This window comes from Echinococcus granulosus, assembly GCF_000524195.1.
Source record: "Echinococcus granulosus chromosome Unknown EG_S00014, whole genome shotgun sequence".
Classification (NCBI taxonomy): domain Eukaryota; kingdom Metazoa; phylum Platyhelminthes; class Cestoda; order Cyclophyllidea; family Taeniidae; genus Echinococcus; species Echinococcus granulosus.
The window spans coordinates 1,080,560-1,132,480 of record NW_020170394.1 but is presented as its reverse complement, the minus strand read 5'-3'; the positions used below and the strand labels follow the sequence as shown (position 1 = coordinate 1,132,480).

General features: G+C 40.9%; 9 protein-coding genes across 9 annotated transcripts; 5 read left to right on the top strand and 4 right to left on the bottom strand. All coding sequences in view use genetic code 11, as the record gives it.

Annotated features, from left to right (window-relative positions):
* Positions 1-4,124: 4,124 nt before the first annotated feature.
* Positions 4,125-5,796, top strand: EGR_02997 (Adapter molecule Crk; the record flags this gene model as incomplete). The annotated part of the gene is made up of 6 exons (XM_024492246.1): positions 4,125-4,144; positions 4,463-4,522; positions 4,557-4,673; positions 4,707-5,025; positions 5,383-5,541; positions 5,677-5,796. The coding sequence occupies 6 exons, from the start codon at positions 4,125-4,127 to the stop codon at positions 5,794-5,796; spliced, it is 795 nt and encodes a 264-aa protein (XP_024353441.1).
* A 379-nt stretch (positions 5,797-6,175) lies between these two features.
* Positions 6,176-7,572, top strand: EGR_02996 (Isochorismatase domain-containing protein 2; the record flags this gene model as incomplete). Its single annotated transcript, XM_024492245.1, has 2 exons — positions 6,176-6,362; positions 7,145-7,572. The coding sequence occupies 2 exons, from the start codon at positions 6,176-6,178 to the stop codon at positions 7,570-7,572; spliced, it is 615 nt and encodes a 204-aa protein (XP_024353440.1).
* Positions 7,573-8,053: 481 nt separating this feature from the next.
* EGR_02995 (hypothetical protein) lies at positions 8,054-10,639 on the bottom strand (the record flags this gene model as incomplete). Its single annotated transcript, XM_024492244.1, has 1 exon — positions 8,054-10,639. The coding sequence occupies one exon, from the start codon at positions 10,637-10,639 to the stop codon at positions 8,054-8,056; it is 2,586 nt and encodes an 861-aa protein (XP_024353439.1).
* A 5,803-nt stretch (positions 10,640-16,442) lies between these two features.
* On the top strand, positions 16,443-17,657 carry EGR_02994 (hypothetical protein; the record flags this gene model as incomplete). The annotated part of the gene is made up of 4 exons (XM_024492243.1): positions 16,443-16,479; positions 16,684-16,847; positions 17,067-17,178; positions 17,485-17,657. 4 exons carry the CDS (start codon positions 16,443-16,445, stop codon positions 17,655-17,657), a joined length of 486 nt encoding a protein of 161 aa, XP_024353438.1.
* Positions 17,658-18,192: 535 nt separating this feature from the next.
* EGR_02993 (Translocon-associated protein subunit beta) lies at positions 18,193-18,975 on the bottom strand (the record flags this gene model as incomplete). The annotated part of the gene is made up of 4 exons (XM_024492242.1): positions 18,193-18,282; positions 18,350-18,427; positions 18,519-18,723; positions 18,764-18,975. The coding sequence occupies 4 exons, from the start codon at positions 18,973-18,975 to the stop codon at positions 18,193-18,195; spliced, it is 585 nt and encodes a 194-aa protein (XP_024353437.1).
* Positions 18,976-24,486: 5,511 nt separating this feature from the next.
* On the bottom strand, positions 24,487-26,026 carry EGR_02992 (39S ribosomal protein L28; the record flags this gene model as incomplete). Its single annotated transcript, XM_024492241.1, has 6 exons — positions 24,487-24,569; positions 24,949-25,114; positions 25,383-25,514; positions 25,544-25,685; positions 25,715-25,837; positions 25,869-26,026. The coding sequence occupies 6 exons, from the start codon at positions 26,024-26,026 to the stop codon at positions 24,487-24,489; spliced, it is 804 nt and encodes a 267-aa protein (XP_024353436.1).
* Positions 26,027-26,865: 839 nt separating this feature from the next.
* On the top strand, positions 26,866-34,720 carry EGR_02991 (5'-AMP-activated protein kinase subunit gamma-2; the record flags this gene model as incomplete). Its single annotated transcript, XM_024492240.1, has 9 exons — positions 26,866-26,970; positions 27,236-27,275; positions 27,313-27,413; positions 27,450-27,636; positions 29,154-29,332; positions 30,620-30,823; positions 33,271-33,342; positions 34,330-34,404; positions 34,619-34,720. The coding sequence occupies 9 exons, from the start codon at positions 26,866-26,868 to the stop codon at positions 34,718-34,720; spliced, it is 1,065 nt and encodes a 354-aa protein (XP_024353435.1).
* A 2,821-nt stretch (positions 34,721-37,541) lies between these two features.
* On the bottom strand, positions 37,542-43,939 carry EGR_02990 (Kinesin heavy chain; the record flags this gene model as incomplete). Its single annotated transcript, XM_024492239.1, has 14 exons — positions 37,542-37,784; positions 38,549-38,812; positions 38,920-39,154; positions 39,389-39,681; positions 39,902-40,096; positions 40,265-40,552; positions 41,749-41,930; positions 42,031-42,222; positions 42,556-42,850; positions 42,927-43,156; positions 43,247-43,390; positions 43,427-43,580; positions 43,614-43,781; positions 43,823-43,939. 14 exons carry the CDS (start codon positions 43,937-43,939, stop codon positions 37,542-37,544), a joined length of 3,000 nt encoding a protein of 999 aa, XP_024353434.1.
* A 3,280-nt stretch (positions 43,940-47,219) lies between these two features.
* Positions 47,220-49,070, top strand: EGR_02989 (hypothetical protein; the record flags this gene model as incomplete). The annotated part of the gene is made up of 5 exons (XM_024492238.1): positions 47,220-47,337; positions 47,402-47,447; positions 48,123-48,237; positions 48,764-48,829; positions 48,981-49,070. The coding sequence occupies 5 exons, from the start codon at positions 47,220-47,222 to the stop codon at positions 49,068-49,070; spliced, it is 435 nt and encodes a 144-aa protein (XP_024353433.1).
* Positions 49,071-51,921: the final 2,851 nt, after the last annotated feature.

The window sequence follows — 51,921 nt, the reverse complement described above, 5'->3', positions numbered from 1 at the left end:
ATCTTCATGCATAGAAAGTTGTGTGGTTTAACTTTACCATCTTTTTGTATTTAAAACCCTCAAGTGCTGATTGGTGAAAAGGCTATTGCCCTGTCAAGGCACCGTTATGAGTGTTCGTGTTGCAATAGCGTCAAGACACCATTGTTAGTGGGTTTCATTGGTTGGTTAGTCAAGATATTTTATCGAGAAGAGTATGATCCCGATATTTCGCATCTAAATAATGTAGATTATTCCACTAGCCTAAGCTGGGCCCCCACGTTTTTTTTTGATGCACTACAGCGGCTTGTTTTCCACGAATCAAGCGTACAAAGATGCGGCCATCATCTCTTATTCTTTTCTAGTGCACCCTCTCATTCATCGTTTGCTTACGAACGACCGGATCTAACCGGGGCGACTTGAAAACCTCGCATTCTCCAGCGATCAGTCGAGACGTTTAAACCACGATAAATGTGCGTCGAGTCCCCAAAGTTTGTAAACATGATTACCTTTTACATCAAAATCATTCTTTCCATTGTTTCTTACAATTACTCGAGCATCGGTTGATCGTTGCATTTTGACGGATGGTAGTTTAGGGAAAACTTGAGGATAACTCCAATTATAACACTAACAATGATGGTTTTTGGGTTTCTTTTAACCCATTTATTCAGATGAAATTACGTAAACTACGCGTTATTAGAATTGGATTTTGTCAACTTGACGATATTCCGGTCGCTATCATAATGTGCGTGGATTTTTCTGCCCCTTGAGACAAAACGTTGAGAACGATTTTTTCCGTTTATTTTGTGGAAAATATGGCTTTAAGTTTACAGCTGTGTGAAATTGGTACACTCAAGGTGTCGTGTTTCCGCCGAAAAGCGTGGTCAGACGTAGTTATTACCCATCGGGGCCATTTAGAATATGATAGCTGTTCCACGTAATACCTTCTGTGGTGGGGCTAGTAACCGTGGCTATACCGTACTGGGGATAATACTGTAGTCTTGCCATTGTTTGGTCCCATCTTAGTCATCTTCGCCTATGGGACCGTGAGATATTGGGAAAGTGGGGAAAAGAAGCTGGATAGTTTGATGGACGATAGTTTGATCGACATGGCGTAGTTTACTCAAGCAACTTCAAATAATTCATGCCAGGCTGTCAAGTCAAAGTGGCTGAACTTGGGCAAAGAATGGCCTCTTAAGTACTTCAACTCTGACGAAAGTTGTGATTTGGTTTTTCGTTATTTCACCTTTTATTGTTTTTCCTACTGGAAACTGATTGTTTTACGAAGGCTTTTCGTTACTATTCGAAATTCAGTGCATCCATGCTTGTCTTCCAACATTAAATGGCATCCATTACACGGGAAAAGTGCTCGGGTTTTTGTAGCTTCGGAAATGCACAAGGAAAACAGGTATGACCGCCAACACTTCACACATCGCATTGGAAACAATTTTTCAGCCAGGTGGCACGAATGGTAATTATAAATACTAAAGCTAGGGAGTATTTATCCCGCGTTGTAGTCTTTGTTTTTCATGTAAGTATTGGCCAGTGATCAGCATCTGTGTGGATTGTGGATAATGGAACTCTTGATACATTGTCGAAGGCAGTAAAGGTAATTTCTCATCAGAGGACCGTCTATTACAAGATTCGCAAGTTCACATATTACTAAATATCGCCCCTCTGTGTGACGATTTGTGCATAGCTTCAAGTGACAATAAAATTGATGTACAGGAAGACAGACGCATCAATGGGAGTAAGAAACGAGTTTTTAGATGTGGAGACGTACGCAACTTAACTGATAAACAGATAGCAATTGTGCAACCTTGTCCCAGTGAAGGACAAGGCGTGGAGTGTAACAAATCGCTTCGTGCGGTATTTTAATAAACGAAAGATTGGGAATTTAGTGCGCTAAGCCGTCGCAACTGACCGAACCATCGGAGACTTCCGCTGACTAGGGGTGCAAAAAACACTTCAAGGGGTAGACCATGTGAAGGTAGCTATAAATCTATCCAGTATGTGCTCAATGGTGCTGGGAATAAACATTGAAATATCTGGAATCGTAGCTTGAATTTGATGCCGTAAATGATAAAAATTATAATGGTGTGCCTTAAATTATCCTGCATGAATATGTTCTACAAAATAAGGTCTTATTTTGAGGGAAAGTAATTGGTTTTGCTTGTATGAGAACCAAATCAGCTATTCCGCAGTGATATCGCAGTGATTTGATACTTATTTTGATTTCCAATGAATTCTTGCATCTGTGGTACATGTTGCTGCAAGGTGTGATCATGCTTGTCTAGTCCTCGGCGCTATCGACTAAACAACCCCATTTTCAATACGGCTCCCCTTACAAAGGACGCGATATTCGGAAACCCCAAGCAGACTTACAGCCTCTTCTGCTACCAACAAGTGGCATTTTCCTTTAATGCGATCTCAGCACTATCTTCTACCCTGTTTTACAGTTTATTTCTGTTTACACAGAATCCTTGCCGCTGGAGCGAGCAGGTTACACCGAGGAGAGCCAAAAACGCCGCTTACGGGTGGAAGAAAAAGTATGCAGTAGAACGATGTTTGTTCTAGTTGTACACTTACGCGGACTCCACAGCCTAAGTGGTGTTTACTTCCGTCCGTGTGTCAATTACAAGTATTCTATACTAGGCGAAGACTCAAGAGGCTGTCATTATTTTATTTCAACGAAGTCGTTCTTCTCCTACTTTAATGCCACTCTCTCTGGTAACAAGAGTGAGATTTGTACTTTGAAAAGTACGACAGTCATTTGTATTTGAATCAAATGAATGGGCTTTTGTACAAATAATTTGCTTAAAATGTTGTGTTATGGTCGGCTGTTTTGTGACTTGTAATTTCGGTCAGCGGTATGGCTTCTTTGGAATACGCGTAGCCTCATATCCATTTTGTGTGTTTACAATATGTACTTCCACAATACTTTGCGTTATTATGTCTTCGTGGAGGACACGGGGCGCTACACTGTTAGAAGCAGTAAGTGACCACGACCCAAAAGAACAACCGTTTTGATTCCTATGGGTGCAGACTGGGTCTTTACGTCGCAGATGGCTGAGTCTGAGACGACTTAAGGAACGGATTGTAATTGGGTCTACTTTTGGCAATCAGTCCAAAACCGTGTCTTGGAGAAGCTATTAACAAATGAGGCGATCAGGACTTAAACTACTGTAAAAAATCATTATATAACGCTGTCTATTTTATTTATATGAGAATAAGAGATGCGTCGAATAATGATACTTTCACATTTCTACTAGGCGAAGACATCAAGTGGAATAGTGGGTAGAAATGGAACGAGGTCAGATTGAGATTAATGCACAAAATTGGTTCTGTAAAACTACTTCAGGTCTATTTTTTATTAATGCGCCCTGCTTTTAGACAGGCGTTCTTATGAACAGAGATTGATGTGCGAAGAGAAAGCGTTGCGAATCCTTGTCCGGTCATGAGGAGTACGAAACAGACGAATTCCAAATAATTCAGTTCAGCTTACAAATGGAGTAAAACTCCAGAATCCGTACAGTCATTGGGATGCAGAGTTGGCATTGGGGTCAAATGCATTACTACTAACAATGAGTTTTACAGAACTCGGTTCCTGGTTCATGGGTGGCCTTTGCAGTGCTAACTACATTGAGAATGCCAGAACAGAAAATAAAAGGGGAGCGTAGAGCACTACTACCAAAAGAAGCTGCACATTGATGCATAATTCTTTTTCGTTTCGGCTACAAAGGGTTACACTGGCGCTCTTTGGCATGGGTCTCCAACCGCTCCCACAGCATCAAGGCACTTCTGTCCTTCTGTAGGCCACGTTCTTACACACTTCTTTGGCATTAGGTGAATTTACGAAAATCTCAGGATACAAAATCTGCCTTCTCAATGATATCAAAAGGTTTAACAAACTTCATGCTAAATAAAATCTTAGGATATGACCAAGGAGGGCGTAGCATCGTTATTTGCTTCACTGAGTTATGAGTGCTCATTTAAAAACGTTTTGTAGCTCAAAAAATTACTCGATATAAGCAGATAACACGTGTACGACTAGTCTCTAAAAAGTAGCATATTCCTAATAATTTTTTAAATAAAGTGGTATAGTTAGAAAATGCCTAAATTTGAGGTCCTACTTTGATTAGCTAAGAATGGTCTCAGTTTGCTTGATGTAGATTATTGCGATTTGGTACGTCATTATCGACTTCCGATTGCGATGCGTTTTTAACAAGTGGTTTTGGCGGGTATCTGGGTTCGCGTGAGGGTCTGGTGGGCCCTGGCTGTGGGTCCCAGCATTAAATCGGGAGGTGTCTTTAGGCGCTGGCCTTTTGGGTAGTGTTTTCATTGGATGTTAAATGGGAATTCAATGCAGGAGTGATTTTGCCTCAGTGCTAGTTAAAGTGCTACTTGTAGTGCAATATTGCTGCACATTTTATATGCATTCAAGATGGGATTAACTAACTTTCGGTTTTTTTACTTTGGGACCTAGATTGCTTTCAAAGCACCCTGTATATCCCATGGATAGTCTGGCGATTTCACCGGACGCTGTGTAAGTGAGAGGGATTATTCTAAAAGCGATGTAGGTGGTATTTTGGGGAAATCAGCCGAGAGAAAACAAACGAGATCCTTCTTAACCAACCAGTTGGCACCTTTTTAATTCGTGATTCTTCAACAACGTCTGGTTATGTTTTGTCTATAAAGTAGGTTCTGGACTCAGGTACATTGACGACTAGGGAGGTTACCAAAGTAGTTCGCTATTTAATTAACTATTCTAAAGAGGCAAAAGAATTCACTTTTGGTAACATAAAATTCGAGTCCCTGGAAGCTGTTCTGGAGTACTATTCACAGGGACGGTCGTCCGCCTGCTTTTTGGTTAAGCCAGCTCCTAAGGAAAGACTACTCGCTTTGTACGATTTTGCGGGAGAGAAGAAGGAAGACTTGCCTCTGTCCAAGGGTGATATGGTGGCATTCATTATTCAAAGGAAGGATTGGATTTTATGTTCGCTCAGCGATGGTCGAAGGGGATGGGTGCCTGCCAATCATTTGGCTCCTGTGAGCATTCTAGTTATCACCTCTTGTTCTTTGCATTCCGTTTCGGATCTTATCTAGTACACAGGTCTTGTCCTTAGCGCACGCTACACTCCATACTTTTCAGTTATGACATTTGATTTGTTTTGTTACGAGCTATTATTGGAGATGCTTGTGTTAAACCTTACTATGCACAACGTTTTTCGGGCCATTGGCATGTCATTGATCGCTTAACCTTGGTGATTGTATTCTTACCAATTTGTGCATCACCTGTTCAATGACCTCAGAGAATTTAAGGTTTACCTGTATTTGAGGCACTTAGCACTACCGAGGAAATCAGTGAAATTTATCTTATAAAGCTCTTAACGTCGATGCTTTCAGTACAAAGCGGAACTACTAGCAAGCCTGAAGGTCGCTAGTGAAAATCTGAACACCATGTCCTATTGCAGTCTTTGCGGAATCCTCGGAGTTCCTGTTGATGCCAAGGTTGTACGCTCGCGGCAACCCTCTATATTTCAGGCCAACCAATTGGAAATCCAGGTTTCTCCCTCTTCATTTTTTCCTAACTCATGTTAATGAAAAGCCTATGGTAAACATAAGTCACACAGAGTCAGCTCATGTGCTTACTTTATGGCATTTACATGCGGTCATTCAGACATCCTATTCTATTCGTAGGAAGGCGATGCAGTTCGTGTAGAACGCGTTCATACTGACGGGAATTGTGAAATATGGCATGAACGGTTGCAGTGTCGCGGTCTTGCACCTATCAACTATCTTCAATTCGAACCGGCTTAACTATTTTTGAACTTGGTTTTTGATAACCGTTTTAATATTGATTTATTTGTTGTCCTATATCATCAAATTAAATGAATATACGTGTTCTTCATTGCTTGTAGACCATTTCCTTTATTTCGCTATTTCGTTCATTATGCATAAATGCTTAGAAGCCTTCATTCGTTGTTTAATTATGGTTTCATCAGTATTTTTCGATGTGCCCACTTTCAGCTTTAGCTGAAAATGAGTGCTCGTAACATTTGTGCGCCGTCGCCAATGCGTCTTATGTATGATAGGCATATATTATGTGTACATATGATGTGTAGAATGTGCACCTCGGTATTACTCTTTTTTGGGAAGGTCGACGTGTTGGCTCTTATTTGCCCCCTTTTTACTAGATATGTCGGCCTTACCGAGACTAGGGAGGCTTATGGCTTCACGCACCGCCCTTTTCGTCTGTGATATACAAGAAAAGTTTCGGCCTAGCATTTCACATTTTAATGCCATCACTAGTGTCTCTGGGCGTCTTATTGCTGCCGCAAAAATGCTTGAAATGCCTATCGTCGTGACTGAGATGTACCCCAAGGGTGAGCCTTTAATTTACTGCCTATTACCCTAATGCGATGCATTTGATGGAAATTCTTGTATAGAGATGTTCTTAAATTTGGGCGATGAGGAAACCTGAACCGATCGTACTGTAAGAGCTGTTTGAGTCAGTAGTGACCTCCTCCCGTGTACTCATCATTTCCTCTACAAAATTTGTGCTTGATATCGATTTCTGGCTGCCCAAGTCCCCACCTCAAAAGTAAGTGTCGAAGCCGAACTTTTACCTTTTCGTGCCTCAAATCCCCGAACTTATTTGAATGCCAGGCTTTTTCATAACTTGCATCAGTTTTCACAAAATTATGAAATGTGTAACTGAACCGACCAAATTTGTCTCAGTCGCTTCAGTGCGGTTTTTTGGTGAGTTAAATGCTTTTGTCTGGGCCACTCGTTTAATTGGGTTGGTGTACATAGCAGTGGTCGTGAAAGTGTTAGTTTCGTCATCTTTTTGATTGCGATCTCTGCACAATTCAATAACCACTAGTGTGCAGGTCTTCCGAGTACATATACGTAAATGTTGAAAGGCAAAAAACAATTTGTTTTCTTTATTAATGAAGCTTGCTATTTTCTGAGGGCAGTTTATGCGTAATGGACAACTTGTTGGGAAGAATCCAGATCTACTTTAAGGTGCTTGAAGAAAGTGCCTGAGTAGTTATTTCCTGCGAGATCCTATGCGGTTAGAACGTGTTTGGATGCCTCCTCGTATGGGAAGGTGCTGCCGGAGCATTATGATCAATAACCAATTTATTTGTATGTGTTTTCTTAGGACTTGGCCAAACCGTTGAGGATTTGGGTGACCTCTCGGGGATCCCGGTCATTCCCAAGTTGTTGTTCTCCATGATCACGAAGGAATTGGAGTCGGTGATAGAGTTAAAGAAGGACATAGACTCAGTCATTCTCTGTGGTATGGAGACACATGTCTGCGTTCAACTCACTGCACTTGACTTGCTGGAGCGTGGGATCGATGTGCACTGCGTGGCAGATGCCGTCTCCTCTCGCTCCATGGTGGACAGGATGTTTGCTTTGGAACGCATGCGCCAATCAGGTGTCTTCGTGACCACTAGCGAGTCAATCATATTGGGTCTTGTGGATGGATCCAAGCACCCACTCTTCAAAAGTCTCCAAAAGCTCATAATCCCCAAAGCACCCGATAGTGGTCTCCTGTCACCAAAGGACGAAGAGCACAAGCCATGATGCCTTCGGAAAATCATGTTGGAGCTAAATCTCCTGTGTAGCTTGCTTGCTCTTTCTAGTATATATGCTTTTATTTAAAAAAATGACGTTTCTGTTTTATGTTTGTCGTCGGTTAAGGGTAAGATGCTTAAAGACCGTGGGTAATCGTTTGTTGTTTTACGATAAGTAAAATACGGTATTTTTGTGCTTATCACTCAACGAAAGTGTGTATCATTTTGCATAAGTGGGCAAATAAATCGAGGATGCATCGTCTACACGACGTGTAAAACAAGCGCTTAATGACAGTATTAAGGGATACCTATATCCGGAACCGTGAATTTAATTCTTCTGAACGACAGTGGGAAATGTGGATTACAGGCGATTGATGGACGAATGGAGAAACGTGTGTATCAGATTGCAAGTAATCAAACATCGATAGGTGCGACTGTAGAGCAACTACTGATTTCGTGCCAGTCAATGTGACGAGGGAAGCTTCCTCCATTTAGGCCTCGTCGATGAACAGCCACTCACTGGGGCGCCTATTCCCCGATTTGCCATTGGAATCTAAGTTTTCCGCATCTGGAGCGTCGGAAGCACCACTGGCGCGACGTCGGTTGAGATCCGTCAAGAGCACGGTGCCTACCTCCCCGACATCAGACTCGTCGGTGAGGGAGATTATTTTAACGGCACGCACTGCACTCGTATTGGGTCTCGCCGAGGGGTCACCATGGGCCATACAGAGGCGGTTCGCACTTCCGAAAAGGCCTCGTCGCTTGCATCCACACTGGAAACTTGGTGGCGGTGGCGATGGTGGATGTGGTGGTGATGATGATGGTGGAGAATATGAAATCGACCGAGACAACTGGGCACCTGAAGCATGCGAGGTCATTGTGGTTCCCGATCGTGTAGTCATCCAGGCTTGAGCTGGCCTTCCTTTGTTCCAACTGTCTGCAAACTCTGTTGCCAAGCCCCGCTCCACCCGAATCAGGCTCACTTTTGGCCGTCGACTCTCCCGTCCTCGACAGTGTACCCAGCCGGCAATCAGGGATACTGCGAGAATGCAAAATAATATCAGGAGAAATATGAGAATTAAACCCATAGAGATGGCAGTAGCCACTGTCATTCCTTCTGGATCTGTGCCTTTAGGAGCTTGGGGGTTCTGATTTATTGGTGGTTGGCGTGGATCTGTGGACCTTTTAGTTTTTGTGCTTTCTGCAGCTGCTGGCTGCGTAGATGTATCATAAACTGTAGGAGAGGTTGTGTGTAATGTTGCTGACTCCTGATTCGAGTCAGACAATACTGGAAGATCAGTTTCTTTTAAGACTTCGGTGTCAAGTGCAGATGACGCTATTGCTTGATCTCTTTCAACTTCTGGTATTTCTGTCGTTCCACTATAATCAAGACCAGTTAATTCAGTTGTGGAAACTTTTGCTATGGTCGACAAATCTTTGCTAAAATCTCCTGAAATAGCGGTGACCGGGGAATTTTGAAGTAATTTACAGGTGCTTTTATCTGTCTCGACCTTGACCGATGGTGACGGTGATGCCGAAGGAGCACTTTGTACCGACTTGATCTTCTCGTACAGTGTTGTAGCGAAAGTAATAAGGGTATATGTTGATATAAATTCAAGCTTTTTTTCAGAAATTTCATCAGTTGAGGGATTTGAGAACGGATGAAATCCAACTTCAGACTTTCGCACTTGTTCGGATGCTGGTGATGATAAAGAATGAAAAGTTGGCGTTTTTTCGGTTTTCTGCGTAGTATAACCACTGGAGGTTGATGCTAATGTGTCAGCATCCAAGACTGCCAATTTGGAATCTTTTGGTACTCCTCTCATTATTAAAGATGTTGATTCTGCTAAATTCGTATGTATAATTAGTTCTGAGTCTGTAAAAGTCGATCCGGATTCATTTGTGGTTGTGCGAACTGTTGTGGTTGATCCACCTGGTGGGGATAAAGTAGTAGGCGCAGTGGAAGGGAACACAGAAGTAGTCTTGACATTGGGCTGTAAAATTTCACTATCGTACATGTTTTTAGTTTTGTGGTCAGTTAGAGGACCGTGTGTTGTCAATTCATTTGTAGTTTTTAATGCGCTGTCGTCTTGAAAACCAGTTGCAGTTCCTGAAGTCGGTTGCAAATTTGTTGGCTTTTGGGTGGAGCTTAATTCGCCTGATTCCTGATCGTTCATCGAGGTATCTGCGCTTTGAATTAAATCTGTTTTAGAGCTAGTCATTTCAGGCAAATCCAATTCCATAAAAGTTGTAGTGTATTCTTTCTCTAGTGGCTCCGATCTGTAAGTCAAACTCGATGGTATTGACGCCGTGGCTTCATGCGTACTAGAATGAACTGAACTCAACTGGTCAGCGCTATCTGACGTCTCCATTGTGGTCTCAGTATGAGTTGTCACTTTTGCCGTAAATATTTTAGAAGACTGACCTAGCTGGACGCCTTCCTGGAAATTTGATTCCGTTTGAGATTGACTTAATGATGCTTCAGAATATACGGTGGAGGTGCCCCATGCTGTCGTTGCTCTTCTTGTTCCTACATCCGTAAAATCATCTGCTTCGAATGCGAATGGAGTCGAGAGGAGGTGACTACTTGGGGAACCCACAAATTCAGTCGAATTATCTTTGCTGCTTGCATATTTGGATTGAGTCACCGAATTTTCTTGGCGAGCCACAGATTCGGTTGTTTTTGATTCGAAAGCATCAACCAATTTGGGCGAAAGTGTAGGTGCAGTATTGAAGCTGCTTGATGAAGTTGTTGAGTCTAATGATTTAATATTTGTAAAAGAAGTACCATTAATTGGGTCATTTGAATTGATCTCTTTCTCGGAAGACACAGTGGTCTTCTTATCCGTCCGACCAACAAAAGCCTTACCATTTTTAATAGAAATGGATGAAACTGGGCTGTGCGTAACAGTATGACCAGTTTCTTTAGATAACGCGCCGGTTGATTCTGATGGTTGAGTAGTTGGTGGGCCTTCAGTTGAATGAAGATGATTTAGTGTGGTAATTGCAATTAGACTGGTTGGTGTTGCCCCTACCGCAGCCGAAGCGGCATCTGAAGTGAGCGGTAAGACATCCATGGCTGGAAATAAAGTTGTTGGTGGTTTAATTGAAGATGAAGGTGCGTCATCACAGATTACTCTATGGCACAGTAGTGAGACTAGGAGACTACCCACCAACAGTCGCATGGTCATGAGGTAAGTGATGTGCGTAGAGGTATGTACAAACATCTCCCGAGATGGATGCAGACTGCCATTGGTCACTGTCTGGCTTTGACCAGGCTAGTGGATGCCTGCATCTATAATGAGAATGAATGCATATGCAAAACCGATTGTGCGATAGCAACGGCTGGAAATGCATCGTCAAAACATGAGCGTTTGCATGGACCACGTCATCATCTTCTTGATAACCAGAGGCCAACACAATGTAAATGACCATGTACTTTATGTGTCATTGCAAAATGCTAGGCAACAGCTGGTTTGCTTAAAATATTTTGTCCTATTTTTACAACAGAAATAGCATTTCCATTTGAGAATACGGATTTTTCACTGGTACAAATGTGGTTTGTCGACTCACACTTAAAAATTACAATAGACCCATAGGTGAGTGTTGTGAATGTTGGAAGCTTAAAGGGAATATTTGCTAATAGCTGTGCTAAAAAATGGATCCATAATTTGTACATATTTATATAGGTAGAGCAGAAAGTTTTTGATACACACAATCCAACTACTTAACAAAGTAATCTACAAAAGATTTTTACATCTCCATGTGTATGCGCGACTATGCACATGTGGGTGTTGATAGACTTAAAGGCGTATGTGCGTATGCATGCACGTATGTTGTGTAATAGGCTCTGGAGTTTACCTCCTTCGCCTTGGCCTTAGTACTTTTGGAACGCGCAGACGCGTTGGATGAGGGCATGCTTTATTGAGTAGCAATTAAAAAAGTGGTTCAAATCTTGTTAGTTAGGCGTGTTCAGAGTGTGCTTCCTCTTCGGGGGCCGATGGCGTCCGACTCAACATATGGGTCGCACTTTCTGACCGCTTCTCGCCTAAAAGGTCCGTTTAAATGCGTATTACGTAGCCCCCTCGTCTTTTTTAGCACCTTTCTTGGTGCTCCACTTACGGGTGTTAACTGCGTAGTTCATTTCCATTGGACCTCCTTCTTCCGTTAACACGTAAACTTCATTTTCGTATCCGACTGGAAGCGCACCTTTGTATGGGCGCATATTTTAATGAAGGGTGATTAATTAGGACTAAGTTGAGCACTGCCAACATGGCGGTTGGTTGGTCTGATGACTTTCATCACTCAAAACTCATCTTTGCTCCACAGATGATGGAATTTGCGGCTTGCTCCAGGTGGTGGGACAGGTCTATATAGGTTGTACCATGTCTCCTTCCCCGTAGATGTTGGGCCGACTGTGTCATAATATCCCCTCTGTCTGAGGTAGGATAGCCGTACTTGTTCTCGCAGAATGTTGAAAATTGTCTTATCCTTTCTTTCAGTCGCAGTACGTGCTCTGGAAAATCGTTGGTTGCAGATCCGTGTTTGATAGACAAACAGCGCAAGGTGCTTTAGTTTCACAATCTATGAGCATCTTGGATGGCGAAATGATGGTTTATGTGTGCATTGTAGCTCTTTACACTAGGAGGCACCATCCAAGGCTTAGATCCCATTCTTCTGGTTACGCGTCCCTTGTGAAAGCCTTCAGAAGTCCAATTAATGTGGTTCGTTATTTCACCTGGCGTATGTCCAGATGCCGTGCGCATCTTTGAGATCCCGAAGGACTTACATAGTTCAGCAAAATCGGTTTAGAAATTAACACCTTGATTGCTATGTACCATTTCGGGTACTCTGTGTTAGCAGTTTTAACAAATGAACAAAGCTAGAACCACCGTTTCGGCGTCTTGCATCTTTATGGTTTCAACCTCAGCTACCTTCGTGAAGTAGTCTACGATAACCAGAATGTATCCATTCTCTCTCTTTGTGGCTAGTAGAGGGCCCAAGATGTCAAAACCAACTGTTTCCCCTGCAGGCCCTGTGAGCATAAGTTGGGGTGGCATGATTGCTGTAAGGTGGGATCTTGCAGAGCTGCTGCAAGTGACGCTGGTTCAGCGGAAATCAAGTACGTCTAGGGTAAGCTTAGACCACTAGCATCTTTTGCTCAAAACGTCTAGCATCTTCTTTTTGCCCCCTTGTCTCATGTGCTTGCGTAACTCTTGAAGAGCTGTCTGTACCAATGATCCTGCGACCACTAGGTGCTTGGGACCCGACACCATTTTAAGATCATAAAACCTCATCCACTAGAGAGATTTTTAACCATTCATGCCATATCTGTCTGGGTGTCTTACCCCTCGAAGGCATCTCTTTAACTGTAAGTTGATAAAAGAATGTAAGGAGCCTCCCGTATACCAGAGCCGTTTTGGGATCGGTACTCTGCGTATTGCTCTAATAATGTTTAGTGGGCTTGCTCAAGAATATGGTATCCACTGCAACACCACTTGTTTCTGCCCCGACTGGTCTGGGAGACAGAACATCCACATTATTATGCGTATTTCCTTTTCTGTACTGCTGCTGTTCCTCGTAGTAGTGTGCAACCTAACAGTCTATCTTCATTGTTTTCAATTGGCAAGCGCATGATGAAACGTTTTCACTAGGACCTTCTTCATCATCAAGTAATTCCTGAAGTGTCTAACTCTTGTAAAGATAGCGAACAGCTCGCATTGCGTTCCACTTTTTTGTCTGGTATTCGCATAGCCGATAGTGTTATTGTCCTACATTGTCCTTTTGTGGTAGTACACTACTCACGGCTGCATCACTAGCATCACCATCCAGTGCAAAGAGTGATACGCTCGATTTGAATTTGGATAATGCTAGAATCGGTGCGCAGCAGAGCATTCACCTTAGATCTTTAGACACTTCATCATGCTCTTTATTCTAATCAAAACTTTTCCTCCAACTTTTTCGTCACTTTATGCAGTGGGCTTGTGATCTTGACGAAAATATTAACAAAATGTCTGCAGTACCCAACCGAACCTAGAAAACTACGGAGTTCCGTCTAGTCAGTTAGTGGTGGCCAGTTTCTCACTTGTTTTTATGATCTTTAGTAACTGTCGTCCCATCTGACGAGACTGCATCTCCCAAGAAGTTGATTGTACTCTACATAAATAGGCATTTACTTGGATCAACCTTCCATCTAGCAAACGGTCCAACACCAGTCTCAAGTTGGCGTTACTCTCTCGAATATCTCCACCGAAGGCGGAAAATTTCATCTAGATAGATTATACAATGTTTGGGGAATAAGCCAATTAGTGCGATTTACGTCAGGTGTTGAGAGGTAGCCGCTGCGTAACGGCGTCCACAAGGCTTTGTTCATAAATCCTATTAGGCATTATGAAAGCTGTCTTCTCTCTCTCTCTGTTTCTACCACTTCCACTTGCCAGTATCCTGATTTTAGATCTAGTGTGGAGAATCAGTTTGACCCGTCTAGAGGAGTCCAGCGAATCGTTGATGCAGGGTAAAGAGAGGACGTCTTTCTTCCTTACTGGATTTAACTTCTTGTAGTCGACGCACAGGCCTAGACATCCGCCGTTCTTCCGCATCAGTGAAATCGGAGAGTCCCACAGTGACGCAGATGGCCTTATGACCTCGCCTCTGACCATCTCCTCGAACAAACGGTTTAGTTCTTTAGGCAGAGGAGGTGGTATACGTCTGGGTGGCTGCTGTTCGTCCCAGCTTAACACCTTAGCATGAGAACATATTCGCGTGCTTAATCAGAAGCAAGCTAAGCTTTTTCGTTCTTTGTCGTTAACGTGAGTCAGCTGCGCGTAGAGGTCATCTGAGTTGTTCATGGGCATAGCTGATACCTCAAAGAGGGAGTTACAAAAGTCATCACCGACTTCCCTTGGTAATGAAAGGGCTGTATTGGCTTCAGTGCCTTAATGGGTGAAGAGGGTACCCTCTGCAAAATTCAGGACGACTTTAGTGTTACATAGAAAATCGGCGCCAAAAATCGCATCCCAAGCCAGTTCTGGACGCTTAGTAAATGTCATTGTCCAGGTTCCTTTCCCTCTCCAGGGCTTTAACGACATCTCTCCCTCTACTGCCATCTCTTTTCTTTCTACCGAACGCAATCGCGTAGACGGGGTAGAGATCCCAAACTTGCGATAAAGGGTGGGGAAAGCCTAAAGAGTTATTATTGATCTAGTTACGAATTTGGAGGGTTTCATGGTGTTACAGGTAGAATCAGAGGTAAGATTTGGATATTTTAAGCCACATCTTGGGATTTATAATGTTCTTATAAGGGGAGAGGTCCATTGCCTCTTGCATCAGTGTAATAGATTCAGCGTTTACCTCTAATTCGACCTTTATAGCCTTGGAACGAGTTGACAAGTTGGATGAGGGCATGTTTTATTAAGTAGTGGTTAGAAAAGGGGTACAGATATTGTGAGTTAAGAGTGTTTGGTGTGTGTTTACTCCTCGGGGGCCAACGGCGTCCGATGCGATCTAAAATGTTGTCAAACTATGTATTTAACTACAGAGGCACTTCAGTCCTGGCAGTCTGTAGTCCTATTTGAGGCAACGGATCCGGACCAATCTAATGACCTACTAGCACCTCTGTATTACAGTGGTTGCTTAACTCTCGGTATTGGTGAAGGGCCTCTTTGTCTTGGCTATTGTACCTCGCCGGGTGGGCTGGCCTTCGGGCTATGCCAGTAGACCTAATACCTTCTGCATGTCGGATACATAGATGTAGCGCCCCAAGACTTCCCTGGAGACGAAATTAGACATAATACTCGGGTAAAACATGTGTATATTCGTCATACAGAAGGTACTGGGGCTACTGGCATGGCTTGAAGGCCAGCCCACCCGGGTTGGTACGATGGCTAAGTCAAAAGTGGCTCCTCATCAGAACCGAGAGACAAACAACCACTGTATTACATATAGTCTGCCCAAGTGTTAAACATTCTTCGTCTTCAGGGAAGTTTTGGGGGCTACACTTCTGTAGATTGGCAATAGTTCTTCCTTTTTTGATTTTTCTTTTTTACAACTTCGGGGAAGACTCAGGGCATTGTCAGGTACCAAAAATATAGGACACCAGGTCTGATCTACATTTCAGTGGTGGGTCACAACATGCTCTAGGGTCAGTGTGCATATAGGTAGTAGTGCACATATTACATATACTATGATAAGTTCACAAGTAAAAAGTCCTATTTTTAAGCACCGCATAGTAAACGTCTATCCGTAGCCAAACATACATGAGGTACAAATAATTGACATAAAATCATTGGTCTGTAGTCTGTATACCATGGCAATTAAAAGGCGGTAAAAATTCAAAAGCTACTAAATATAAAAAATCCGTAATTAAAGAGCCCTTTGAAATGAAGACGAATTAATAAGTTGGTTTAATATAAGTAGCATTTGAAAGTCGATCTCAAGGTCAGTTTGTGCAAAAGCGCATGAGTACGGGTGGCATGCCTATCTTGTCTTCCTGTGTTATCCTGTAAACTGTAATGACATTTGGTCTTTTTATACGTTCTTTTTCTTCTACTAAATAAGTTGAGCATATTACTAGTACAAGTGTACCGTTAGGGTCCGGAGTGAGTTCATCTCACATTAAGTATGCAGTTCATTTTTTTGCCCTCGAGTTTTCAACAACATTAACTATACGTTTGTAGTGGCGATCAGCCTCACAGTGGTTTAATAAGTTATTAAATTCATTCGATGCCAGGAATTTTGAAACTATTAACAACATGGAATCGTAACTGTTAAGCGTAACTAGTAGCTACTGGAAAGCATTTTGCGTAGATTTGATCCCTTTTTCATCTAAATTCTACAATTTTACCTGTTTTATTTTGGTTTAGCTGTGCAAGACGTCGCCCAATGACGGAATTCCCCTTGAAAATTGGTGACTTTACGGGTAAATCAATGCCGTTTCATAGTAACCAGATTGGTACCGTTCATGTACACATTCGCATACCTCATTCCACTCATCCGCACCTTTCCTTTCAAACCATTATAAAGTAACCGATGGTTCCCCTGACTGGATTACTCCTGCTTTTATGATCTACATAATTTTCCCTCTTATTTTCTTCACCAAATCCCGACTTGGCTCTTTTTCCAGTCATTAACATTGAACTTGCCGAAGGTGTGGGGCACCGCTTTTACACCGTGTCCAAGTCTTCAAACGATGTCGAGGTTTACAATATCCCTCCTTTCTTCAGTAAGGCATCCCTGCGCACATTCTTCGCCTCCTTTGGTCCGGTAGTACGACTTCTCTACGATAAGGTACATAAACTTATGCGCTCTTAAAATGTTTTCACCCTGTGCGAGAATCTTTTGCAAATGCCCACTTTTAGGGTATTATTTGATTTTCCGTATTTAAGTTGATGAAATAGCAGCTAATTGGTGATGCAGCCCACGCGTCACCTCTTAGTACGCCTTGAAGCTCGACCCCTCATTATGCTCCTAAACAACTATGATTTACTTGGTTTTATTTTTTTGCAGCATAATTGTTCCATTCATGTCTCCTATCAACTGAGCAAATCTGCAGAGAAGCTCATCTCAACTCCTATGACCGTCTCTTACACTCTTCATCCACCAAAGGCAACGTTCAGTCGTAAGTGCGAAATTTTGCACTTTGGTGGGTGTGCAGTCAAGCTGATTTTCTGTGCTTAGTGAAACGTTGTCGCTTGCATTCTGATCGTAGCACGCCCGAATTAGCCCCTCGTCCACAACTAAATACCCACCGTCTGCAACTGCACGCACTTCCCACATTGAATTAAAGCCGTCCCTCCAAGCTTAATAGTTTACAGTATTTCCCCTCTACCTCGAAGACTCGTGTTGCGAGCTTCCGTCTTTTTATTTTCCTAAGAAGTACATGGACAAATTTCCTCCGCATCTGCAGATGTTCTGCAATTTTTAGAGATCGTTGATGATAGCAAAAAGTCGTGGATGAAGAACTCAGAGTCGTTAAAGAAGGAATCTGAGGAGTTTTTGCAACAATATTACAAGGAAAAGCTCTCCAGGGGTGAGGACTCCGACGATGAATCCGATGAATGGACTGTAGCAAAACCGAAAAAACGGCGCTCCCGATGATCGTTTATTCACTAACTTGTTCAACAATTTTTTTGCAGTAAATACTCACACCCTCATACAGTCTTCAAAGTTTATGCAGACTGTAAAGTGCGGATCAGGCACCATGAGGCGGGTGGCTAGCGGCTTCTCAGGAAGAGTATGGGGGATACTTGGCACGCGATACAATTGCGGACCACAATAACCGTACCGCCGCTTCGCGTCGCCCCAATGTCATAAAATAACATCAAACTAGGTGACGGTGGAACACATTTACCAACCCAATATAACAGGTCATAATCTGGCACTCCTGCCGAGTGACTAGGCCGAGAGCCATTTTTCTTAAGGGAAAGGTAGGTGGTGCGGCCAGCCAGCTAATCCCATCCGTATTAAGAGAATGAATCAAGTAGCGCTCTCGGAACCGCTAATGTACGAATTCTCTCTGTAAAAACCCGAGTGAAACCTGGAAGAAACGTCAGTCATTCATTTTTAGCGCACTTATTGGGGGGGAATGTGCGGAACTGAGCTTAGGAAAACAGAAACTCAGGGCAAAAAGAGTTTATTTGTATTTAGAGGCACTAGCGCGCCAAAGCATGTATGGGATTGCCAAACAGGGTGTCATGATGAATGCAAAGCAGATCCATTCCACCTAAAGGTGAAGATGAGGTTTGAAGGAGGCCATAGTGACAACTCAGGTAAAACAATAGTAAATTTACCCAATGAGAAGAAAATTGACGATTGAAGACGGAGGGGATTAGGATTAGACGCATTCCAGGAGCAGATGAATAACCATACTAAAGCGGCAATAGATCAAGTAGTAAAATTGCATTTTCGAGAGCAAGACGCTGGTACTTAAAGGCAAGTGGTGGATATGGATTTACGTACCGTCACTTTGCCGTCCATACCGGCCTTGTAAGTCACCTCTGCGCTAGTAAAATTGAAATAACCAGCAGACCGAGGGATAACTATCACAGAGTGAGTTATGTTGGACATGGGAAGAACGGAAGGCCATCTGGTTGACCGACTTCCATGAACAAATGTGAAGTCTGACTCAGGAAGTCGATCATGGATCTCCACATCCCTAGCGGTTCTCCCATAAAAAAATTGTAAAAACTCGGAAATTAATGTACTTGGGACTGAGATTGTGAATAGTGTACAGCAAAGTGACTTCTTTTGTCTCGACTAAGTACCGATTCAACACTTCTTTCGTCACCACAAGTCTCGCACGATTGCTTAGATTAGGACGATCAGAAGCACAGAGAACAAATAGGAGAGCAAGCACGAAGACACACGCAAGTCGCATAGTTGTGGATGCAGTTGAAGCAGGAGCCACCGAATACATTCATGCCGTAAAAAATAGGTATTCTCAGGGCTATAATCAACAAAATAGATAAATTTGGAAGCTAATCACAGAACTATTTGTTCTTTTATAAAAATTTATTGACTTCTTTTGCAACCTAGTATAAATTAAAAATTAAAGAGCAAAGGACTTTTAAAATTCAGATAGCTGATAAGAAATTTTCAGTGGCTACATTTTCAAGAGGTGTCAGAGATGCACATTTTTTTCCGACACTTATAGGTTAATATTGACTCAGCAAATTATCAAGGTCATCAAGCTCTATGAATTTAGCCGAAATAACGCTTGACGCAGTGCATTTTATTTAAAGCGCATTTCTCTATTCGTTTAATATTCCGAAAAAGTTTCGAAAGATATTAGCTATAGTCAACAGTAAAGCTAAATCTCATAAAGTGTGGATTTTTTAGGCAAACTTGTAGTCTGCTACTGCTTGAGATTTTTTAAATGCCCGTTTATTTGTTCGTTGCTTCAATTAGAAATAAGCTTGCCATGTCCCATGTAACTCGTTTGTTGTTTTTCTTGCATTTAGCTTGAGCAGTTTTCTTCTTTTGGTTTTTGGGTTCGCCTTACTCATTTGTGTTTTTTCCTATTAATGTCACTTTCATCGTAAGCATTTGTATGCTGTGAATTCGTTTCAGCTTACAGATTAAAAAATAGATTTTGGCTTACATAAATTAAAGTCATTGTATGGATTTTACATTTTGTCAGGTCTTTTTACAACTTGTTACCTTACATGATGCATTACTCATTTGCACATGTCTCACATTTAGACCAACTTCTTGGCATTGATGAATCCTAGTGTAATGTAGTACGATAGTGGTTTATCCCTCGGCATTGGCGAGGCGCCACTTTTGTACTTTGGATTAGCCCCCTTGTACCTCGCTGTATGGGCTGGCCTTTTGGGCCATGCCAATAGCCCAGACACCTTCGCTGCGCTGAATATATATCGCGCCCGAGTAATTTGTCTTCTTTCGTCTTCAGGGGGGAGTCCCGGGACGCTACAGTAAATCATTGATTGTTTGTTTTATTTGGTATTTGATTACGCACGGACCTAAGTCTCGGCCTTTGTACTTACTCTCGAAGGGCATGGTCTGTGGGATGTGCCGTTAGCCTTTGCTTTTCTGTACATCACTAACATGCATCCCCCCATACTGCTATGTTCCTTCCGAATTCGGTAAAGATTTAGGGACCTACACGTAGGGCATATGGTTAAAATGCAAACTTGGTGCCCCGAGACATCTTAGAAACCGATTAAAGACATAATACCCGGTAGTATTTATTATGGTTACTGGCGGCGGGGACTCTAAGTGGTCCATTGCCAAATAAACGAGAATTAAAGAAGTACTCAACGTATTAGATACCCCCTCTCTTCTTTTAAGCGTCGTTCCAGTTGCTCCCCTTGGTCAACCTTTTGAGTCAGCCGTCTAAACGTAATCGGTCCTGTAAGGAAACACGCAAACCAGCCAGGCCAGTCATCTAATTTCCGCACAATTGAGAGAATATCTGCCTTTAAAGCCACTGACCCCTTATGGCAATTCTACTGGATTTGGAGTTTCGCCCTGTATGGCAACTGCATCGGTGGAGCAAGGGAATGTACTGGCTATCTCGCATGTCATTCACTAGTCGTAGAAATGCTGGCTTAAAAGCAGAATCACATAAAAGGGAACGGAGTTTAACAGTTCCGTGGGGATAGGATAAACTAGACGTTTTAAGAACGGGGAAGATATTTTCTCCGAAATGTGTAAAGTTCGTTTATACCGGTATTTTTCACATGGCTGCACTTTATTTCGGATTTTAGCCTGGAAACTCCTTCAAAAATTCACTATTATTTAGCTACAAAGAAGGACTTTTCTCTATGGGGCATAAGTATTGTCTGAACGTTACTTTTATGTTATTCACAAAAAATATTTTTCAAACATTTCGTAAATTCAGATATTATTAGCTAATTGAACGTACATTCGGTGCATTGGGTCATTTGTGATTTGTCACTCAGCCCCTTTTATTTAAAAATTCCGAGGCTCAAAATTAGAACGTGCGCAAAGTCTCCTGAATCCCACTTGGATTTTGTCTTTTGTCGTAGGCTTTTTTGAACTTTGATGAAATGGTAAAATGGTCCCTTTTTAGATTAAGTAGTTTTAGTGCCCTTATTTAGGTGACAAATCGCCTACTACGACTAACTTGAATTTCTATTGCTCTCCATTTCTCCCTTGGAGCACCTGCGTAAACGCCTGCCAAACCCACTTTTCTTCGTTTTCTAAGATCGCTCGACTCAAATCCTGGCACCTCTCCGGTGTAACATTCCTCCAACTGGTATAAATGTTGCGTATTTTCTGAAAATAAATGAGCCTCTTACATATTCGTCTGCACTTCTCCAAGTATCTATACTGAGCATCTTAAAATCGACTTCCACTTAGTAGTGCCAATTTGGATCTAGGCTACCCATTGCCTTAAATCCACTATCCTTTGCGCATAGGTCGTGAAAAGCATAAAGTACATTAAAAGTAGGTGTGCTTAAAATTCGCTAATTTGTACAATCACCCGTTTTTCAGGGCTAACCCAAACGCAAAAAGGGCAGTAACACAGCCAAACTTTGTGAAGTCGACTATTTTGGTCTATTCAGGCATCTAAATTATCCACTTACAAAGGCAGTATGTTTTCGGAAGGTATTCATCATTTGATTTTATTCGAGTGAGTTTAGATTTGTAGGTTAATAGGAGGGTAACTAGTAGACGAAAGGCGATTAATTGAGATGGGGAGATTGAAATCCTTCGGAGCAGCCGTGCCTCATTGCATTTGCGTATTACCTTCACCGCAGTATTACATTACAGTGGAATTTGTCTGATGTTCTTACATATTCCGCATATTCACTCAGACATATATGCCATCCATAACACAGAAGTGTAGCATTTCAGACTCCCTGAAGACGAAAGAAGACAAAATACTCGGGCAGAATATATATTCAGTGCAGAGAAGGTGTCCGGGCTATTGGCATGGCCCAAAGGCCAGCCCACCCAGCGAGGTACAAGGGGGCTAATTCAAAGTTCAAATGTGGCGCCTCACCAGAATCGAGGGACAAACCACCATCGTACTACAGAAGTGCTCAAATTGCTTATATTAAATGCCCTTGAGCTGTGTTCCACGTGAGCCCTCCATCCCATGAGTAGTAGATAAACATAAAAATGAAATGCTCCGAATAAGGGACGTTGGAGCGCTCAGACTTGAAGAAGGCTGGGAAATAATGTCCAAACTATTTGGAATTAAGAGTTCTTAGCTTTAGAGCTCTGCTTTTTCCCCTACCATTGTTCTTATCATCGTCCACCTTCTTTGTACTTTTCTTTGTCGTTTGAATAGCACACGGTGAAGTCAGCTACAATAAGAACAGTCACACTATTTATTCATGCCTCAGTACGATGGAATATCACAATTTCGACGTTAGTCTCGCAACTTTATTGCTTTTTGGGTTATGTTTCCTACTGAAACAATCTACTTAAATAAACTTCAGAAGTCTGTTGCATTTCTTACAATCACCTAATGCCTTTCGACTATGCATTCCACTCCTGGAAGAATTGCAGTTGAAATAAGTGTCTTAGAGGAAAAGCCAAACTCAAAGTGGTATCCTATTTGTGTCGAAAAAAGATGATTCTAGGGCTTTTTATTCATATCCCATTTAAATAATAAAGGGAAGTGCGTGTAATTAGGAGCATGAGATTGGGTGAGAGCGGAAATTATTATCTCAGCTTAAGCCCCCACCCATTTTACCCCAATGTACCTTAAAATTAGTAGAACCTTCCTTGCAAATATTTGCTAAAAATGGGTAATCAAGGCCATGCTTGATGGAGCCTCACCTTAGCCGGGTAGAGACAGTGAATCGCGTAATTTATTTAAGAAACAGGCCAAACTTGAAGGAGATAGATGCCGCGGACAGCGAAGAAGGTTCTTTTGGTAGCAACCACCATGCATATACACATTAACACACTCAGAACTCCAATACAGAGGCGGATCTTTTTAAAGACTATCATACATTCATCAACTAGAAGGCATTATATTTGATTGACTCTAGTAAGCGGTAATTACGCCTATCGGTTCCTTTTTTAATTTCAGCTTTTCCCAAAAACATGTTCAAGCTAATTTAAGCGCATCACCACCTCTCAGGGCATTACTAAACGAAACTAAAGAAGGTGTAGCGAAGTCAGGTGAGCCGCAGTATTTTTCGGCATCTGAGGCAAATCGTTTTGAAGTGAGCAACGACGTAAAAAATGCATATCACGCGAAGAGTTGTGAACGCTTTGGTCTTCGCTATTGCCGCCCTTCTAAAAGCATATTTCCTTTCTGCACTGATGTTCACGCCCGTGGGTGGTAAACTGTGGAGACACCCGTTGAGATTTAAGTTTTGTCAATCAAAGTAGGTATTTCAAGTCACCTGGAAATCCTTAACGAATGATCCGAAACGCTTACGAGGGGAGAGGGACAATGGCAGCTATAGTCCAAATCAGTTAATCAGCGATCATTGGCGATTTTCTGTAAGGGTCTTAATATTGTGGAAAGATTCACTAGTCCCTATGTTCGGAACAGGAAACTGCCTTCGTGTTTCAAAGTCCACGTATGACAATAAACCGAAACTTTCAAACAAAGTTAACATTAGGCGCGACCACCTCGGTCATACATAAAAACCGCGCTTAGCAATGCAAATAAGATTCTCTCCAGTCAACTAATAAATCGCGTCACTTCATGCAGACATGCGTGGAAAACTTCTTCGATATCACAATCGGACATTGGTGCATTTGTACCACAGAGACGCGCATTTTGGCTTCAGTGGAACAAAATCACTTGTTCCAAGCCATCTGTTAACTTCTAGTAAGATAACTTTTTAGATAGATGCCTTCAAATACATTCAAAATGTCATAACTAATCTGATTTGATTGCAACTGTAACTACAAAGCCTGGCTTTAAAGCTCCATCAAACAGCACTCCATCTCGGAAGCACAAGTAAACGAATAGGGAAAATCAGCTTTCTATATTAATCTGTGTCCTGAGCTGATTTGACGGAACAAATGACAGCTATATTCGGAGTCAATTTTTAGAAAGGACATCTACGACGATCACACAGCCTATGTAGGTCGCATCGTGCTGCTTGTCGATACGGTGGAATAGGTTGCTTGTTTTACTCTCGGGTTTAGTCAATCTCAATGGGCTACTCGCTCCAGGCCCTTGCCAGTAAAGGTAGCCGGTAGGCTCTCTTTGTACACGAAATCCTACGTAACTTTAAAATAAGTGTCCGCGTGAAAGGCCGTCACTAAAGTGAGTTGTCAATATGGCATTATGCCTCAATGGGGAGGTCAACAATAACTATTTTATCCTTTCAAATGCAGCGATAGATGGAAAGTTCCCGAATTTAAAAACCCAACATGAATACAGAAGCCATACCAAAATTCTAAAATTGAATTTTATCTTAAACACAAAATATCTACATAAAAAACGAAGGAGCTGTCAATTTGTCTAAGATTTACTTCCCCTTTGGCCGTACAAGAACCGACTGAATGTTGAGCGCAGCGAACTTGATGTCAGATCTGAGAGCCGCGCTGTAAAAGTCATTTAAATTTCAAATGGACAAGTTTCGCAAAATATGTAGGTAAACCGATTTCAGCAAAGTGCTTCCATTAAGAAGACACAAAATTAGGATCTGCTGGCCGAGGTTTCCATTCACACACTAGATAAGAATGCAAGTTTACACTACTTTCCATTTATGCTAAAAATTTAAACAAATTTATCAATGAAGAGCATTCTCGTAAATTCTCAACGCTGATTTTCCTTTCAGCTGGCAAGATAAGCAAAACTTCACCTTTAAAGTCGATAACTAATCAAACACTCTCGCGGAGCATATACACGGATGATCTATAAATTGATGCTTCCAAAGAAGTTATGCAAATGTGAATCAGGACAGAATAGCCCAAAACATACACGGCTGCGGGTGTCCCTTGTCCGCTTCGAGTTGCTTGAGTAGTGCCCTCGTAAAAATTTCTTTTTTTGGAATGGACGCCTCTGCTCGTTCACGCAAATGTTCGATTTTCATCTGTTTCTTGATTGCCTCATCCAGTGTCAGCCCTACCCATTCAGCTTCATCGCCCTGGGTTAAGAAGGAGCATGAGTTTCATAAAATAACAAATGCTCTCGAAAAGTTGACAAGATTGCACGAGTCATGTAGACTAGAACATTGCAACAGGTTCTGACGACGGTGTTCCAATGAAACAGAATTAGTAATACGAAAGCATTACAAAAAAGGACGATAACATCTGACGTTAATCGGAGGCATAAAACAAAAACAGTCGCAAATAATGTAGGTGTATGTGAATGTATGTTAAGAACCCAAATTAAGATGCCCTCAAAAAACCCACAGGAATAGTGAATTGAGCATATTTGGCCGCAATAGCAGGTTTCAGCTTTTTAAATTCCGGATCTGACAGCTGCACCAAAATCTCACGCTTGATATGCATACCAAGACGACTATTGATTTCACTTTCTGGGGTCTTCCGAATCGTTTAAACTCTGGACGTACCATTAAAAGGTAGTTGTCTATGCCCTTCATCAACTCTATCTGTTTCAAAGCCGTTAAGGACACAATAATCATCAACCATCGATCCAATATCTCACTATAGAAGAGGTTTTGACGCAATTCTGGTCCCCAAGTCTTGGGTATCCTACCGCGTTAGTGATATAAAATGCATACCTAGTGTGTGTACGTTTGACTTCGGTGAAACCTGTAACAATACCTTCCCCACCCCAGAGGGACTTCTGAGACTCTTCAGGAAAAATAACTGCGGGAGGAATATCAAAGAATTCTTTGGGATAGCTAAAAAAGTTAAATACCAGCGAAAACACACATCGAATTGTTGGCAGCCTTGATGTACTGATCCTCACATTCCTCAAAGTACGACAATTTTGAGTTAGGGGTGCATCTTTTTAAGTAGCCTTTTTTAAAATGCTCGGGTAGCCTCTGAATAACGCTGCGTGCGTGTGGATAGAAAAGAAATCGAGACATGGAAACAGACTGGCAGCAAACTGTGACAGTCGGGGCTACTTCTGCAAGTAATTTAAGGCCAAATTTTAGAACAGATCTAGTGGTGAAGAGCAACTTCAAACAACTAAATTGTCTAGAAAAACAGATTGCAGAAAGTTGGCAGCATCTCTAAGTAATTTCTAAACAGTGTGCGAAGAAATAACTCCAAAACAAATTCGAATGTGAATTTTGCTATTTAACTACATTCTATAACATTTTGAGTGCAAATTTGACTCTATGAGTTGTATCAGTTGATAGTCTGCCCTCATGAATCCTAAAAAAGGTTTTTTTCCCTAGTAGTTTAGCCATATTTGTCTTCAGTGAAGTCTCGGGGCGGCAGTTAGCCCGCTACCTACTATTCAGTTCATATGCTTTAATCCTGTCTTTACTTTAAAATGGTTTTTTTAGGTGTAAGTGAAAAAAACCATCGAAACCGTGAGTTAGATTATTAACAAAATCGTGTTTGCACGGGGCTTGTATAACCTCAGCTTAACCGTGGTCTACAGCTGCTCAGCTAATAATCCTTTTGAAAGCTGTAAAATTATACCCACTGCACTTTTTACTACCCCAATGCAGAGTGTCTTTTGCTTAAATATGTTCGTATGCTGCCATTGACGCAGTCCGTAACCTATATTCATTTTCTCGTCGTTTATCAGACTTTCTGTAAATGCTTTTGCTGCACATTAGAGTTAATTAATTTTCGAAGGCGAGATTTTGTACACTCATAGGTATATTTTTCCCTTGTTTTTTTTTATCATCAATATGCAACTGTTTAAAATATAACTGTAAACCAATAAAATAGTTCGGCTATTCTATCCGTGATGTCTTATCCTCCGAGTGCGCGAGATACTCCTACAAGAAACAGGAACCGAACTTCAAGCATGAGCACGGACCAGTGTGCAATATTGTTCCGAGAGGCTAATAGGGTAGTTTTATATAACACTTTGTTTTTCCTTTTTTTATGTGCACCATTGATGCTGAAATGTATTTCAGTTCCTACTCTTAGTTATTGCTTTTTTTGTTACTGTTTTCACTTAGCTTACGTTCAATTTTTATGCTGTCTTAGCATTTGTATCACTCGTGTCCTTAGGTGTGTACTCTTCACCAATGCTCGTTAAAGTTAATTATCTCACCTGCAATTTACTTACATCGAAACTCTTCCTGTTAATTCACTTTTGTGTCTTTATTTAGTCCGTGGATTCGCCTTTGCCATTTAGCGTCGAGTCTATAAGTGAGTTTTTCTCCTTTTGTTAATCATTTTTGTACAGCCAATGTGAATGATGCTTACCGTATATTCTTAAAGCATCATACCTCCTACGATTTGATACCACTCAGTGCGAAGCTGATTGTTTTTGATGTGTCGCTTAATGTAAGTTTTCGACTTGTTTGTTTAATTTCTACTCAGGTCAAAAAGGGCTTTTTTGCTCTCGTTTATAATGGCGTTAGGGTAGCGATACTCTGGGACTCTGAATGTCAGGAATATGTGGGTCTTCTAACTATTACTGACTTCATTCGAATCCTGCACAAGTATTACAAATCCCCTGAAATTCCGATAGTCGAGTTGGAAGAACACCAGATCAAAACGTGGCGGGGTAATTAATACTTTTTACGGTTATTCAATCACTCTTGCTGATTTTACCCGTGTATAATTTCAGCGTACGATCTCGTTTCTTGAGTCGTTTTTGTAGTATGGTTGGTTATTTAAATGCTAGCTACTTCTTATACTTATCGATAGGTCATTTTTATAGGTTCGGCAACTATTTATTGTTATCCTGTGCTGTGTGAACTGCTATTTTTGGTCCAATATATAATTTATGTCGCTTTTACTTTGCTGCATCTCTGTTCACGAATTCCTATAAAAATTGATGTTTTCACAGTTCATCTCTCTAAACTGGAATTTTTTGATTTTGGCAATTTTATAGTCCTCAGAAAAGCTCCCCTAGTGCATTTCACTATTTTGTTATTTTTTGAAGTGAATCAAATGCTATCTCTGGGCTTGTGTCCTTGCCTTGTGAACGTTTTTTTGCAACCCTTGAAATATTTCCTATTTCTTAATAACGCTTATTTCTCCGTACCGCCGTTCCCTCGCCTTAGAAATCTTAGATTTGGTAACTGCTTTTCCTTTTTTTAAAGCGATTTCCATATGTACCCCGTCTTAGATCCCTCAGAGGAAAATAAATAGGCTATTCTTTACCGCATTCCTTCAATTTTTCTGCAGTTATGATTTCTATAATTATAATCTAAATTTCTAGCCTTTGTTGAGTTTATCTTCTCGGATTGCATATTATTAAATTGTTTTGAGATTTTCCTGCATTTCCATAAATTGTATATTTGTGTAGAACCAGGAGTGTTCCGTTCTTGGGCAAATAACTTGTTCAGCTAGTCTCTGGGGTGGTTTACATTCTGAAATAGCATCCTGGTTATGTTAAACAAATCCTTGCATCGGTTGTACTTTTATTCCATCTGTGCAAGCTTAATTTTTATTAACCAGTTCCATTTTTAGGTTCTTCATGGCACGTGGTGACATTTTGAACAGTGTTTCGCTCAAAATAGGAAATATCCTTTTTTCGAGTCACCATACCTTGTTTTTGGTGATGTTTCCCTCCTTGCTTTGATTTTTAATCCTATGTAGTTCGAAGGTACTATTAGGTACCACTGTTATGTGAATGCACATTTTAACATCGCCTTTATTTAGCTCGTTGCTCAATTTGTAGTCATTTCGTCTTTCTGTTTCTTACCCGATGGCAAGGCTACCTTCTAATTGACTATTCCTAATCATATTACATTTGTATTGGATTTAAAACTGTTTTTGGCCTGATTTGTTACACGTGATCATCTGTGGTAATTCTCTACTTAACTTACAGCGCTTAGAATAAATGTTTGAACAACATGCAGTACTTGTGCAAGTTCATTTCTGTTAAAAGGATAATCTTTGAGTGCATAATGAAAAACTAGTCTTTTTGCGGAATTCTGTTTACTATCTTACTGATACTTCCTTAAATGACACTTTCTGTGCCTTGCTTTTTATTACTGTTTTAACACGATTACTTTCTGCCAAATTTTTTGCGACGGTTTTGATAAGTTTCACTTTTCCTGATCTAATTTGTAGAACAAATGTCCGACTACGCACCATCTCTGATCTACATCACTCCTGAGCGGACTCTCTTGGACGCCGTTCAAATGCTGTTAGAACACAAGGTACACCGCCTTCCCATTTTGGACCCGCTGACCGGCAACCCACTCCACATCCTCACCCACAAACGCCTCCTTAAGTATCTGCATTTCAACGTGAGTTCGCTTGCACCCTTACTGTTATTTGTCCTCCTCCCTCACCAGTCCCATCAACTCATTGTTCAACTGGGACCCAACGTGAACCCGTGTAGTGATGTCGTGGTTTTAAAGCATACACGTTTTACTTATTCAGGCTTCATTGTGAAATTCCTTTGGACAAACTTCAATAATGGCATTGAGGACACGTGTTTATCTCTATCAGATTTCTTACTGCAATTTGTTGCATTTGCATTGTGTGATGGTTCTTATTCTTGTTTTTTATTACTGTTAGGGAATTTTTGCCCATCCTATTCGACACCATGCCATCTCTATGTGGAAAATCGACTTAATTATGTTCAAAAGCTTAATGTTTAATTTTAGCGTTCAAACGAGATTTTGAAGCTTATAATAATTTGGTTTGAATTGCCGTTACTTCATATCGTACGTGCCTTAAGTGTGAATCCCGTTATTATTCACGTATTCCATTCCGTGTTTTGCAATTCTGTGTAAAAATGGTAAACTTTCGCTGGGTTCTATTTTGATCTGGACGTTAATTGCACAGCTCAAATTCAACACATTAAATATTAAGCACACAGAGTTTTGAATCACTTACCATTCTGCAAACAGCTGAAATGAAGAATGAACAACTCATTGGAATACATAAACATTTATGTGTTCTTTAAGTAAATGAATGTAGAGCTGCACTGATCACTTTAGACACTCTCTGTGCGCCTTCTCTTTTACTTTTAATTCTGCTTACAATGGCTTTTGTTTTCCTATGTATGATATATCACTATACCCTACTTTTAGGTAAAAAAACACTTTTGCCTGGCTTACATGATTGACGGAACCATAGAAATTATGCTCTGATTCCAGTCATTTTTTTTATCGAAAGTGTCTGTGCCACAGATTCACCTTTCAATGCCGCAACGGTTGTTTGTTGCAGGCGTTTCGAATAAGTGAAATTAAAGCCACTTTTTCTTTAAGCTGTCTTCTTTTCTATTCACTCGTCCAATATGACCGATTTTGACGGGTTTCTTACTTGCCATTGGAAAAAATCATCACTAATAGAGTGTACTCAAATATCAGTGCATTCAATATATCTCATATTTCGTTTTCCCTGTCAAAATATGCATTATGGGTTTTGTCCCTTTGTCCCTTTATCACAGCTGCACAATGTTTCTCCAATATGTGGTTGACGTGGTGCCTCGTTTAGTTTGCACTCTTCCTTCTCATTTCAGTGTATTTTGCCTATTTATAACTTTTCATCCACTAAGGCATGATTATATGCTCTATCTTCCACAGATGCCTAAGTTGCCAATGCCAACTTTTATGATGGACCAGTTGCAGAATCTGCCGATCGGGACGATGCAGAATGTGGTCTGTGTGGGAACAGATTGGCCACTTCATCGTGTGCTTACGGTATTCGTCGAAAATCGTGTTTCGGCCCTCCCTGTCATTGATGAAAGTGGGCGCCTTGTTGATATATACGCCAAGTTCGATGTTATTGTAAGTAAATTTTCGGAAATTTATAGCCACTTTCCTTGTCGATTTTGTAAAAGTACATTTGCGAAAATTTGCTTCGAGACTATGACAACAGAAGATAGTGCGTTTACTTATGATTTGGTATTTATTAGACTGGAGCGTAGGGCTACATCCGACACCTTTTACCGTTTTTCATTGTTACTAACAATCAATTTAATAATTTTGCAATTTTCATTATTCACGCTAATCGGATTGGTTAGGACGCTGGGAAGGATGAAATTGCGTTTTGGCTACCTGGACGTAAACTCTAATAGCGAAAAGCGGTGTATTGGGGTGTTACATCATTCACTCTTAACGTAAACAGCTTATACAGACCAACAGTGATACCGTAAATATCCCTACTTCATGAATTTGTTTATGTGCCGTGGTATCCGCTGCATTGCGTCATGTTTTGCGTCTACTTGTGTCTATAATTCTAAACTCAGGAAATGTGTGCAAGATATTTACCCGAGAAAGAATTGCGCGCTTCTGACAAGACCATTGACGCGTCTAAATACAGCCGTCGTATATATTTTTCGCTGCAGCCAATCCTTATTCAAATATTTCTGTTATAGTCCACTTTTTTGCTCAGTACGTGCGTCGCTTCATATCCGGGTTAATACAGTTCTATTTTTTTTCTAAGCTACGACTGTGTTTATCCATCCTTTAAAATGTGCTTGACACGTAGCCCTTGCCATGATGTGAAATATGTGAACTTCTTCTTATTCCTCCGCTTTCGTTCCCAATATTTACGCAAATGGTATCACAAGCCCGTTTAACCTTATTAAACATTATCCTCAATTTCATGCTTTTTTACGGTAGTGTGGTCATTGCGATAGCCTGAAGCCTATTCTGCGCGGTCAGTACACCACCGACTGGTTCGATGAATAGAAGACTCACTTTTGCAGAATCTCTGTTGGAATGGAAAGCGTGTATATTCGGTCTACCCGCTCAATAAGCGGTGCGGCTCGAGCATTTATTTATGCTTCCATGTGTTGCCACTTTCTATTTGATACCTGACAATCTTTTATCGTTTGTAATTTTATTTGGCAAAATTCAGTTGAGTGGTACCTTCGTCTTGTTGTATCTAAGCGACACCAGTAAAACGTCAAGCTTTCTAAAAGCAAGGGTCATTCCTCAGTCTCGTTTCAATTTCGCATACACATGATACTTATTTAAACTCAGTCGTATGTCAATTTCACCATTGGATTTTATGAAACGGATGTCCGTTCAGTGATCAACGCTCCAATTTTTCGAAGGCCTAGGTGTATTTCGTAAAATAGGTGTGCCCGATTTTAAAAGTACATATTATCAAAGTATCATTGCGACGATAAAGTTATGAGCCTTTTACATATTTGCTGTCACGGTAACTATTAATGTAAAACAGTGTCGACTGGTCCTTATCAGACCGTGTGCGTCATTTTAAAGAGCCTCCATGACATTTTTATACTGTTCCTTTTATTTCTCTACTGTTGATTATGTTAATACCTAATTAATCAGTTGTAGCACTTTATTGTTTTTGAAAGTAATTCATAATAAACTCGAATAAGCCAATTAGTGCTGCAAAATTTGTTCAAGTTTATTTTGAGGATGATATTTTCTGTACTACTTAGTTAATAATAAATGTCCCCAAGTGTGGCTCATTTCATGGAAGAACTTGAAGTTAATCTAGGCACCTTTTAACGTTTGGAGTTCCAGCCAACCTTTCCTATTGTAATGATTGTGATTTATTTTTCAAGGATTTTGCAGTTATTGTTAAAGTACCTTGAATGACCCCTGTTACGAGTTAAATCTTTCAGGTCTCATTACTATTGTCAAATATGGCTCCATATAGTCCCTAAATTTGAATAGTTGATTTGTTTGTTTTGCACTACTCTCGCGAGTTTGAAGGTAACGCAATCGCTGTCGTACATTTTAATGGTGATATGTCAACACTACTGTGGAAATAAACTTTGATTTATCTTTTTCACTGCAAAAATCAACAACAAGTGTTTTAGAAATAATTACTCTTTGTTTTGAATCACTCTTGTCCATTCGACCGGCCTAATCGGAGTAAACAAATGTTAACTTTAACGATGAAAACGACGATATTTTTAATTAAAATGCCATTCTCCCTTTATAATAGGTTTTAGTGAACCGTTTTACCTCCAATTGGACTTTTTTGCTGCTTGAGTACGGTTACAAAATTTTATTTTGCATATTTGTTGCACTATTTGTAGTGAAATAAAGCATACTGGATGGGTATCCTTTAATAATGTAATGTTCCATGATATGAACCCTGTGCCATTTTACCCTACTCTATCCCTGGTGTAAATTTTGACTGCGTAATAGCCTGGTGCGGATTGCCTTATGCACTAAGGTATAATGAAGTGTAAATTGTTCATAAATACCATTAATGAATGAATTGTAATTTAATTGAGCTGTCATTTCAGAATCTCGCTGCCACTCGAAGCTACGATAACCTCGAAATCACCGTATTTGACGCCCTGCAGTACCGACGTGAGGTTCGTTCATCTCCTTCTTATTTCCCCGTCTTTAGTTGCACAAACTCACCACGTAACGGTTTCACCGCGTAATAAGAGTTTGGTCAAACTCCTGTTATTGTGATGAACCTTTTATTGCTATTAAGTTTCAGCTAGCCCTTTTGGTGAACTCTATTTGGTGGAGTGTGCTCGGAAATTGCTTGCGTAAAGACCTAGACAATAAGGCAGTTTTTTGTGCTTTAGTTATTGCTATAGCCAACCGTTGACTTGCCTACGATTTTATTGCGTTCTCTTTAAACGCCTGCATTGGTTATTTTTTTTTGAATATATCGATATGAAACAGGAATAATAGCTATTTCAAACTTGGGTTTTTAGAGCAGCTTTAATCTTGCCTAAGAATGCTGTGGGCACCTCTTGTGGCTTTTCTTTGCACGTACCAAAGTTTGGTTTTTAGTGATTCTGGAGAAATTTGGCTCTCACCCATGCTTGATCGCTGCATGAATCTACTTTATTGTTTGTTACTACTGCTGTTCACTCTAAATTCTAGCGTTTCCCGAAATAAACGTTTCCTCTTTTTATTAATATGAAGGTCAAGTATTATATAAATACTTTATTTTACACTATCGGCCGTCAAAGCGTGTGCTTTTGTATCCCAGTGAAATTCGCATTACCATTTTTTTCAACAACTTACCCATGCGTATTAGAAAACGAAGCTTCACAACTGCAAATGCGCCTAAGATAGGTGGTTGTCTTGGAGCAGCCAAAACTTCCTTACTAATTGAGTCTTTTTAGAGAAGATAAACATAAATAGGGGCGGTATTTATGTTGCCCTTTCAACTTACTGAAGCCTTAGATGAAGTGATCCCATCGCTACACTGAAAACTAACTTTTGTTTACTTCATAAACTCATTAATTCTGCTGAAAACTGCTATTAATTTCTGCATGGCTTGGGATTGGTGTTCCTTCTAACGTCTCCCTCTCTGCATTCGTTTTTTATTTCCCTTGCAGAAATTTTCGGGTGTGGCCACCTGCAAGCCATCCCATACCTTGAAGGAGATAATCGACATCATAGTCGACGCAGGAGTAAGTTTTTTTCCCAATTTTCGTGACATCATCGCTCAAAAGGATTTTGTTAGAATTTCATGCTGTAATTTGTCTAGCAGTCTTATTTATGTCTAGCGAGTGCAGTACTTTTTATTTAACTCTTATTATTGGTGGCTTTCGGCTTTATCTTTGTAATTGATTGACAAGATGACCGATGCATTAATCTTATTTCTTTGTCTGCGGTTTTTTCGAGGTTCACCGATTAGTTGCAGTAGATGAGACGCAGCGTGTTCTGGGGATTGTCTCGCTTTCAGACATTCTGCGCTTTCTTATCCAAGAGCACCCGATACCATGAGTGCGCCCATCGACACCGTTCCACTATGCTCATTCACAGCACCCGTTGATGAGAGCTTAGCGCTTTTCCTCTCCTCACCTGTACAGTTCGCCTACCCATCCCCCAATCTAGTTTTACACACCTACCCATATGCAGACAAGCACACATTATTCAGTGTCCTAAACTTTCTCTTCATCTCCTGTATTATTTCTCTAGTGGTAGTTATAATTTCTGACTCTTCTTCACATGTCACCGTCTTTCCTTACCCGCCTCCCGAGAGGGAATTTTTAAAATCTAGTGCTACCACTTTTACCATTTTTGGTCTAATGGTAGTTACAACCCAAAGTATCTGTTAAAATGCGACCCACCGCCTTCAGAGCCTTTCAACTTTGTTTAAGGTCGGCGCAGAATGCAAGCTTGCTCTGGGTGGGAAAGGTAGAAAACTATTTTTTCTTCGAAATTTGTCTCATCTCGAGTACTTTTAGAAAGAGTAGTATTTAATGCATTGAGATTAGTTAATATTGCCTCGTCTAGGGGTATTGGATGGTCGTTTTCATGCGTCACTGGGGCATTGCATCCAATCGACTTAACGTACCTCTTTTGAGGTATCCCTCTGACATCGAGACAGTTAAGCGTTGAAGGCAATTCATAATCTGTGGGCAGAAGACACGCCATAATTTGAAACGTGATGGGCTAGGTGCGTTTACTTAGAACCCGAAATCCTCAAAAATCGAGATATCACTCGAGAGTAATCCGTGTTAGACCTTCACGGTTTTGGAATCTGTTAAACGAGGTGTTCATTGTACACCGAGTTTTAAATGCAGTGCCGATTTGAAGCCATAACTTTTTTAATCACAATTGCAAATGATGTGAGATTTGGCGGTGGTGCAAATTTGATGCAATCTTCCGCTGACTGTGATTCTATGTTTCTTTTTTTAAATTTTTAACGCATTATTGAGCTATTTGCAAATTTTGAATGAACCGTGTTGTTAGTTAAGCCCTAGAATCATTCTGGAAATTTAAAAAGATGAGTGTGTTAATTTACTGTAGGCATATTTTGAAATGAATTAATTACATTGCAAGCCGTCTTGGAGCAAAAGAACGTCATAGACTCTTCTTTCAATAGAATGTCGAAGCCGTTATGTTTTCCAAATGATATTAAAACAGTATAGGCAGTGCATGCTATTTATCCACTCCTTCATGAGACCGAACAGAAGTTTGAGTTTTGTAGCTGATTCGATCGCCAATGTGTTCCTGGGATGTGATACAGCTAAAGCGGACGTTTTTGTCCATGCGGTGGATTTGCATGCATTATGGCTTATAAAATCTACATTGAGTCGAGGCAGTGAAATTAAAATCCAAAGTGTGGGACATGTCGGCACTGCACAAACGAGACACCATTCAAAATATTCTATAGCAGTGTTATTGCAGTTATGATATAGGAAAGAGATTCGACACATTCCAAAAAAAAAAAAATTCAACAAGTTGTCCAACACCTTTAATCAGAAGTTTTTGCGTGCCAATTGAATGCGCACCATGACTTATTAGGAAGGAAATCTATCACCGTAGCTCAGCGTATACTCTGCTGATGGACATTCAACCCAGATACATGAGCAATTAGTGGGGCCTATAACACGGCAGTAGATCGACGGACAATGGAGGTGAGCAAATATCACTCCAAAAATGCACATTACTTACCCGTATTAATAAAAAAAAACTGGTGTACGCTCTAAAATAAACTTTAATAAATAGGTTGTGTTAACGTGTAAAAAGACTTGTTTTTTAACTTTTAGCTTTCCAGTTATTATTAGCAATCACAAGTCCACACCAACTGCACTCGAACTCATCATCTACAATTTTTACCACTAAATTTTGCTTGTAGATTTCTCGTTCTTTTAATTAGTGTCTCATACGGGCCTCCTGCAGGCTCTGAAGAGGCATGGGCAGTTGTGACAGAGGTGCAACGACTGCTTGTGTAGACCCACAGTCCGGGTTAGTCATTCCAGCATGCAGTCATGGCTACTAGCGTTTCACCAAGAGCAGCTTGCGCTCCATCGTGCGTGATGGAGATGTAATCCAAGGCATTTAAGCTCCCCTTTTTTAGTGAAACAGGGCAACGAAATGACCTCCCCTTTACCCCTCAACAATGTGGTTTTCGGGAAATTCCTCATACTATGGTCGATAGCGCAGGCCGGCTACTGTTCATTCACTTTTTGTGCGAAAAAACTAGTCGATTCGTTTTCACGCGAAAAAACGGGAAGTCATAGAAACAAACCCCAATACTTTAAAATGTCAATCTCGTCTGCACAGAAGATACAACATTGTCAGTATTTTCAAATAACAACAGAACGATAGCCTCGGCGCATATTTTGCCGTCTCTAAATAAGGCAGGCATCCAAACGCCTACTGAATACACATGTGTCTGCACTAGTATGTATTAACACTTTAATATCACATACGCATCCTTTCCGTCATGAAGGCATCTATTGACTAGCCTCTCCCGTCTCGCTAGACTAAGTCCAAATGCATAGAATAGAATTACCTTGTCCTTCCAAACGGCGGCAATATATTGAAATGTTAAACAAAACACAGTGATAGGAAGATGAAGAAAAAGGAAGATAGGGATATTAAAGAGTAATGTAGGACCATGTGACAGACACATCAATTCGAAGAACCAAAAGGGAGAGAGTGTGAAATAGGGTGGAGAGGATTTCATTAACATCCACAGCCAGATTTGATGCGCAGGGCAATGATGGCGGAAGTGGCAGCACTAAAGGGGCAGACGAAATGGGACGTCGAGGAGGAAGGGGAGAGAGAGAGTCAGAGATGCTTAATCCATGGTTTAGGAGGATCGAACGTTTGCTCCGCCACCACCGCCACCACAGACCACGGCGGAGGGTGCGTGGCCAGCACGGATGGGTTTGGCAATCATGGCCGAGGGGTTGCCAAAACGACCTGTCTGTCTGCGACGAACAGCCTCCTTGATGCGGTCTACCTCGTGCTGGTATCGCTTTCGGTCCCGCAACGCTCCCTCCTTCGCCTCCTTCAGTGACATCTCTAAGCTGCGCACACGCTCTACCGTCGACTATAATGGGAAAACGCAAACAACTTAAAGATTGCACTCTAATAATAGTTCCGAACTCCTAATTTCATAATTGAATAGGAAGGGATGCTATGAATGCTTAAACGAATTTGGAGTTTAAATTAGTCCAGCAGGATCAAATGCGTATAAATAACGCCCAAGTCACCAGTTTCCCATTCAGTAGAAGAAATATCCAGTATACGCCAATTACGCAGGCGCAGAAATTGGCAGGTCTCGAATAATTCAGCCGAATTATGAGCTGTTGTCTGATGTTCATTCGCAATATTAGGCATGTAGGTGGGGGCGAAAAACGAAATTTAGCAATTTTTAAAGGTACAAATGTATGAGGGGTAGCACAAACTCAACCGTTGTGTGAACCGTATCTGGTAATTTCACATGTACCAGTACTTATAAACAAGGCCGGAATTTCAAGAGCCATTCGAGCAAAGAAATCACATCTAGGAGGAAAAAGTAACGCGCACTTAAACCCCAATGCAAGGCGCAGCAGTAGTGAGAATTCTAAAAAAATCTATTTATAAGAATAATTAGACTCTATTGGTGACACTAATTGTAAGTTGGTCAACCAAAAAGTACACTTCTACCAATTTCAGACAACGATACCCTCTATTTCTATTACTGCAAAGTATACAGATATAACAAATAAAGATAGGATTTCTTGGAACCATTTTAATCTACACAGCCAGCAATCCAGTAGTTACTTGGCATTTACAAAATAACAACAATAGTGATAGATCAAAATGACTCACCCGAAGTCGCTTTTCCAGCTTCGGCAGTTCGCAGCGAAGTTCGGCATTGTCGTGGATAAGCTGCTTGTGCACTTTAGTAAGCTTGGCCAGATTGTTTTCTAGGAAGGAGATCTTTTCGCGTTGAGCAAGCGATCCCCATTGACTCGACTCGTCCTCCTCCTCTTCACCAATGAGTTCCTTCAGACCCGCAACTTCGGTGTTTTCGCCTTCCTGGTGAGCTGCAGCCGCCTCGGCCGCCTTAGCTGCGTTCATCCGACTCGTAGACTGATAAAGCAAGGAAACAAAAGTGCACCCTTACTCTTCAGCATATGAGAAGCAACATTTTACAAAAACGTAATGAGAATAATTAGCTAATAAGCGAAAGTTCTTACCTTTTTAATTCTATTTTTCAAGTCTTCTACGAAAAGGCGACGCAGAGTGGCGAGAGTGTTAAATTCCTTAAGCATAGTTTCCTCCAAAGCGCGAAGGTCCTGTTTTGACTGCTCACGTCGGGTCTCCTCCTTCTCGACGGCCTCCAGACGAAGTGTCGCAGTCTCCAACTGCTTTTTGAGAGCAGAACTCTCCTCGGTGGACTTTTCATACTGTAACTTTACGTGATTCAATTCACTAAAATACAGGAAAATGTTAGCCTACTGAATACGTATTATTAGCCTTATGGTAAGGCGTAGAATTTAGCTAAAAACCACACTGAAATAAAGAAAATTAAAGTAGTACATTACTTTTATATCATACTTAGCCAGTCTAAATCCTAAATAAATAGCTGACTTTTATTTGGAAATGTACAGGGCATGAATTAAAGTTCCTACGTTATTTCAACATGTGAAGGGCACTGACACCTACTCTTTGAGTTCTTCGAATTTCTTCTCCTTGGTCTCCAACTCGTCACGTAGGTGTTTCACTTGCTGCGCATACTGTTCGCTTTGACGCTTAAACTCTTCGTCTAGCTTAACACGAATTTCTGACTGTCCTGCGAGGATCTCCTTATTGGTCGAACCAGAGCCAGCCAATAGCTGCTCGTTGGCACGCAATTTAGCAACGTCGGCGTTCAGATTATCGACCAGGTCTTGAAGTTGCCGTTTGCGAGAATCTGAATCATCCACCTTATCCGTAAGACTTTGTACCTTCGTTTCAAGCTAAATACAACAAGCACAAGCAATAATTGTTAGCAAACTCCCAATGTAACACTTATTCCCCCGGTTTAAATAGTTACTGTGCTAATTGTATACCCTGCCCACAAAAAAACGAGAAGGGAATAGTTTGAAGGTCTATAAAAGGGAAATGTAAGGTGTCTGTTCAAAAGTAATCACTTTTCTTAATGAATTAAAGCGAGTTTGAAGAACAACTAGGAATCACCTCTCTAACGCGAATGGCGTATTCCTTGGCCTCATCCTCAGATTTTCTCAAGAGCTGCACGTTCTGCACCCTCTCCTCCTCCAGTTGGTTAACACGTGAGTGAAGCATTTTAGCTTCTGTCCTCATCTTGTTCATGTAAAGGCGCATAACTGTCGCCTCCTCATCCAGACGTTCGCCAACGTTCACGTTCGGTTTCTAAAGATAGAATTAAACAACAACACCATTGGAGCAGTGAACACAAGGTTACGGGCGACAGTTGATAAACATGGAATTGATAGCTGCTTACAAAGTGGATGCATGCTTTTGGCACACAGGGAATAATGATGAGGTTCGAATGAAAGAGGTTCGTGAAAGAAAGCTTACTTGGAGTTGATTGCTCATGCACTCCCCGACATCAAGGACATCACGAACGAGTGCGCCGAGGATTTCAGCGTACTTTTTGCGCTGGGCAGCAAGAGTGTCGCGAGCCAACTGTACCTCGCTCTCCTTGCCATTGATAATCAGGGAGGTTTGAGCGAGTTGCTCCTTGATCTCCTCGATCTCACGATCGCGAACAGCTAGTTCGGCTTCCCGCTGGTCGTGAGAGAGGGCGAGCTCTTCGAGAGCCTGCAAAATGTCCTTCGCCTCCTCTTTGCTAGATTGGCATTCAGCCTAAATTTTGAAAAAGAAAAACTCAGTATTCGTATCGAATCCAGCTACGGTATGAAGGATCGCATGCGATTATCAAAACGATTGCGAATCGATAGAACACGAATATCAATCTTGAGGGATGAGAAGAGGCCCACTTAACTATCGAAAGTACATCGGTTTGATATTTCATAATATAAGTAGTCCTATTTAGGCAATAACCGCGGATAAAATCTCAAAAAATACACAACCTTGTAAGGCCTTAATAGCCCACGTTAATGATTGGATGTAAATCCCACAATCGATTCAAAGACGTCATTTAAGTTCTAGGTTGGAACTACATGTTTGAATCCCATAAACAGGAACCAAACAAACCAACTATGATGTTTTGGTAAGATAGTTATTGTGTGGGTAGGCATGATTCTTTAGTGCCTATAAATGTCGTCATGGTAGCGCAAAACTACGCAGAAAATAAAAAAAAGGCATCGGCGCCCACACGCACGCGACTCAATCCTCATGGAATTCATAATCTCATGCAACATCCCACCAGTGGCTAACACATGAGAGAAGACGAAACGATCGACACTCCCAGATGAGTTCCGGTAGGGGAATAAAAATTTCAGCCCTAGTCAAATCAATTTGTAAAAGAGCTTGTTCGCTGTGTGGGTAAAACACTTGAACACGCAAAGTTGAAAGTATCGAGTACGATGCGAACGCATGGTTAATAAAGCATATTATAACCAACCTGAGATTCGAAAGTGGACATGGGAAAAGTGCAAAATACAACAGAGTACTAAAGCAGTAATAATAGTGAACATTCAAGAAAGAGCCGCCGGGGAAGTCATGCATAGCCAAACCGCAGTAAACTGGGCCGAGGTGGCAAAACCCATAGAGAGTTGATGGTTACATGAAGTGAACGCAAAGAACGTTTTGGATGGGTTATCAGGTCATCAAATATAGGTGTAGCCCTGGAGACATTAGTTATTGTCGTGGGCAGTGACCGAGGATTAGTAGTGTATAATAGATAAGCTACCTCAAAATAGTAGATAAATGCTTTGGATGAATAGGGCAAAAGATTTCAGACCAAAAAGAAGCATAAGTAAAGCGAAATGAGGTACTCGACGTTTGGATTCCAGAACTTTCTGAGCAAACTAATGCTTAGAAAGAGTACTTGAATTATTTTACTTGTTAGCAATGAGTGAATATAAACAAGAGATTACCTGCAGCTGGGCAACGTCAGCAAGGCTGGTCTCCGCTTCCAGACGAGCAGTACGAAGCATTTCTTCTTGTTCTTCCAACTGTTGGCGCAACCGAGCGATGGTCTGCGTATGTTTGTTAATGTCATCATCCTTATCGTCGAGCTGTTGGTAAAGAGCGTGGAGCTGCTCTTCACTCACTCCGGCTGAAAATGACAAATGATAATGATGAGCAATATTGGGATTGTATCTTCATTCATGGAATTGATTTTAAACTCTCACACTACCCTACGGCTTATGCCTTACCAGGCGCACCGGCGCCAGACGCGGACAAATGAATGGGTCTGCCAGTGGGAGCACCGGATGGAGTCGTCTCGGTTGTGAAAGGCACTGAAGGCGCACCCGTGGGAGTGTCCAGCGCTACTCCATCAGCTGCTGCCTCCTCTTCCAGTTCGAGTTCCATCGCAACAATCCATTCGGTCGAGCTCACACTTTCACCTGTAGTGAAGTACAGTATGAATCGCTTCAAAGCGCAAATTGCTCTTCCGAGTAAACCGGCAACCCGAAAACGTGAACACTTCGATGATTATATTAACGTTTGAATCACATTAAATACCAGCCATCACAAATCGAAAGCTAAACGATACTGTGGAAAGTAGTGTGCGCAAAAAAATTCTTGTATGATTACGGACACTAATAGTAACGGAAGTAACCGAGGATTTGCAGTCAAAGTCAATGGAATGGAAAAAGTCAAGCTTACAAGTTTGAAATTAGTAAATATTATCTTCTGCTTTCTAAAGATTAAAAAACTGCAATTATAATACAACCCACCAGCTCTCCAGCGTTTCAATTCGGCTTCAAGGCGAGTGATTATCTCTTTCATACGACGAGCCTTCGCCTGTAGTCGCTCATACCGTCGGCGCCACTCATCTGCAGTTAATTCTTCATTAACAGTAACGATATTCTTAATAGTCTTTGCTCGCATTCCAAACAAAAGAGTGGACTTGGTTTCAGATTCGTTATAACTGGATGGTGAAACACAAATTACCATCGTTGTCTTGGCATTACCACCTAGGGACTCTTGCAAGATCCGTGTGAGCTTTGAGTCCCGATAAGGAACATGGGCCTGAAAGAGGAGGGAATGTCTTAACGTACAGTTGACACAATATTTCAATTTGAATTCAAGGGAGATATGCACTCACGTGGTTGTCCACCAGAGCATTTATGACATTGCCCAAAGCCGAGAGTGATTTATTGATATTCATAGCCTCAGTAAGAGTGCTACCCTCGGCACCAGTCTTCGCAACCTTTTCACTACCGGCTAAATCAACCAAGTACAGCTTGCCATGAAGTTTCTTTTGTGTTTCCAGGTTTTCCTGTCGAACCGTGATCATAAAAATCGAATGAGAGCGAGAACTGTGTTCGTTCATGTCTGTAAAATTAGAAACACAATAGCAAAACCAAACGCCGCGCTGATAAAACATCATTAAAGTGAAGTATGTTGGTGCTTTGTACAGCTTACTTGTAACAGAAACATGACGATTGACCTTCCCTTCATCAATAATGTCGAATACTTCAGCTGGAGTCGAAACGAATCTCTCCGTCGCACCTTTGACGTAAGGGACTCGGTCCTTGTCTTCGTGCACAGACAAATTACTTTTGGAAACTATAAGATATATGCTGGTCGTCCCCATTTACCTACCATCGAGCAAATCACGAATTTTATCAAGATATATTTCGAAGTAGGAAACCTTGATATGGAACTCCAAATTTTCATCCATATGATATATGTGATTAAAAATATCGTGCACAATTCTAGGGATGATGCCCTGCAAATCAGAGTCCCCAAGAACTCCCTATCATGCATTATCTTGAGAAGGAAATCAAACCTCCATGGTGTAGGTTTTACCACTGGCTGTTTGCCCGTAGGCAAATATCGTGCCATTGTATCCATTGAGTACATCGGCGACGATGGGCTTAGCTACTGTGTTGTAAATCTCAACTTGTTGTGTTTTCGGTTGAAAAACATTGTCGAAAGCGTAGGTCTTATCCTTTTCCTGTAATAATACGCACTCAGGGAATTTAGGATTAATCTTACCAATCGTATCAGGTTGGCCGAATCAGGCGGAAAGCTCACACAGTAGTTATTGTCCTTTAATTTCTCATTTTCATTTAGAGGTCTTACACGACAAACGACCTTAATGCTCTCCGCCATCCGACAACTTCAAAGGTAACTAGCTAAAATGTTGCGCCTGTCAATCATACATAGATTAACAAGAAAATAAATTGTGGGCATAGGAATTCCTTAAAGTTAACACCTAAACTAAAAAATAAAAATTTTAAAATTAAAGATGCAGGCTTGGTTTTGCTTGCTCTGGGAAAAAATGTTTAGACTATATCATTTACACCTTTGAGAATATGTAACGATCGGGTAATTTTACCTGAATATCATTACTAGACCCATATAAATGGCAGGTAAAGGAAATGACAGATAAACATTACTACCCTAATGGCATCAAACTAAAGTATTGAAAGTATTTGGACTCCGCCTCCTGGACTCCGGTTGGAAATAAATATACTCATTTTAGTCAATCGCGTATTAAGTAATCGTAATTCATGCTTAATTTCTTGTTTTGCTTAGGGTGCAATGGCTGCTATTTAAAATCCCCTACTGATTTGTTTTGAAAATCTTTTGTTGCATAGACGTGGCTGTTTGAATCCCAATCTCGTGCGTGAGCACGCATCATTTGTCCCCGTTGAGAGAGCAAACTCGGGTCTTCTAAAGTATCCTTGGTTTTTTAGTAGAGTCTAAGCATTATACGATACCAAAAGTCCTTTTTTCGAACGTGATTCTCATTTCGCGTATCTGAAACTAAAGGAAAGTTTAATATGTCAACAATACTATTCTGTATTGAGAATTATTGTGGCGTCCCGAGACTTCCCTGAAGACGAAAGAAGACACAATACTCAAGCAGAATATATATATTCAGCACAGAGAAGGTGTTTGGACTGCTGGCATGACCCAAAGGTCAGCCCACCCAAAGAGGTAAAAGAAGGCTAATTCAAAAGTTCAAAAGTGGCGTCTCACCAATACCGAGGTATAAATTACCATCGTATAACATAGCCTCCCTCCTCATTTGAGCGTCGTCCCCAGCGCTCCCGCAGATCAACCTTCCGCGTCAGCCATTACAACGCAGTCGGTGCTGTAAGGAAACGCCCGCTACCCTACCGTGCCAGTCACCAAATTAGCGCGCAACTGAGGAGATAATTGATCTCAACGTCACTGATTCCTCTTGGTAGCTTAACTGGATCTGGAGCTTCGTCTGGTTTACGAACTTCACTCAGGACGGGGAATTGCGCTGGCTGTCATGCGTGTCTACAGATGGATGTAGGAACATTGGCCTAAATTAGATTTGGGTAAGGAAGGATGGGATTTAATACAAATCCGTGGGGGATGGCAGGGGAAGTCTGTAACGAAACTTCCAGATGGTTCACGGGAATGGGATAGATGCCGAAGGTAGACGGCAACTTTAACCCTTCTATTAGGGGTCATAACCATTCTCCCATCCGTAATATATGTACTTCTTCCGCTCCACCAAGGCTTATCAGGCAGAAGTGGAAAATCAGGACACATGTCCTTTAAGATCGGGTTTGCTTTCCGCTGCCACCAGTGTAGCGTCCCGGGACTCCGTGAAGGCGAAAGAAGACACAATACTCGAGCAGAATATATATATTCAGCACGGAGAAGGTGTCTGGGCTATTGGCATGGCCCAAAAACCAGCCCACTCAAAAGTGGCGCCTCACCAGAACTGAGGGATAAACCACAATCGTATTACATTATTAATGATTACTAGATCTTAAAGGTAATTGGCGCGATCGAAAGATTATTTTACTAGACAGGGCTTTTAACTACGGATCTGCACTGCTAAGCACAAACCATAACAGATTCATTTGTGGTTATTCTGCTTATATTGTTAGGACTTCCGGCCTGGTTCCATACTACCATTAGATGAACTGAAAATAAAAGACCTCGCATATGAAAGGAAAAGGTTTTTTTGGTGGTAGTACATGCAAGATATCTGGTCTTGTCTGGCTTTCTGAATATTGGGTACTTTGTGAGGCCAACCGTGTCAGGCGAAGTGCTCTTGAGAGGTGGTGCTAGAGACTGAAAGATGTTTCACTGGTGGCACATATCACAGATCCACCGATGTGTTTTTTTGCCATTTGCCTGAAATCCACAACCTGGCATGAGAGTGGTGCTTCATATTCTCAGATACAAATATACCGGATATTTTCCCGTATTTAGTGGCGATTAGTTTAAAATATGTCTCCTTCCATCTGCGGTTGTTATGCAGAGCTCAGGGTGCTGAACTTGCCGTTTTGTTACCTCGGCAGATTCAAGTTCCCATTGCTAGCGCTATCCTTCTATATTGTTCATATATTCTACCTAGCCAACAAATTTGTTTTTCCTCGCTGAACCTTTCCTAAAGTAGTTAAAGTACTGCCTTCATGAGGACTTTTTTATTTGAATGTAGAATGACTGAGTAGATATTGCCATGGTCAATGGACGTGCAGTTTACGGGGAGCTAACGATCGGCACAGACTACTAAAGATAGGACAAATAGTAGATCACCACAATGCCAAACTTGTAGTGATATAATCTTGTAGGTTTGGTACTCCCAGCTTAGATGTTGGAATAAATAATACAGGGTGCCGCATTACTGAAGAATTTTCGGTGTTTGAAAGCGAAAATAATAATTAAACTTAAATGATTTGAAGGATGAAGCAGTTCATTGCAAAAATTTCACAAATTTTAACGACTTCTAATCTGTCTTTGTTTTAATTGGTAGCGTCAACAACGGGTTTGTTTATAGTTTGTGCATAGATTACTGTACGCCCCCATCAGTCTCATAGAGTATTTGTTTGAATGTTCAGATGAAGTTTTTAAGCTATTTTATTCATCATTGTTGTCTCATTCCTTGTTTAGTTGGCCATAAAAAAGATGAAAAATGTGGAATTTTTGTCCATTATTTTTTTGCAGTGAAGATACGCGTGTCACATACTGGAAGTATGTCAGCATTCACGTTCATAATGACATTCACCCATATCTTCCACTCACTTTGTCACCTTTGTACCAGACTTTCTTCCGCTATCACTCGTAGTAGACCGGTACTAGGGTGCTTCGAATGTTACCAACTTGTAGGCCCACCGGTTACGCTTTAACCTAACAGCAGGCCGCTTTGGTCTTTTAATGCTTAGTTTCTGACTGAGCTTCACGCGGGAAATGCATTCTTAATAATGGCTTGATATATTACAAACAATTAAGGAAGTATATAGTCATGGTGCCCTACTTTATAAGGCTTACAATATTCCATCGGTATTTTATGCTCTATAAAGTGTGTTTATAATTATTAAAGTGTTTCTAAACATGTATTCACAAGTGCATATCTGCTACCCAAGATCGCAATGCATTGTGATGTATAGTTCCAAAGAGTATGACATGTCCTCTACAAATAGGTATATATTCCGAAACAAAATCTTCCGGCATTATTAAGTCCTACGAGCCAATGCGCAGCCTACATTCAGCGGAAATTTCGAGTGCATCCGACATCGGTACCGTCCTTCCTTTTGTTTTTTTCTCAATTACCACTTTTTTTACGATGAAGTGTCTGTTTAGGTGTGAGAATGAAGGATCTAAGTGAAAGAATACAAGAGGAAATTGTGTACGTCTTACCTTCATCCTATTTAAGCCATTTACATGTATCAGTGAAATTAGCTGATTATTGTGCTAATGCTTGTCTAGTGTTTTGCTTTTTGCTAAAGCATATGGTTGCATTAACTGATACAATGAATTCAAAAGGCATCTTTTGTGGTAAAGTGGCTTGAGTTCTCAAACTTACACGACCTAATTAAACAAAGCGCGTGGTAAAGATTCGACCTGTAAGCTGTAACATGGTGAGAGGGACTGTGGGCGAGGACGGATCAGGTGAAGGTGTATCACAATGTATCCTCGCGGTCCTTGTCCTTGTTAAGAGATGTTGGATGAATTAGGGATGTGTTGGTGACACGGAATATGGAAGGGGGACCGCCAATATAAGCAGCATTCAGACTGTTGATACTGTCCGCATCCTACGTACCGGTGTAGAGTCAAAATACTTGTCATGTCATTCCAGCACTCTATGTGGGCCATTGTAGGGTGGATGTAAGAGGCTTCTAACAGAGACACTTCTAACTATCATAGGGAGGGTGTAAGTAGATTTGAGGGCATTGTTTGAACAAACACACACCTATCTCGCAAGTTAACAAATTCTTGTTTAAAGAATAGCATTTTTGATGTTTTTTTTTTTTTAAAGTGTTGTGTTGTTTTGATGTAAATGACTTGTGAAATCCCTTCCTAGTAATGAATTGAAGTCTAAAAATATTGAAAAAGTGGAACCAACTGACTACCGTTCCACTACAACGGTTGATTTCCATAGAACTTCCACCTTACCTCAATCGAAGTCGGGAAACTGGGTAGGTTCCATGCCATGTTTGGGTTAAATTTTAACGTAAGACAATATTAAGTGCACATCACAGTCAGTAAGTTGATGCCCTAAAAGTGGCCACAAAAATGAGCTGAATTTTGGTGACAAATCTTTGAAAATACCGCAGTCTGTGTACCTTATTTTCTCTCTTAGAACTGATTTGAAGAAGTTAATGAAACATTGAGTTGATGCACATCGAATGTTTTAAATTTGGAAATTGACAGTTTTAAGATGCTTATAAGTGTATCGTCCACATGGCCATCTTCAAAGTGAGACCAATCAAACTTTGTGGTGTTCTTGGTCTTCAATGAATCCGAAATAGTACAGGAAACGCATATTAATGAAGTTAATTAGAAGTGGGGTACTTTTAGCATGGCCCGAGAACCATGCCGCAGGGCAGAGGCGTGGCCTGCTTCATGCGTGGATAATTACGTGGATTAAACCCTCGCGATTTGATGGGCGTGGATGCAATTTAGAAATGCATGCAAAACATTTGACTTGGTTTTTTGTTCAAGTCCGTTTTAGATCTATGGGACGAAGAACCGGCAACCTTTTGGACTGATAATTATTCTGATGTTACGGTACGTTTCTCTTCAAGCTGGCATATATCGTTGCCTTAATTGGTTTACATAACGGTTGTTGACCTCAAATTGTTTTTTGATCAGTGAACGTCACTTTGATAATTTATTTCTTGGTGTCCCTTAGTCTCCTACTGTACACATTGTTCTTTAGGGCATCACCCAACGGTCCGCTGGTGTTAAACCCTTCAGAAAGTGCAGTAACTTTTCAAGATCTATAGGGCGCAAGACGGACGCAACTTAGCTGTACGAAATGGAAAGTTGTGCCTCCATGAATAATGAGACGGCACGGAAAGAGGAGGAGACATTAAAAAACAACAGTTTTGCTATGATAGCATTTAAAATCACAATGCATCATCAATACCCCATTGAATAGTAGTGTATAGCTGCGAATTATTTTAACCCCTTCAAATTTCGCCAAGAGAAACTTACTTCAAGTCTTCCATTGCTGTTAAACAGACAATAGTTTTCAGAAATTGCTTCTAAGCCAATAGGTACTTTTTAAAGAACACCAGCAATTAAGGCAATAAATAAAGTAATGGTAAATTCACACGCTTTGTAGTCAAGGCATTTTTGAAGATAATGAATTAACATTCCACTGCTAAACATTCAACAGTTGTGAATCCAAGATCTTATCTGCGACACGGTGAGCAACAATTTTTTGATAAAAGTTCGGGAAAGGTTTTAGAGCGTGCAAAATCCAGTTCAAAATGAACCCTCGGACCTGACTATTACTGGACTATTTTACTGGTTAAACTTCTCTTCATGTGGTGCCTTCTCCGGTTGCGTTTTTGTTTAAAACTTCATCCCAAAGCAAATATGGATTTGACAAAATTTAGGTCAACATGATCCTCCGTTTCCTTGGAATTTCGTAACGCACAATTTGGGTACTAGGTTTGTTTTTTACCTAAAGTAATTCAGATGAATAGCCTTAGTTTGCATTTAAATGAAAACACTAGAGCTTTGAGGGTGTTTGAATGTTCTGGAAATCCATGACCAGTATTCCTACCAGTCTCCTACTTTACTCCGTTAATTCCATGTGCAACTATGGCGCATATTAACACTGTTAGGAAAGATCCGATCAGAAAACTTATCTGTAAGGATTCAGAATATCAAATTGCTGCACAAATGTGATTTACCAATCTGTGAGAATGCAAAATAAGGGCTTTGGAGGCAGGGCATTACTCCATTCCAAAGAGCGCTTGTGGACTTAATCGTTTTCGCCAATAAACCTTTATTCAAAATTTGGAAGACGCAAATTTTGGTTGAGCAGTTGAAATGCACGAGTCCGTTAGTATCCTTGACATGAGCACATTTTAACCATCTTAACAGCACGACCTCTTTTGGTACTATAACGGTTTATTTTTTCCTTTGATGATAATAAGCTGATTAAAAGTAAGTCGTTAGTTTTGGTTTCTGAAAATTTGAGCAGCAAACGATGAATGAAGTAGTAAAGGTGGAACTAGTCGTTTAGTCACAGAATTGAAGATAACTACAGGCTGCAATTGGGTAGAAATTACGATCACCAATTAAGTCTGCAGTTCTTCTTGTAAGACCGGTAATTGAATAACAAGGTGGGGTGCCACTTTCCCTTAAAAAAGGATAGGGAGCCGGAAGTCCTCACTCGTGATGCAAGGAGATGTCGAGGAACAATTGATTCGCTTTTATAGGTGAGGGTTTTGGACATTGGCAAATCATACTAGCTCTCTCACCGGGCATAATACAACATAGGCAGAGAGAGAGGCTCGTAAAAGTATGTCTTCGTAGCCATCTCTGCAATGTAAGGGGCGTTTTTATAAGACTTAAAAAACGTTGGCATTCTAAAAACCGGATGATCGTGCAATATGCAGATGATAGCATGGGTCGGTAAGTTGCATTCTATTGTTGGGGTAGCAGTAGAATTAATAACGCATATGGTCTAACCATCAGACGCAACAGCTGTCAAGAAAGTAAAGTTAAATTGTCCCAAGCCTTAAATTTGTACAAAATTTCACTATGTAACATATTTACGCAGCAAAAATAAATTTAATTTAAGCCTCATTGTAAATAGTTAAAAAATAGGTCGGATCAAACAGCAATTACTTGATTACTCAACACATGTTAAACAAGGGAATCCCGGGATTATTCTTAAATTCTCTGTTGATTCCCTGGCAATTATATTATTACGTAATTTGAAGTAACTGTTTACATTCGCGTAGAGGTTTGTGCACAGTGGTAGCTGTATATAACTGAACAATCAATGGAATGATAAGCCTTATGCAGTGTAGGGGCAGGTTTTCATCCATCAAACAAGCCAGTTACCTTCATGGGGGACAATCATCTTCATCATCGCATAATCACCAAGTTTACGCACTGTAAATTGAATGGCTGAACTAACGATCCGATTCACGACGCCCGCCCTAGAAACCGATTGCACTTTTCATCTTCTAAGCTAAGTAAGAGTAAGGGTAAGTATTCATTTAAATCTATAAATGCAAACTAGAATTGGGTGTTATATAACCCAGCACTTTACCGTACCCTGAGCACGAATCTTAGAGGAATTTTTAATTATAGGTGTTAGATCACCTAGGCTTGTCAACTACCATCATGAGTTTTCTAGCTGACTTTGGTCTGACAATGTATTTAAAAATCTCGGTCTGTGCCAATGTCTCGAAAGACCGTAAGGCAAATTTATTCATAGTAATGGGTTAGTTTATTCTGTCTGGTTCCATAATTCACCAGATACGAGTGGTGCTCTCCAAGGTAGTATTCACATAAGATTTCTTCATGAGGTGTAAACTTCAAATCCTTTTTAGAAAAGATTCACAAACCCCTTTCGTTAATACGATTTTAGCAGACAGATTGCAACCGCCAATCCAGTAACTTTGAACACAGAATTGACAGGAGCAGGAGTGGCAAACTCAGTTGGTCTTAAATGACCACAGAATATAATGTAGCGTCCCGAGACTCCCTGAAGACGAAAGAAGACACAATACTCGGGCAGAATATATACATATATATTCAGCACGGAGAAGGTGTCTGGGCTATTGGCATGGCCCAAAAGGCCAGCCCCACCCAGCGAGGTACAAGGGGGCTAATTCAAAGTCCAAAAGTGG